General features: G+C 45.5%; 3 protein-coding genes, 1 long non-coding RNA gene and 12 other non-coding genes across 16 annotated transcripts; 11 read left to right on the top strand and 5 right to left on the bottom strand.

Moving 5' to 3' along the window:
* Window positions 1–4,180: 4,180 nt before the first annotated feature.
* On the top strand, window positions 4,181–4,263 carry trnal-aag. The gene has a single exon. It is a non-coding gene; the product is annotated as a tRNA-Leu (tRNA).
* A 2,748-nt stretch (window positions 4,264–7,011) lies between these two features.
* Window positions 7,012–7,094, top strand: trnal-aag. Its single transcript has one exon. It is a non-coding gene; the product is annotated as a tRNA-Leu (tRNA).
* Window positions 7,095–9,759: 2,665 nt separating this feature from the next.
* Window positions 9,760–9,831, bottom strand: trnam-cau. Its single transcript has one exon. It is a non-coding gene; the product is annotated as a tRNA-Met (tRNA).
* A 2,061-nt stretch (window positions 9,832–11,892) lies between these two features.
* trnar-ucg lies at window positions 11,893–11,981 on the top strand. Its single transcript is given in 2 exon segments — window positions 11,893–11,929; window positions 11,946–11,981. It is a non-coding gene; the product is annotated as a tRNA-Arg (tRNA).
* Window positions 11,982–16,305: 4,324 nt separating this feature from the next.
* trnak-cuu lies at window positions 16,306–16,378 on the top strand. The gene has a single exon. It is a non-coding gene; the product is annotated as a tRNA-Lys (tRNA).
* Window positions 16,379–23,793: 7,415 nt separating this feature from the next.
* LOC119958903 (late histone H2B.L4-like) lies at window positions 23,794–24,253 on the top strand. The gene has a single exon (XM_038787429.1). It carries the CDS (start codon window positions 23,809–23,811, stop codon window positions 24,193–24,195), a length of 387 nt encoding a protein of 128 aa, XP_038643357.1. The 5' UTR covers window positions 23,794–23,808; the 3' UTR covers window positions 24,196–24,253.
* A 3,181-nt stretch (window positions 24,254–27,434) lies between these two features.
* On the top strand, window positions 27,435–29,031 carry LOC119958927. Its single transcript, XR_005459089.1, has 2 exons — window positions 27,435–28,077; window positions 28,683–29,031. It is a non-coding gene; the product is annotated as an uncharacterized LOC119958927 (long non-coding RNA).
* A 2,501-nt stretch (window positions 29,032–31,532) lies between these two features.
* On the top strand, window positions 31,533–31,604 carry trnag-ucc. Its single transcript has one exon. It is a non-coding gene; the product is annotated as a tRNA-Gly (tRNA).
* A 767-nt stretch (window positions 31,605–32,371) lies between these two features.
* On the top strand, window positions 32,372–32,443 carry trnaw-cca. Its single transcript has one exon. It is a non-coding gene; the product is annotated as a tRNA-Trp (tRNA).
* A 1,666-nt stretch (window positions 32,444–34,109) lies between these two features.
* Window positions 34,110–34,181, bottom strand: trnam-cau. The gene has a single exon. It is a non-coding gene; the product is annotated as a tRNA-Met (tRNA).
* A 1,465-nt stretch (window positions 34,182–35,646) lies between these two features.
* On the top strand, window positions 35,647–35,717 carry trnac-aca. The gene has a single exon. It is a non-coding gene; the product is annotated as a tRNA-Cys (tRNA).
* Window positions 35,718–43,173: 7,456 nt separating this feature from the next.
* trnas-uga lies at window positions 43,174–43,255 on the top strand. Its single transcript has one exon. It is a non-coding gene; the product is annotated as a tRNA-Ser (tRNA).
* Window positions 43,256–49,840: 6,585 nt separating this feature from the next.
* Window positions 49,841–49,922, bottom strand: trnas-uga. Its single transcript has one exon. It is a non-coding gene; the product is annotated as a tRNA-Ser (tRNA).
* Window positions 49,923–53,129: 3,207 nt separating this feature from the next.
* trnap-agg lies at window positions 53,130–53,220 on the bottom strand. The gene is given in 2 exon segments: window positions 53,130–53,165; window positions 53,185–53,220. It is a non-coding gene; the product is annotated as a tRNA-Pro (tRNA).
* Window positions 53,221–57,645: 4,425 nt separating this feature from the next.
* On the top strand, window positions 57,646–64,492 carry LOC119958862 (zinc finger MYM-type protein 1-like). Its single transcript, XM_038787366.1, has 3 exons — window positions 57,646–57,678; window positions 59,468–61,535; window positions 64,385–64,492. Exons 2-3 carry the CDS (start codon window positions 59,475–59,477, stop codon window positions 64,490–64,492), a joined length of 2,169 nt encoding a protein of 722 aa, XP_038643294.1. The 5' UTR covers window positions 57,646–57,678; window positions 59,468–59,474.
* LOC119958901 (late histone H2B.L4-like) lies at window positions 64,317–66,077 on the bottom strand. Its single transcript, XM_038787426.1, has one exon. The coding sequence runs from the start codon at window positions 65,587–65,589 to the stop codon at window positions 65,203–65,205; it is 387 nt and encodes a 128-aa protein (XP_038643354.1). The 5' UTR covers window positions 65,590–66,077; the 3' UTR covers window positions 64,317–65,202.
* Between the last annotated feature and the right edge of the window lie 4,896 nt (window positions 66,078–70,973).

Below are 70,973 nucleotides of genomic sequence, written 5' to 3'. Positions count from 1 at the left end.
ACATTCAGGGACATAACATAGAACATAGAACAGTACAGCACAGAACAGGCCCTTCGGCCCTCAATGTTGTGCCGAGCCATGATCACCCTACTCAAACCCACGTATCCACCCTATACCCATAACCCAACAACCCCCCTGACCACCAGAACACATACATAAGTATGTATAAATATTGCTCCTTTGTGGGGTACAACTGGATAACGTTTACAATCCAGATTTGACAAAGGGTCACCTGGACTCGAAACGTTAGTTGTTTTCTCTCCCGACACATGTTGTCAGACCTTCTGAGACTTTAAAGCATTTTCCCTCTGGTTCCCTATTTGTGAGCTTTACAATGTTGTTATGTGTCATGCTGTCTCCTTCATTCCCGGGACTAATGTCGGGCTGAGCCTGCAAGAAAGATTCTGATAGGTATTTGCTGCAAAGCAAACAGGAACGGGCGTTATGATTACTTTTGATGAGAGGGAGTATGTAAATAGCCGAGATTAGCCCCGTTTCCTCGACCTCGGTGTAACGGCCCAGCACGCTTCCGCTGCGGCACTCTGCTCCCTTAATCAGGAGCTACGACATTACTGCCCTTCCGTAGTTAGACAACTATTCACTTTCTCATTTGTTCTTTCAGCAAGGACACACGTTTGAGCAGACTGATTCTGGTCAGCATAGTTCAGATATTTACTTTCGTGCTGAATGGTTGTTCTGTGAAGGTGCTGTGATTTCTTTTGTGACGTTGCTCTGATGGGAAAGTGGGGAGTGACTGGAATCACCTTCGGAGAAGGAAGTTCGGGGCGGCAGTTTCACCTCTCTGGCACCATTGATCAACCTATTACTGATTTCTTCAAACTTTGCCTCAAGTCCGACCCCGGCAAAGATTCAACTACCGAGCAGAGTGGCGCAGCGGAAGCGTGCTGGGCCCATAACCAGAAGTCGATGGATCGAAACCATCCTCTGCTATTTATTTTCTCACTCACACCAAAAGCAAACAATTCGCTTTTTCCCATCAGAACATCTGCCTTCTTTATTAGTATCAAAGTTTGACTTTCAGTCCGATCCGCCCTTTGACACCTGTTCTTCAGCTACCCACAGTACAGTCGATGTGACTAAGTTGACTTCTCGCAGAACTCTCTTTTGCCGCCTCTACTGGTAAAACGTTCTCCTGTTTGGACACTGGAGGGGTTCTTTGGCTACTTGTCTGTGAAAGCAGCACCGGAAGCAGCTGTGGAGAGAGATTCCAGTCGCCAGAATGCAACTCTCCAATTGCATACTTCACGTCGCTCAGATCTCAAACTCTCAATATCTTCTGGTGAGGAACAGGTGGAGCGGGAATTCGGTCCTTGTTGATTGAGGGAAACTGATCAATGCAGCAATGAAAAGCTCCTTAACCACCAGCGGCTTGGACAAGGATGGCACTCAGATACAGGACTCTGGCTGGGGTTCAAAAGAAGGAAAAGCATATCTTGTTTGAATAGAAATGACGATGAATTTAGATGTGGAGATGACGGCGTTGGACTGGGGTGAGCACAGTAAGAAGTCTTACAACACCAGGTTAAAGTCCAACAGGTTTGTTTCAAACTCGAATTTTCGGAGCACAGCTCCTTCCTCAGGTGAATGGCGAGGTATGTTCCAAAAACATTTATATAGACAAAGTCAGAGATGCTGGACAATGCTTGGAATGTGAGCATTTGCAGGTAATCGAATCATTACAGATCCAGGGAGAGGGATAATCACAGGTTAAAGAGGTGTGAATTGTCTCAAGCCAGAACGGTTGGTGGGATTTTGCAAGTCCAGGCCAGATGGTGGGTGGGGGGGGGGGGGGGGTGGATGTAATGCGACATGAATCCAAGATCCCTGTTGAGGCCGCACTCATGCGTGCAGAACATAGCTATAAGTTCTAGCACGGCAATTCTGCGTTGTCGCGTGTCCTGAAGACTGCCTTGGAGAATGCTTACCCAGAGATCAGAGGCTGTATGCCCTTGACTGCTGAAGTGTTCCCCGACTGGAAGAGAACATTCCTGCCTGGTGATTGTCGCACGATGCGCGTTCATTCGTTGTCGCAGTGTCTGCATGGTCTCGCCAATGTACCACACTTCAGGAGAACCTTTCCTGCAGTGTAAGAGGTAGACTACATTGGTCGAGTCGCACGAATATGTGCCGCGTACCTGGTGGGTGGTGTTACCACGTGTAATGGTGGTATCCAAGTCGATGATCTGGCATGTCTTTCAGATATTGCCCTGGCAGGGTTGTGTGGTGTCGTGGTCGCTGTTCTGAAGGCTCGGTAATTTGCTGCAAACATTGGTTTGTTTGAGGTTGCGCGGTTGTTTGAAGGCCAGTAGTCGGGGTGTGGGTATGACCTTGGCAAGATGTTCATCTTCATTGATGATGTGTTGAAGGCTGCGAAGAAGATGTCGTAGTTTCTCTGCCCCAGGAAAGTACTGGACGATGAAGGGTACTCTGTCAGTGGTGTCCCGTGTTTGTCTTCTGAGGAGGTCGATGCGGTTTTTTGCTGTGGCGCGTTGGAACTGTCGATCGATGAGTCGAGCGCCATATCCCGTTCGTACGAGAGCATCTTTCAGCATCTGTAGGTGTCTGTTATGCTCCTCCTCGTCTGAGCAGATCCTGTGTATACGGAGGGCTTGTCCATAGGGGATGGCTTCTTTAATGTGTTTCGTTTGAAAGCTGGAGATGTGGAGCATCGTGAGGTTGTCTGTGGGCTTGCGGTAAAGCGAAGTGCTGAGGTGACGGTCCTTGATGGAGATGAGTGTGTCCAAGAATGCAACAGAATTTGGAGAATAGTCCATGGTGAGTCTGATGGTGGGATGGAATTTATTGATCTCATCGTGTAGTTGTTTCAGTGATTCATCGCTGTGGGTCCATGGGAACAAAATGTCATCGATGTATCTGGTGTACAACAACGGTTGCAGGTCCTGTGTGGTGAGGAAGTCTTGTTCAAACGTGTGCATGAAGATGTTGCAATGAGGAATTAATACTCACCCAGGACTCCGGATAAATTTCCTCTTGTCTTCTTGGAAATAGTCTGGCTGGTTGGATTGGCAGGTGACGAAGTTGAATTCACCCAGAATCCTTTTCCGTCTCCTGTCCTGGATGAATTTCCTCCTGTTTTGACACGGGAGGAGTTATTTGTCTACTTGTCTGTGAAAGCAGCACCAGAAGCAGCTGTGGAGAGAGTTTCCAGTTGCCAGGATGCAAATGTCTAATTGGATCCATCACGCCGCTCAGATCTCAGACTCTCAATACCTTCGTATGAGGAACAGGTCGGCGTCAGTTCCGTCTTTGTTAAATGGAGCAAACAGGAAAAGCACATCTAGTTTGAAATGAAATGGCGATGAAGAAAGAATTTAAATCGATTTGTGCACGTAGCATATCGTTTGCCATATCGCGTCAGGATGGCCGAGCGGTCGAAAACGCAGCGTTAAGGTCGCAGCTTTCTCTGGAGGCGTTGGTTCGAATCCCAATTCTGTCATTCACTTTTACTCAACGAGGTTAAGTTTCTCCTGCAAAATGCTCAACTCCAAGGAGATCCAACACCTCTCTTTCAATGGGGAATCAGCGGTTTCAGGCCATGGGATTCCAGCTGGAATCCGCACAGCACGATCCCACAAACAGAAGCCCAGTTCAAGACTGAATGGCCTGTTTAGTGACTATGGTTGAGGAATTAATATTGATCCCAGGACACCGGGTAAAACTCATCTTCTTTTGATGTAAATAGTCAGGATGATTGGATTGTCGAGGTGACTCAGAAGACCTCTCCCAGAATCATCTTGTGCCGCCTTCTGGATGAACTTCCTCCAGTTTGCACACTGAACGGGTTCTTTGGCTACTTGTCTGTGAAAGCAGCCCCAGAAGCAGCTGTGGAGAGAGATTCCAGTCGCCAGGATGCAAATGTCTCATTGGATCCTTCCCGCTGCTCAGATCTCAGTCTCTCAATATCTTCGTGTGAGGAACAGGTCGGCAACAGTTCGGTCTTTGTTGATCGCAGAAAACGGATCAATGCAGCAATGAGAAGCTCCTTGACCCCCCAGCGGCTTGGACAAGGATGGCACTCAGATACAGGAATCTGGCTGGGGTTGAAAAAAAGGAAAAGTACATCTACTTTGAAATGAAATGACGATGAAGATACAACTTAAATCGATTTGTGCACGGAGCATATCTTTTGCTGTAGCGGGTCAGGATGGCCGAGCGGTCTAAGGCGCTGCGTTAAGGTCGCAGTCTCCTCTGGAGGCGTGGGTTCGAATCCCACTCCTGACATTTACTTTTCCTCTAGGTGGCTACGTTTCTCCAGCATAATGTTCAACTCCAGGATGAACCAGACCTCCCATTCAATGGGGAATCGGTGGTCTCAGGACATGAGGTTCCTGGTTAAATTCGCAACCCAGGACCCCACAGGCAGAAGTCCTGTCCATGACTGGTTGCTCACTGCAGATTGCAGATTGCTCACTGTCTCCGGTTAAGGAATTAATATTCATACCAGGGCGCCGACCAATATGCCTCTTCTCTTCTCGTAAATAGCCTGTCTGGTTGGATTGTCGAGGTGACTCAGTTGACATCTCCCAGAATCCTTTTCTGCCGCCTTTCCTGGAGGAACGTCCTCCTGTTTGCACACTAGAGGGGTTATTCGGCTACTGGCCTGTGAAAGCAGCACCAGAAGCAGCTGTGGAGAGAGATTACAGTCACCACGATGCAACTGTCTAATTGGATCCATCACGCGGCTCAGGTCTTAGTCTCTCAATACCTTCGTGTGAGGGACAGGTGGGCGGCAGTTCGGTCTTTGTTGATCGCAGAAAACTGATCAATGCAGCAATGAGAAGGTCCTTCACCCCCAGCGGCTTGGAGAAGGTTTGCACTCTGATACATGACTCTGGCTGGTGTTCAAAAATAGGAAAGGCACATTTAGTTTCAAAAGAAATGACAATGAAGATAAAATGTGTTGCACCTGATGATCATGAGTGATGTACGGTGGACATTGGGAACTTACTGGCCAGAAACTTCCGAACTCTATTTTTGTTTTAATGGACAGCTACAATCCACGTGTATATTCTAGGCTCAACAATGAATAAAAGTGAATCAGTTTTCAGCAATTTCTAACGTCCCAGACCTCCAGTTTGTTCCTATTGAGAACCCCGTCCTCGATGGAAGCTTTTTCTCTAAGAATTGGACCTCCGCCGTCTGGGAATACGGCAGCAATACCTCCAAGATCTGCTCTGTAACAAAATCACAGAATAATGCAATGTCCCCTCGTGACTGACCCTTCTCCTGAGGGGAACAGGTGCTCCCTATCCGCCCTGTCTATACCTATCATAATCTAACACCCCTCGAACAGATCACCCCTAAGACATCTCTGTTCCTGCAAGAGAGAAAAAAAACAAGCCTATCCAACCTCTCTTCAAATCATCAATGTTCCATCCCCAGCAAAATCCGGCTGAATCATATCTACACCCCATTCAGTGCAGTCACATATTTCCTGTCATATGGTGACCAGAATTGCACACGGTACTCCAGCTGTGGCCTCACCAACATTCTATACAACTACAACATGACCTGTCTGCTTTTGTAATCCATGCCCCGATTGATAAAGACAAATATCTCAGATGCCTTTTCCTGCACCCGATTAACCTGCCCTTCTGCCTGCAGAGATCTATGCACAAACACTCCAAGGTCCCTTTGTTCCTCAGGGCTTCCCAGTGTCAGGCCATTCACATTAATCCTATAATAATATAATATATTTTATTGTCACAAATAGGTTTATCTTAACACTGCAATGAAGTTACTGCGAAAATCCCCGACCAAAGGCATCATATCTTATTATTCAGCGTTAAAATCCATCAGCCACTTTTCTGCCCATTTGACCATCCCGTCTATATCTTCCTGTAACTCAAGACCCTCAACCTCACTGTAAGCTTGAAACTCAGTGAAAGGATTTCACTCTCTTCTCGGAATCTGATTACCACCTCAATCCTAACATTCAGCTTTGGTGGGCAGACAAGACAACTTCCTTCCCGCAGCCGCCCAGCACAGACTGGATAATATCCCAAACTCCTATCCTGCTATTGACACATTGCTCCACCACCTTGTTCTCTTCACAAAATTCCAGCAATTTCAGACCAAATCTTCAGACCGTTGATTTGGTCTTCAACCAACACCTTGTCCCTGATTAATTCCATCTTGGGAAGAGGGGCTCGACATTCCGAGGTACTCTGCAGACATCCGGTTGCTGGTGATGGACCAAAGGAGGCCAACAACCTGAAAGAAAGCCTCCCTCACAGCCCTGTGAGCGTGGCTCCATTAGACGGTACAGTCAATACCTCAACGAGGTTACGTTTCTCCAGCAAGACGCTCAACTCCAGGGAGATCCAACACCTCCCATTCAATGGGGAAGCAGAGGCTTCAGGACATGAGATTCCAGCTGGAATCCGCACAGCAAGATCCCACAGGCAGAAGCCCAGTTCAAGACTGAATGACCTGTTCAGTGACTCTGGTTGAGGAATTAGTATTGACCCCAGGACATCGGGTAAAATTAATCTTCTTTTGTTGTAAATAGTCTGGCTGATTGAATTGTCGAGGTGACTCAGAAGACCTCTCCCAGAATCCTCTTGTGCCGCCTTCTCTGGATGAACGTCCTCCAGTTTGCACACTGAACGGGTTCTTTGGCTACTTGTCTGTGAAAGCAGTTCCAGAAGCAGCTGTGGAGAGAGATTCCAGTCGCCAGGATGCAACTGTCTCATTGGATCCTTCCCGCCGCTCAGAACTCAGACTCTCAATATCTTCGTGTGAGGAACAGGTCGGCGGCAGTTCGGTCTTTGTTGATCGCAGAAAACTGATCAATGCAGCAATGAGAAGCTCCTTGACCCCCATGCGGCTTGGACAAGGATGGCACTCAGATACAGGACTCTGGCTGGGGTTGAAAAATAGGAAAAGTACATCTAGTTTGAAATGAAATTACAATGAAGATACAACTTATCTCGATGTATGCACGGAGCATATCTTTTGCCGTAAGGCGTCAGGATGGCCGAGAGGTCGAAGGCGCTGCGTTAAGGTCGCAGTCTCCTCTGGAGGCGTGGGTTCGAATCCCACTCCTGACATTAACTTTTCCTCCAGATGGTTACGTTTCTCCAGCATAATGTTCAACTCCAGGATGATGCAGACCTCCCATTCAATGGGGAAGCGGTGGTCTCAGGACATGAGATTCCTGGTTAAATTCGCAACCCAGAACCCCACAGGCTTCGTGTGAGGAACAGGTCGGCGGCAGTTCGGTGTTTGTTGATCGCAGAAAACTGATCAATGCAGCAATGAGAAGCTCCTTGACCACCCAGCGGCTTGGAGAAGGTTAGCACTCTGATACAGGACTCTGGCTGGGGTTCAAAAATAGGAAAATAACATGTAGTTTCAAATGAAATGACAATGAAGGTATCTACTCTCCAGAGGAGACTGCGACCTGATGTATCCAAACGGTTCGGAGGGGATTGCGCCGAGTTGAGGGGCGCTTTCCGAGGGTCAGTGCAGACTGGATGGGCCGTATGGTCTCCTTCTGCCCTGGAGGGATTCTATGATTACTTAAACAGGGTGTAAACGGCAGCATCAGGACACAAGGACAAGATAAGGTCTGAGGCCAAAGCAAGAGTCCTCTGTAATGACACACAGAACATCAGAAATAAATACATTTATTGTGGACTGGTGCCATCTGCTGGCTGAACGGGAGCCGTCCGACACGGACACTTTCATTCAGGAACATTTTAAATTGGAGACAAATAACATAAACATAGTAAGACTTTTTTTACGAAACAATTTATCAAATGAATGCAAAGCATCAAAAGGATTCAACGTTGGACAGTAAGTGATGGGGGGTATCCTGCTGAGCAGAGTTGCCTTCCAAGCTAGTTGAACCGGGTTCGATTCCCGATCAACGCAATAATAAATTGATCGGAAGCATTTGCGTGATTTCGTGGGTTTCGAACTGGAGAAAGTGAGGTGGCTGGAGGCAGGAATCTTCGTTTGCTGTAAATAGTCTGGTTGGATTGTTCACATCCGTCTGAGAGGGGAAACTGTGATCTCGGTTTCTATTGTGGTTTATTATTGGATATTGTTACATATCCTTATTGCCCCTCTGTAGGTATTCCTGGAAATTTGTATATAATCCTTCTCGGTGTTAAAGGATTTGAAAACACTGAAAAACTCCTGGTTCTACCTTTACCAAATGACATGACTGTCAATAAAACATAACTCACTCCAATCAGTGGAGATGTGATATTGGCATCGATAATACTCACACACCACAGCAGATGTTGTCTGTTTCCCTCATAGTGAGTCACTTGACGAGCTTCCCTACTTTGCTACTTTGAGCGTCACAATGTTGTAATGCTGTCTGCTTCATTCCTGGGACAAATGTCCGGATCACACTGGAAGCAAGACTTTGATACTAATTTACTGAAAGGAAAAGGCGGATGTGCTGCAGGGTGATAGCGACATGTTTGAATTCTTTGAGGAGGTGACAAGTAGATTAGACCAGGGAAACCCAGTGGATGTGGTCTATCTGGATTTCCAAAAGGCCTTTGATAAGGTGCCACACAGGAGGCTGCTGAGTAAGGTGAGGGCCCATGGTGTTCGAGGTGAGCTACTGGAATGGGTTGAGGATTGGCTGTCTGACAGAAGGCAGAGAGTTGGGATAAAAGGTTCTTTTTCGGAATGGCAGCCGGTGACCAGCGGTGTCCCACAGGGTTCAGTGTTGGGGCCGCAGCTGTTCACCATATATATTAATGATCTGGATGAAGGGACTGGGGGCATTCTAGCGAAGTTTGCCGATGATACGAAGTTAGGTGGTCAGGCAGGTAGTGCTGAGGAAGTGGGGAGGCTGCAGAACGATCTAGACAGTTTGGGAGAGTGGTGCAGGAAATGGCTGATGCAATTCAACGTGAGAAAATGTGAGGTCTTGCACTTTGGAAAAAAGAATCCAAGCATAGACTACTTTCTAAACGGTGAGAAAATTCATAATGCCAAAGTACAAAGGGATCTGGGAGTGCTAGTCGAGGATTCCCTAAAGGTAAACATGCAGGTTGAATCTGTGATTAAGAAAGCGAATGCAATGTTGTTATTTATCTCAAGAGGGTTGGAATATAAAAGCAGCGATGTGCTACTGAGCCTTTATAAGGCTCTGGTTAGGCCCCATTTGGAGTATTGTGTCCAGTTTTGGGCCCCACATCTCAGGAAGGACATACTGGCACTGGAGCGTGTCCAGCGGAGATTCACACGGATGATCCCTGGAATGGCGGGTCTAACATATGATGAACGGCTGAGGATCCTGGGATTGTATTCATTGGAGTTTAGAAGGTTAAGGGGAGATCTAATAGAAACTTACAAGATAATACATGGCTTAGAAAGGGTGGACGCAAAGAAACTGTTTCCGTTAGGCGAGGAGACGAGGACCCGTGGGCACAGCCTTAGAATTAGAGGGGGTAAATTCAGAACAGAAATGTCGAGACATTTCTTCAGCCAGAGAGTGGTGGGCCTGTGGAATTCATTGCCGCTGAGTGCAGTGGATGCCGGGACGCTAAATGGCTTCAAGGCAGAGATAGATAAATTCTTGATGTCGCGAGGAATTAAAGGCTACGGGGAGAATGCTGGTAGGTGGAGTTGAAATGCCCATCAGCCATGATTGAATGGCGGAGTGGACTCGATGGGCTGAATGGCCTTACTTCCACTCCTGTGTCTTATGGTCTTATGGTTTACTTTTGGTGTGACTAAGAATATAAATAGCAGAGGATGGTTTCGATCCATCGACCTCTGGGTTATGGGCCCAGCACGCTTCCGCTGCGCCACTCTGCTCCGTATATCCACTCTGTTCGCAATGACTGCTCAGCCGTGGCCAGATACCGATGCACCTGCTCCATTTTTTTCTTCAACGAAAACCCATGTGTTGTGAAGCTCACCCTGGCTGGACAATAACACAAACATCAGCACGGCTGTAACAGACAGAGAAAGACACACAGAAAAAGCAGGAAGAGACTATCAGGGCACACACACAATGCCACACCGAAAAGGTGCCGAGCAAATCAGCAAGATACTGAGATGGACAAACTGGTTATTTAGGAAAAAGGGGTTTTCCGTTGCACAAAGATAGGCAATTAAATGTATTTCCTGCTGTGTAACTGTTCTCTCTGCTGTGTAACTGTGCTCTCTGCTGTGGAACTGAGCCTTCTGCTGTGTAACTGTGCTCTCTGCTGTGTAACTGTGCTCTCTGCTGTGTAACTGAGCTCTCTGCTGTGTAACTGTGCTCTCTGCTGTGCAACTGTGCTCTCTGCTGTGTAACTGTGCTCTCTGCTGTGTGACTGTTCTCTCTGCTGTGTAACTGTTCCCTCTGCTGTGTCACTGTTCTCTATGCTGTGTCGCTGTGCTCTCTGCTGTGTCACTGTGCTCTCTGCTGTGTCACTGTTCTCTATGCTGTGTCACTGTGCTCTCTGCTGTGTAACTGTTCCCTCTGCTGTGTCACTGTTCTCTCTGCTGTGTAACTGTGCTCTCTGCTGAGTAACTGAGCTCCCTGCTGTGTCACTGTAAAATGAGGATGCGCCCAACGCCCAACCCACGACCCTGGGATTAAGAGTCCCATGCTCTACCGACTGAGCTGGCCGGGCTGGTGCCAAAAGCGCCATTAACCCTCCTCCTGAGGAGCTTAGAATTGCTAAGCAGCGAACTTTGTGTCACATAGTTTCCTAAAATTCCGATTAATTCTTCGGTCGCTGGGAGCAGGGCTCGAACCTTCTGGGGAAAGTCCAACACCTTAACCACTCGATCATCGCAGCTATGTTCAGTAGGTCATTCATTAATAATGTGGTCGATATAAAACATTATAAAACCAGCCTGGAATCACTCCAGGAGGTTCTTGCATTCCTGCGATGAACGGTGCCCCGGTGGTTATGCGGGGAGCGGTTGAATCGGCCTTAAAAATGACCATTGGATTTGGAGGGAAGCCTTGAGAGACTCGAAATTCCCGGCTCCCTAAACGCTCAATTCCACTGATTCAATTGTTTGCGAAAGAAAATCAGTTACATTGGAAATATCCTAGAAGTTCATTTTTGCTTTACATGGAACAGCACCGAACTTCCCAGTCCAGTCTTCCCAGTCTAGATCCAAATTAAAGCAATGCAATCAGAGAAACTGTGAAGTGGAGACGCCGGCGTTGGACTGGGGTGAGCACAGTAAGAAGTCTTACAACACCAGGTTAAAGTCCTGGATTCACCTGAGGAAGGAGCTCCGCTCCGAAAGCTCGTGTCTGAAACAAACCTGTTGGACTTTAAACTGGTGTTGTAAGACTTCTTACTGTGATCATAGAAACTGACAGCACAGAAGGAGACCTGTGCAGACCGAATGGTCACGTGATTGCGTGATGACGCATCCACAATGATCAGCTGTTCTCCCCGGATCGCGCTCAGAGCACAAGCCTGGAGCAGCTGCTCAAACAGTAAATACCTTATTTTTTGTTACTTGTCCTTGGTCGCCAGTCTTTGAGAGATCAGAATTTCTCCATGGTGTCGGGAGTGGGCAGTATGGCACAAGGGCTTCACCCCCTCAGCCCGCTACTGACTTAGAATCATAGAATCCATACAGGGCAAAAGAAGACCATTCGGCACAACGAACATGTACTGACCCTCCGAAGGCTCACGCACCTGCCCTCCATTGGAATATTGGGTCCGATGGAGAAACTCTGAAATCCCCTGAAATCCGCCGCCCCCCTCCCCCTCTCATGAATGGGGTGCAGGATTGGAGGGTCAGTGCAGACTCGATGGGGTGAATGGCCTCCTTCTGAATTGTACTGGTTTTTATGGAAATAAATATGATCGCAGTATTTATTCACAAGGGATAAACATTGGCTCATATACCACCGGCGGTGGCCGCGTGGCCTAATGGATAAGGCGTCTGACTTCGATGAATTTGATGATGATATCAGAAGATTGCAGGTTCGAGTCCTGCCGCGGTCGTTTTACACAGAATTCCGGTGGAACTTGCTGACAGCCGAGTTTTCACTCCTCAGCTCAAAGGTCCTTTCCATCCAAAGATTGCAGGGAATTGCATTTTTTGGAATATAATTTCGTGTAACATTTTTCATTCAATTCGCTCTCATCCTAGTATTGTGTTTCGCTCCCGATGCATCCACAGTGTCTGTTTGACTTGGATAAAGTATAGAATAAAATATGATGTATCAATCGGTTCAATATAATTCTGTAGAGGAAATTAATATCGCTAGGAATACAGAGAGAGTCAAAGAGTCATAGATGTTTGCAGCATGGAAACAGCCCATCGGCCCTTCGGCTTGTTAATGCCGCCCAGTTTCTATCACTAAGCTAGTCCCACTTTCCCGCATTTGGCCCATATCCCTCTGTGCCCACCATTGGTAGAGGCGGGTATCGTTTTGTCTTTCAAAAAATCAGTTAGAAAGTTACATGGGCAGCATGTAACTTTCTAACTGATTTTTAAAAGACAAAATGATACCCGCCCCTCCCACTGCCTCTGGCAATCCGTTCCAGATTCTCCTCATTACCTTATTTATGCTCCTCATTATTTCATAGACCTCTATGACATCAGCCCTCAGCATCCTACGCTGCAGGTAAAAAAGTCCCAGCCTCTCCAGCCTCTACTTTTCACTCATAAGAACATAAGAACTAGGAGCAGGAGTAGGCCATCTGGCCCCTCGAGCCTGCTCCGCCATTCAATTAGATCATGGCTGATCTTTTGTGGACTCATCTCCACTTTCCGGCCCGAACACCATAACCCTTAATCCCTTTATTCTTCAAAAAACTATCTATCTTTACCTTAAAAACATGTAATGAAGGAGCCTCAACTGCTTCACTGGGCAAGGAATTCCATAGATTCACAACCCTATGGGTGAAGAAGTTCCTCCTAAACTCAGTCCTAAATCTACTTCCCCTTATTTTGAGGCTATGTCCTCTAGTTCTGCTGTCACCCGCCAGTGGAAACAACCTGCCCGCATCTATCCTATCTATTCCCTTCATAATTTTAAATGTTTCTATAAGATCCCCCCTCATCCTTCTAAATTCCAACGAGTACAGTCCCAGTCTACTCAACCTCTCCTCATAATCCAACCCCTTCAGCTCTGGGATTAACCTAGTGAATCTCCTCTGCACACCCTCCAGCGCCAGTACGTCCTTTCTCGAGTACGGAGACCAAAGCTGAACACAATACTCCAGGTGTGGCCTCACTAACACCTTATACAATTGCAATATAACCTCCCTAGTCTTAAACTCCATCCCTCTAGCAATGAAGGACAAAATTCCATTTGCCTTCTTAATCACCTGTTGCACTTGTAAACCAACCTTCTGTGACTCATGCACTAGCACACCCAAGTCTCTCTGAACAGCGGCATGCTTTAATATTTTATCGTTTAAATAATAATCCCGTTTGCTGTTATTCCTACCAAAATGGATAACCTCACATTTGTCAACATTGTATTCCATCTGCCAGACCCTAGCCCATTCACTTAACCTATCCAAATCCCTCTGCAGACTTCCAGTATCCTCTGCACTTTTCGCTTTACCACTCATCGTAGTGTCATCTGCAAACTTGGACACATTGCCCGTGGTCCCCAACTCCAAATCATCTATGTAAATTGTGAACAATTGTGGGCCCAACACGGATCCCTGAGGGACACCACTAGCTACTGATTTCCAACCAGAGAAACACCCATTAACCCCAACTCTTTGCTTTCTATTAATTAACCAATCCTCTATCCATGCTACTACTTTACCCTTAATGCCATGCATCTTTATCTTATGCAGCAAACTTTTGTGTGGCACCTTGTCAAAGGCTTTCTGGAAATCCAGATATACCACATCCATCGGCTCCCCGTTATCTACTGCACTGGTAATGTCCTCAAAAAATTCCACTAAATTAGTTAGGCATGACCTGCCCTTTACGAACCCATGCTGCGTCTGCCCAATGGGACAATTTCTATCCAGATGCCTCGCAATTTCTTCCTTGATGATAGATTCCAGCATCTTCCCTACTACCGAAGTTAAGCTCACTGGCCTATAGTTTCCTGCTTTCTGCCTACCTCCTTTTTTAAACAGTGGCGTCACGTTTGCTAATTTCCAATCCACCGGGACCACCCCAGAGTCTAGTGAATTTCGGTAAATTATCACTAGTGCATCTGCAATTTCCCTAGCCATCTCTTTTAGCACTCTGGGATGCATTCCATCAGGGCCAGGAGACTTGTCTACCTTTAGCCCCATTAGCTTGCCCATCACTACCTCCTTAGTGATAACAATCCTCTCAGGGTCCTCACCTGTCATAGCCTCATTTCTATCAGTCGCTGGCATGTTATTTGTGTCTTCCACTGTGAAGACCGACCCAAAAAACCTGTTCAGTTACTCAGCCATTTCTTCATTTCCCATTACTAAAACTCGCTTCTCATCCTCTAAAGGACCAATATTTACCTTAGCCACTCTTTTTTGTTTTATATATTTGTAAAAACTTTTACTGTCTGTTTTTATATTCTGAACAAGTTTACTCTCATACTCTACCTTACTCTTCTTTATAGCTTTCTGTTGCCCCCTAAAGATTTCCCAGTCCTCTAATCTCCCAGCAATCTTTGCCACTTTATATGCTTTTTCCTTCAATTTGATACTCTCCCTTATTTCCTTAGATATCCACGGTCGATTTTCCCTCTTTCTACCGTCCTTCCTTTTTGTTGGTATGTCCATCAAGTCCTGGTAGTGTCCTTGTAAATCACTTCCGCACTCTTTCGAGTTTAACAAAATCTTTCCGAAAATAGGCTGACCAGAACTGAACACAATATTTCATGTGTGCTCTTCTCAATGTCTTGTACAACTTCAACAAGACGTCCCAACTCTTGTATTCAATATTCTGACCTTAAAACCTAGCATGCTGAATGCCTTCTTCACCACCCTGTCCACCTGCGACACCACCTTCAAGGAGCCGTGAACCTGTACCATAGATCTGTTTGTTCTGTAATTCTCCCCAACTCTCTACCATTAACTGAGTAGGTCAATCCCTGATTTGATCGACCAAAATGCATCACCTCACGTTGATCCAAATTAAACTCCATCTGCCATTCATCGGCCCACTGGCCTAAGATGTTTAATAATGAGCTGAATCAACTGTTTTTTGTTCAGAGGGATGAAAGATTATGTCACTGGATTGGGAATCCAGGGGCCTGAACTAATCTTTGGGACAGGGAATAAATCCCATCATTCAAATTCACTGATTGAATAGATTTTCAGGGGGTTGACAAGCCAATGTTTATCCCATGTTAATAAATACTATGATCATATCTGTTTCCATAGAAACCAGTACAATTCAGAAGGAGGCCATTCACCCCATCGAGTCTGCACTGACCCTCCAATCCTGCACCCCATTCATGAGAGGGGATTTCAGGGGTTGGAAGTGGGGGGCAGAGTTTCTCCATCGGACCCAATATTCCAGTGGAGGGCAGGTGCGTGAGCATTCGGAGGGTCAGTATATGTTCGTTGTGCCGAATGGTCTTCCTTTGCACTGTAGGGATTCTATGATTCTATGTCAGTAGCGGGCTGAGGCGGTGAAGCCCTTGTGTCATACTGTCCACTCCTGACACCATGGAGAAATTCTGATCTCTCAAAGACTGGCGACCAAAGACTTGTAACAAAAAATAATGTATTTCCTGTTTGAGCAGCTGCTCCAGGCTTGTGCTCTGAGCGCGATCCGGGGAGAACAGCTGATCATTGTGGATGCGTCATCACGTAACCACGTGACCATTCGGTCTGCACAGGTCTCCTTCTGTGCTGTCAGTTTCTCTGATTGAATTGCTTTAATTTGGATCTAGACTGGGAAGTTCGGTGCTGTTCCATGTAAAGCAAAAATGAACTTCTAGGATATTTCCAATAGAACAGATTGTCTTCCGCAAACAATTGAATCAGTGGAATTGAGCGTTTGGGGAGCCGGGAATTTCGAGTCTCTCAAGGCTTCTCTCCAAATCCAATGGTCATTTTTAAGGCCGATTCAACCGCTTCCCACATAAACACCGGGGCACCGTTCATCGCAAGAACTTCCTGGAGTGATTCCAGGCTGGTTTTATAATGTTTTATATCGACCACATTATTAATGAATGACCGACTGAACATAGCTGCGATGATCAAATGGTTAAGGTGTTGGACTTTCCCCAGCAGGTTCGACCCCTGCTCCCAGCGACCGAAGAATGAATCGGAATTTTAGGAAACTGTGTGACACAAAGTTCGCTGCTTAGCATTTCTAAGCTCCTCAGGAGGAGGGTTAAGGATGCTTTTGGAAGCAGCCCGGCTAGCTCAGTCGGTAGAACATGGGACTCTTAATTCCAGCGTCGTGGGTTCGAGCCCCACGTTGGGCGGTTTCTCATTGTTATCTGAGAATGTTCAGGTGAACGAACTGTTTTCATAACAGGAACACAAGGTTCTGTCTCTGGACGAGGAATCCAGCCGCCTGAACTAATCTTTCGTGAGAAGATTTGATAAATCTGGGATTGGAATTTCGTCTCAGTAATGGCGGAGAAAAGTTCTGCTTCAGACGGATTATATTTCCACAACCGGGAACACATTTCCACAACAGGGGATAATTTGAGACAACCACAGTGAAGATCTGTCACCGGCAGAGTCACGGTTCCACGACAGAGAGAACAGTTACACTGCAGGGAACTCAGTTGCTCAGCAGAGAGAACATTTACACAGCAGAGAGCTCAGTTACTCAGCAGATAGAACAGTTACACAGCAGAGAGCACTGTTACACAGCAGAGAGAACAGTTACACAGCAGAGAACAGTTACACAGCAGAGAAAACAGTTACACAGCAGAGAGAACAGTTACACAGCAGAGAGAACAGTTACACAGCAGAGAGAACAGTTACTCAGCAGAGAAAACAGTTACACAGCAGGGAGCTCAGTTACACAGCAGAGAAAACAGTTACACAGCAGAGAGAACAGTTACACAGCACAGAGAACAGTTACACAGCAGGGAGCTCAGTTACACAGCAGAGAGAACAGTGACACAGCAGAGAGAACAGTTACACAGCAGAGAGAACAGTGACACAGCAGAGAGAACAGTTACACAGCAGAGAAAACAGTGACACAGCAGAGAGAACAGTTACACAGCAGAAAGCTCAGTTACTCAGCAGAGAGAACAGTGACACAGCAGAGAGAACAGTTACATAGCAGAGAAAACAGTGACACAGCAGAGAGAACAGTTACACAGCAGAGAGCTCAGTTACGCAGCAGAGAGCACAGTTACACAGCAGAGAAAACAGTGACACAGCAGAGAGAACAGTTACACAGCAGAAAGCACAGTTACTCAGCAGAGAGAACAGTGACACAGCAGAGAGAACAGGTACAGAACGGTGGCTTTGTGCTCGGCGTTTCTATTTACTTATTTTTGTATAAATTTAGAATACACTACTTTTCCAATTAAGGGCCAATTTAGCGTGGCCAATGCACATCTTTGGGTTGTGGGGGTGAAACCCACGCAGACATGGGAAGAATATGCAAACTCCACACGGGCAGTGACCCAGGGCCGGAATGAGGTTTCTATTTATAAAGACTGGCCCCGTATGGTAACTAAGGGCAATTTAGCATGGCCAATCCACATAATCCATGTCTTCGCACTGTGGGGAGAAAACCGGAGCACCAGGAGGAAACCCACGCAGACACGGGCAGAAGGTGCAGACTCCGCACAGACAGTGAATTGAACCTGGAACCCTGGCGCTGTGAACCACTTGTGCTGCCGTGATTTGTGTCCAGAGAAGATATTGCAGCGAATATATCAGTGGAGAACACGTGAAGAAATGAGAACGACATTTTAAGACCGTTTCACCATTGTGTGGAACTGATATATCAAATACAAAACCGCACGCTTGTGCACCCAGGTCACTGGCTGAATGCAATGTTTGCACGTAACCCCGATAAACATTTGATTTATTTGCTGAACAAGAATTGCCCCACTCTCTGCCTTGAAGGTCATCAATGATCCGCTTCCGCCGATTCCTGAGGCAGAGTTCCAAAGTCGCACAGCTCACTGAGAGTGAGAAATTTCCTCATCTCCGTCCGAAAAGGGCGACATCCTTGTTTTTAACTGCCCATCACTTCTGGTCTCGCCCACGAGCAGTGAGATCTTTTTAACGTGACGCAAGCCGGTAATCGAAACTGGAGCCTTGGAGACGTGAATATACTGTGCTAACCACTGTGCTACCGTGCTGCCCAAACAGTTGGTTCAATACTCTCAGATAGTAATATGGAAACGCCCAACTTGGTGCTCGATCGCACGGCCCTGGGATGTAGAGTTTTACACTCCACCAACTAAGCTGGCCGAGTTTCCTAATGGATTGGATTGGAATGGATTTGTTTATTGTCACGTGTACCGAGGTACAGTGAAAAGTATTGTTCTGCAAACGGCTCAACAGATCATTCAGTACATGCAAGAAAAGGGAATTAAACAAAATACAAGAAAATACAAGAAAACACATGAGAATACATAATAGGGCTACACACGATATGCAATGTAACTACATTTCCTTCATTACATGTTTTTAAGGTAAAGATAGATAGTTTTTTGAAGAATAAAGGGATTAAGGGTTATGGTGTTCGGGCCGGAAAGTGGAGCTGAGTCCACAAAAGATCAGCCATGATCTAATTGAATGGCGGAGCAGGCTCGAGGGGCCAGATGGCCTACTCCTGCTCCTAGTTCTTATGTTCTTATAAGCTTTGGCATTGGTTGAAGCATACAGGGTGTAGTGTTAATGAGGTCAGTCAATAAGAGGGTCAATTAGGAGTTTGGTGACAGTGGAGAAGAAGCTGTTTTTGAGTCTGTTCGTCCATGTTCTCAGACTTCTGTATCTCCTGCCCGATGGAAGAAGTTGGAAAAGTGAGTAAACCGGGTGGGAGGGATCCTTGATTATGCTGCCCACTTTCCCCCCAGCAGCGGGAGGTGTAGACGGAGCCCATGTATGGAAGGCAGGTTCCTGTGATGGACTGGGTGGTATTCACGACTCTCTGAAGTTCTTTGCGGTCCTGGGCCGAGCAGTTGCCATAAAAGGCTGTGATGCAGCCTGATAGGATGCTTTCTATAGTGCACCTGTAAAGGTTGGTAAGGGGTATTGTGGACATGCCGAATTTCCTTAGTTTCCTGAGGAAGTATAGGCGCTGTTATGCTTTCTTGGTGATAGCATCGACGTGAGTGGACCAGGAAAAGATTTTTGGTGATGTGCACCCCTAGGAATTTGAAACTGCTAAACATCTCCATCTCGGCCCTGTTAATGCTGACAGGGGTGTGTACGGTACTTTGCTTCCTGAAGTCGATGACCAGCTCTTTAGTTTTGCTGGCATTGAGGGAGAGATTGTTGTCGCTACACCACTCCACTAGGTTCTCTATCTCCCTCCTGTATTCGGACTCGTCGTTATTCGAGATCCGGCCCACTATGGTCCTTTCGTCAGCAAAATTGTAGATAGAGTTGGAACCAAGTTTTGCCACGCAGTCGTCTGTGTACAGGGAGTAGAGTAGGGGGCTAAGCAGCCTTACGGGGAACCGGTATTGAGGACTATTGTGGAGGAGGTGTTGGTGTTCATTCTTACTGATGTTTGATGTTTGATAATGTTGGATGGAACTGCTCAAATATATAAACTGAGCGTGTAAATCTGAAATAACCGGAAAAAGATTACCAGCATCGTGATTTTGAGCGGAGTCACTTCTGGAACATTCCCACACAGAGATAAATTCCTGAAAACAGCTTCAGAAAACTTACCTGAGCCTGACGTGATTTGAATACGCAACTTTCTGATCTGGAGTCAGACGCGCTACCGTTGCGCCACAAGCCCAACTGCTGATCAATTAGTGTTTCCCCTCATAGATTCATGTTTTATTTACACCCAACGGCGAAAAACTCAAAGAAGTCAGATTGAGGGATATTAAAGGGCCATGAAGTAAAGCAGCTGTACCACGTGGTTAAGGTGATGCACAATAACCCATTGTGCTGTGTACACGTGGCTTCAAATCCCATCCTCGTCTGTAACGTGTCTGTTGTGTTTCTGTTTGGTCCACTTCGTGAGCGCGAAGTAAAAATGCTGCGATTTTTAACTTTTGTTTGACGGCTGGTGGGGGTGGGGGTGGGGGTGGGGGTGGGCTGGGGGCGGTTAATAGTCGAACACTGTCCACACTGAAAGCCCGCTAAAAAATTGGTAAATTCCTATTTCATTCCCCGCCGGACCTGCGCATACATTCTGAGCGAAACGTTGTTTCTCTTACTCAGGTAGTGGGGTAGAAATTTCCAACTTGTTTTTGCGATGGCCGGGAATCGAACCAACTGCTTGGAAGGCAGCTATGCTCACCACTATACCACCATCGCTCACTGGTTGGGTTCTTGTCCTTTTGGTTCTTTAGATTAATTTGATAAACTGTTTCGTAACAAATAATTTCTTTGCGTAAGTTATTTCACTCCAATTTAAAATGCTCCTGAATGAAAGTGTCCGTGTCGTCCGGCTCCCGTTCCGCCAGCAGATGACACCAGTCCACAATAAATGTATTTATCTAATTATTTTTCATGTTCTATGTGTCATTACATAGGACACTTACTCTGGTCTGCGACCTTAACTTGTCCTTCTGTCCTGATGCTGCCATTTTCACCCTGTTTAAATAATCATAGAATGCCTCCAGTGCAGAAGGTGGCCATTCGGCCCATCGAGTCGGTACCGACCCTCGGAAAGAGCACCCGATTGCGTCCTAATCGCCCCTAACCTTTCGAATACGTCAGGGTGGCCGAGTTCAGGATGCAGTCTCCTCTGGATGTCAGGGTTCGAATCCCACTCCTGACATTGACTTTTCCTCCGCGAGGCACCATCCAAACCTGGAACCCCTCCCTAACAGCACTGTGTGTGGACATACACCATATGGACTTGCAGCCGTTCCAGAATCACCCCCCATCCCCCATTCTCACGGAAAATTAATGATAGAATGTAAATATTTGGCCGAATCAGCGACAGCCACAGCCAGAGAGACCTGCAATAACCCTGAGGGCAGGAAAGGCAACTCATTGTCCTTTGACCCAAAAACAAAATACTGCGGATGCTGCAAATCTGAAACAAAGACAGAAAATGCTGGAAATATTCAGCTGATCCGGCAGCTTCTGTGGAGAGAGAAACAGGTCATTGCAATGAAAGGTCAGGATGTGAAATGTTAACTATTTCTCTTTTCACAGATACTACAGATCCCTAAAGTATACCAGTGTTCATAGAATTATAGAATTGACAGTGGAGAAGGAGGTCATTCAGCCCATCGAGTCTGCACCGGCTCTTGGAAAGAGCACCGGCTCCTGGAAAGATCCACCCCAACCCCAAAAACTGGGCTCGTCCAGTTTGAACCCGGGACCTCTCGCATTTTACCGCAAATGAAAGTCCCTAAGCGAGAATCATACCCCTAGACCAACGAGCCGAACTGCTGCTCTTTGGGGTTAGCTGAACATCGTCACACTCTGTAACTTAGTGCGTGAACGTGTCTGTTCCCCAAAGAAAAATATGGATTAAAATCCCAGCCCAGCTCTTTTCCGTTTGACCATCTGTGCGATTGACAACTTCCATAACAGTGGGAAATGTGTTGGATTTCTAGTTGAAAAGTATGCCTTTTGCAGGTTTCAATTCACTGGAATATCTACAGAGATTGTAACGCGAGGACTGATTTCAGCTGCCATCATTTAGTTGTTAAATCTTTCCACTAGAAATCCAATGGATTTTCCCCATTGACTTGTGTCCTGCTCCCAGAGGATCTGTTCAGTGTTTTCAAAAATGTTTTATTTTGAATCCTGTATGTCCAGAGAATTGTGACGCTGAAATTGCTCACACTTCTCGCCATTGTTATCTGTTCTGCAGGTATTGACTGTACCGTCTAATGGAGCCATGTTCACAGGGCTGTGAGAGAGGCTTTCTTTCAGGTTGTTGGCCTCCTTTGGTCCATCACCATCAACTGGATGTCTGCAGTGTACCTTGGAATGTCGAACCCCTCCTCCCAAGATGTAATTAATCAGGGACAAGGTGTGAGTTGAAGAGCAAATCAACGGTCTGAAGATTTGGTCTGAGATTCCTGGAGTTTTGTGAAGTGAACAAGTTATGGAGCAATGTGACTATAGCAGGATCGGAGTTTGGGATATTATCCAGTCTGTGCTGGGGGGCTGCGGGAAGGAAGTTGTCTTGTCTGCCCACCAAAGCTGAATGTTAGGATTGAGGCGGTGATCAGATTCCGAGAGGAGAGTGAAATCCATTCACTGAGTTTCAAGTTTACAGTGAGGTTGAGGGTCTTGAGGTACAGGAAGACATAGACGGGATGGTCAAATGAGCAGAAAAGTGGCTGATGGATTTTAACGCTGAAAAATAAGATATGATGCCTTTGGTCGGGGATTTTGGCAGTAACTTCATTGCAGTGTTAAGATAAGCCTCTTTGTGACAATAAAGAATATTATATTATTTTGGATTAATGTGAATGGCCTGACCCCGGGAAGTCCTGAGGAACAAAGGGACCTTGGACTGTTTGTCCATAGATCTCTGCAGGCTGAAGGGCAGGTTAATAGGGTGCTGGAAAAGGCATCTGAGATATTTGTCTTTATCAATCGGGGCATGGATAACAAAAGCAGACAGGTCACGTTGGAGTTGTATAGAATGTTGGTGAGGTCACAGCTGGAGTACCGTGTGCAATTCTGGTCACCATATAACAGGAAATATGTGACTGCAATGAATGGGGTGCAGAGGTGATTCAGCCGGATGTTGTTTGGGATGGAACATTTAAGATATGAAGAGAGGTTGGATACGCTTGTTTTTTGTTCTCTTGCAGGAATAGAGATGACTGAGGGGTGATCTGATCGAGGTGCACAAGATTATGATAGGTATAGACAGGGCGGATAGGGAGCACCTGTTCCCCTCACGAGAAGGGTATGTCACGAGGGGACATTGCATTATTCTGTGATTTTGTTCCAGATCAGATCTTGGAGGTGTTGCTGCCGTATTCACAGGAGGCGGTGGTCCAATCCTTAGAGCAAAAATTTCAATTGAGGACGGGGTTCTCAATAAGAACAAACTGGAGCTGTGGGATGTTCGAATCCGCAGAGCACTGATTCACTTTTCTTCATTGTTGTGTCTCAGAATAAACGTGGATTGTAGCTGTCCATTAAAAACAAAAATAGAATTCTGACGTTTCTGGCCAGTAAGTTCACAATGTCCACCATACATCACTCATCATCCTCAGCTGCATCACATCTGGTCCACATTTCCTCAGCAGAGAGCACAGTTTGACAGCAGAGAACACAGTCCCACAGCAGAGAGCACATTTCCACAGGAGAGATCCAGGGCAGGCGCTGGAATGTGGCGACTAAGGGATTTTCACATTAACTTCATTTGAAGCCTACTCGTGACAATAAGCGATTTTCACTTTTTTCATTTTCATATTACAAGACACTCCCAGTTCCTTAAGGAATCCCATATTCCCGCACAGTCTCACCGACAGCCAGATGACATTTTCCGGTAAATCCTTCCACACTGACAAACTGGGAATGGAGACATTCTTTCTGAAAAGCATTTCCAGTTTGTCGTAAGGACGTTTCTGATTGGTGGAAAATCTTAAATCTGACTGGTCTGTTTACATACCCAACCAAATAAACAGAACATAACTGGCTGTTCTCATTTTCACAATGTCCAATCACAATCATTCCTTTCCCCATTCCTCATTAGCATAGATGTGAGTCTCTGTCTATTTAAGCAGCGCTCGGAAGGGGTTTGCTTTATTTCTGGGTGAAACTGAAGATGGCTGACCAGAAGAAACCAACATTGAAAGCAGCTGCCAAGAAGGGAGCCAAGAAAGTCATTAAGAAACCGGCAGTAAAGGGCGGCAAGAAGCGGCGAAGGTCGAGGAAGGAGAGTTACTCCATCTACATCTACAAAGTGATGAAGCAGGTTCACCCCGACACCGGCATCTCCTCCAAGGCCATGAGCATCATGAACTCGTTCGTCAACGATATTTTCGAGCGTATCGCGGGTGAGGCTTCCCGCCTGGCCCATTACAACAAGCGCCGCACCATCAGCTCCCGGGAGATCCAGACCGCCGTGCGCCTGCTGCTGCCCGGGGAACTGGCCAAGCACGCCGTGTCGGAAGGGACAAAGGCGGTCACCAAGTACACCAGCTCCAAGTAAAACTGCACAATGGACTGAAAACCACCCCAAACACAACGGCTCTTTTAAGAGCCACCCACAATCTCTGTGAAAAAGCTGCACCATCTTTTCCCGCATTGACTTCATGAGAAATCTCTTTGTGGAGGATAGAGATTTGTCCCGTTCCAGAATGTTGTGAATGTGGCTTCATACCCGCCCGTCACAGACAGTTTCACACAGAAGAGACACTCAAACTGAATTGAGAGCGGATTTATAATCAGTCTGGTATTTGTGACGGATAATGAGGAGAAGCATAATTTCAGGAGGGACTTATTTAAATTTAATGATCAATATATTCAGAGTTTAACAATTGGTGAGTTGAATTCATAAGGAAATTATTATTTTGTTTCTCTCGGGTGACCTGGTTCCCGCTCCCGGAACAGAGTAAAGGCGGGAATGAAGAGGTTATTTTCGGGCTGATGTGTTTATTCCGCAGTTTCCCAGGGGACGGAATCAGCGAGATTTGAGCACACACAGGACCTGTGTCCATTGCAGCGCTTTAAGATCTGCCTCTCCCCGGCCCTCCCTATTCTCCGGACACAAAGCTGCCTGTTCCACCGGCGGGATAGAGTCGGGGATTCTCTCCACACTTCCCAGTGTAACATTCCCGGCCGCTTTCAGGAGAGAGGCTCAGAAATCAGCCCTTTCTCTCTGTCCCTGTGTAGCCTGTGTGAAGGAGTTGGTTGGTAATCTCTATGTTTCTGCTTTTGCAGTCAGCTGAGATTTGCTCCGTTTTAAATTGCTGAACGGGGTCTTATTACCGCCGGTTACAGATAAGAGACTGACAAATTCAAATTGTTCCTAAAATAGAGCCAGGATTCTGGGAGGGAAAATCCAATAAACAGATCACAAAGTGTGAGATTCAAATAGTTTCCTGAACATTGAGCCGTTCCGTTATTTGGGATTTTCCTGCACTGAAATTGGCGGGAGTTTCGAATTTGAAAATATCAGCCAATCAAAACCTCAAGATTCTTCTCCCTGGCCTGTGATTGGTTAATTGTTGACTGCACTTAAGTTGTTAAATATATGTTGTTTCCACAGACAAATACCAGAATATTCTGAAAATGAATAAATGTGACGTCTGCTCCACACAAGTTACAGGGAAGAGTGTCGCCAGCTCCTCACACACATTCCGGACATTGTCACTGACAGAGCACAGAGACACAGACAGGCCATCAGTTCCACAGTCTCAGGCAGCAGAAATAGTTCCAGAGACACATTTTCAACTCATCAATCAAACAGCAGGAGAGACAGACGCTGTGTCCATGTCAGCCTAACTCAGTACCACTGACAGGAGGCCCCATAAATCCCAGTGCAAATTCTCACCCTCTCTCATCCTCACTGTATCAGTTCCACAATGGAGCAGGCTTAGTGAAATAATCAATATCAGAGAAAACTGGTTTCCGGTTAAGAATTACACAATTAACCTTAATAATGTACTCTGAGATTCGAGTTAAATACGAGTCACATCACTCACATCAGGGAGTAAGATCCACCCTCACACTGAGTCCTGGAGCATGTCAGATTCAGGATAATTCTCAAACAGTTGTTGAGAGTAAGATGCTGAAAGGCACTGTACTCACTCATCAATAGCAGTCACAAAAAGCAACAGACTCAACAATTGTACCTCTGAGAGATTTAGAAATGGTTAAATGACTCTCAGAGAGGAAACAATAATAACATACAAACGGAAGACTGCGCGCGCACACACAGGTATACACACACAGCTATACACAAGTATACACTCAGATACACACACAGTATTCAGGCCCACACACATTATACACACAGAGTTACACACACACATACACTCAAACATACACACAGGTATACACACACACAGCTATATATATATGCACGTGTACACACAGTATACAGAGCCACACACATTATACGCACACAGTTGTACACACCCACACACACAGGTATATACACACAGGCACATAAACATTCACACATATTCTCAAATACACATACATATATAGAAACACATATGTGCACACACACAGATATACACAGAGACACTTACATTGCATCAGATAAATATTTTATCCAGCTACAGTGAAGTAACAGCGATATATTTCCAAAACAGGATGGTGAGTGGCTGGAGGAGAGCCTCCAGGTCGTGGTGTCGCTATGTGTCAGCCGCCCTTGTCCCTCTCTAGATCGTGGTGGATGTGGGTTTGGAAGGTGTTGCCAAAGGAGCCTTGGTGACTTCCTGCAGTGAATCCTGTAGCTGGTACACACGCTGCCAATCTGCATCAGTGGTGGAGCGAGTGAGTGTTTACAGATGGGATGCCGATCAAGTGGGATGCCTTGTCCTAGATGGTGTCAAACTTATTCAGTGTTGTTGAAATTGCAACTATTAATGGAAATGATTCCATTACATTCCTGATTTATGCCGTGTCGACAGGGTTTGGGGAGTCAGGGGGTGAGTGACTCGCCACAGGAGTCCGAGTCTTTGACCTGCTTTGCAGCTGCAGTATTTATATGAACAGTTCAGTTCCTGGCCAATGGCAATCAGTAAGATGTTGGTAGTAGGGTTTCAGTGATGGTAATTCCGGTAAATGTCAAGGGGTGATGGTTAGATTCTCACTTATTACGAAATATGAAAATATGAAAATCACTTATTGTCGCAAGTAGCTCCAAAATAAGTTACTGTGAAAAGCCCCTAGTCGCCACATTCTGGCACCTGTTCGGGGAGGCTGGTACGGGAATGGTCTTTTCCTGGAAATTTTCAGCCCAATCCTGGATAATGTCCAGGATTGCTGCATTTGGACATGGACTGTGTTGGTCGTTCTGAGTTAGTGTGTTTAACACTCCTCCAATAGAGGCAGTGTGCTTATCACTCGTTTGGCTCTGTTTCTTATTTCTATGCTCTGGAGTCGCCAGGTGCCGTAAGAGACAACGTCACAAGTGCTAAGGTCAAGTTCAAGTCAATAAAGTCATACACCGATTAGTAAGTCCAAAATAATTAGAGTTTATTATAAGAATTATAATAAATACTCATGCACACGCGAAAAGACTAACTTACTTCTACTATTAAACGACTAATACTTATCTAAGTAGGGACAAGCAAGGTCAGGGAACAAGGCCTTTGTTCCTTTCTGGTCTGTAACTTCTGTTTGCTAATAGTCGGCAAGAGTACAAGCAATGCCTGGGTCACGTAGCGATCTTCGTTTTGGCACTTACTTATCGATGGCTGCTGCTCAACAGCTGGTGTAAAAGACAGGATCTGGAGGCTGGAGTGGGAGGCCGGAGACAGGAGGCAACAGGAGACAGCAGGAGCCGGAGACAAAACAGGCCAAACAATGTGCGGGACCTTCTTTTTATAGGTCCCCAGAGGTCCGTGCCCCTTGGGGCGGGCTCTCTCACCTGCTGGGGATCGATTGGGTTTTTCCCAATCGATATGATTCGAACCCCCCTATCCTAGGGTCGTTCCTTGATGGCTGGGGCGGTTCTTAGTGCTTATTGTCCTGGTTTCGTTGGCACCATCCTGTCTGCTTAGCTATTGAAAAGTATCGGTAGATACTTAAATGTATCTATTGTATCTGGGACTGTCCCGGTATCACCTCATTAGTATGTAGATCGTTTTTCCATTAACATCGCTGCCTGGACTCTGCAGCTGTGGGGAAACCGGTTTTTGCAAATGTCTGAATGCTGCAAGCTTCTGCAAGCTGTCTGCTCTTTACTGTCCGTTTTTCCCTGCAGTCTTTGCAGTTCTCCATTTTGTATACTGGTGTCCATTTTAGATGGCTACAACTGTTTCATTAACAGAGGTGTTGTGAATGGTGCTGAACATTGTGCAGTCATGGAAAGCCTGAGATTGTGGGTGTTTGCAATATTTACAGAGTGTGTCCCTGTGTGAGTACATGCCATTTCAGACATTGATTGCACATATTAAGTGTTTGCTGGAAGGGGGAAGCCGAGTTAAAAAAAAACCGTGTCCTGTAAAGAAATGTCAGATCAGACAGACTTGTGGCGAGCATCTGAATATTTCTTTTTACTTTAACGGAAGGTGTTTCGTTTTACTGTACCGGATATTAAGAAAAGTAACTAGCAGCGAATGGTTTCGATCTATTGACCTCTGGGTTATGGGCCCAGCACGCTTCCGCTGCGCCACTCTGCTCCTTATTGTTATTACGTTGAAGCGACACAATTCTTCACTTCCGCAATGTTGTTCATCAGGAGCACATGTGCTCGACAGCGCACCCTGGCGGCACAATTCCACTATGTCACTCACCAACAATGGAACACACACAGCAGCAGGACACTGTCACCTTACACAGGATAACACACACGCAAAGGAGAATCGACTGACTGATCATATAGAAAGTGTTCCCTCCTAAAATCTACCCTCTTTCCCTCTTGTGTAACTGTGTTCTCTGCATCTTCGCTCTGTTATTGAAAGGTTTTCCCTGATGTTAATTAAACTGCTTTCTGATATTTAAGTATATTCTCTCCCGCAGAACTGTGATTTCTACCGTGGAACCGAGATCTCTATACTGTGTAACTGCTCTCTGCTGTGGAATATGATCTCTGCTGTGAACTGGGCACTCCGCTGGGAAACTGCGATCTCTCCTGTGGAAATGTGCTCTCTGCTGTGGGACTGTGTTCTCTGCTGTCAAACTGTGCTCTCTGCTGAGGAAATGTGGACCAGATGTGATGCAGCTGAGGATGATGAGTGATGTATGGTGGACATTGTGAACTTACTGGCCAGAAACTTCCGAACTCTATTTTTGTTTTTAATGGACAGCTACAATCCACGTGTTTATTCTGAGACACAACAATGAATAAAAGTGAATCAGTGCTCAGCAGATTCGAACATCCCACACCTCCGGTTTGTTCTTATTGAGAACCCCGTCCTCAATTGAAATTTTTGCTCTAAGAATTGGAACACCGCCTCCTGTGAATATGGCAGCAACACCTCCAAGATGTGATCTGTAACAGAATCACAGAATAATGCAATGTCCCCTCGTGACAGACCCTTCTAGTTTGGGAAACAGGTGATCCCTATCCGCCCTGTCTATACCTATCATAATCTTGTGCACCTCGATCAGATCACCCCTCAGTCATCTCTGTTCCTGGGAGAGAAGAAAAACGAACCTCTCTTCATATCTTAAAAGCAAGCAAGCAACAGCCAGCTGATTCACGTCCGCACCCCATTCAGTGCAGTGACATATTTCATATGACGTGTTGACCAGAATTGCACACGGTACTCTAGCTCTGGCCTCACCAACATTCTATACAACTCCAACATGACCTGTCTGCTTTTGTAATCCATGCCCCGATTGATAAAGACAAATATCTTAGATGCCTTTTCCAGCACCCTATTAACTTGACCTTCAGCCTTCGGAGATCTATGGACAAGCACTCCAAGGTCCCTTTGTTCCTCAGGACTTCCCAGTGTCAGGCCATTCACATTAATCCTATAATAATATAATATTCTCTATTGTCACAAATAGGCTTATATTAGCACTGGAATGAAGTTACTGCGAAAATGCCCTAACAAATGGATCACATCTCATTTTCAGCGTTAAATTCCATCAGCCACCTTTCTGCCCATTTGACCATCTCGTCTACATCTTACTGCAACTCAAGACACTCAACCTCACTGTAAGCTTGAAACTCAGTGAAAGGATTTCACTCTCCTCTCGGAATCTGATCACCGCCTCAATCCTAACATTCAGCTTGGGTGGGCAGACAAGACAACTTCCTTCCCGCAGCCCCCCAGCACAGACTGGATAATATCCCAAACTCCTATCCTGCTATTGTCACATTGCTCCCCCACCTTGTTCTCTTCACAAAACTCCAGGAATCTCAGACCAAATCTTCAGACCTTTGATTCTCTCTTCAAACGACATCTTGTCCCTGATTATGTCCATCCTAGGAAGAGGGGCTTGACATTACGAGTTTCTCTGCAGACATCCGGTTGCTGTTGATGGACCAAAAGAGGCCTCAAACCTGAAAGGGTTTCAGGCCTGTGAGCATGTCTCCAATAAACAGTGCATTCAGTACCTGTAGAGTAGATAACAATGGAGAGAAGGTTGAGCAATTTCAGCGTCACAATTCTCTGGACATAGATGATTCAAAATAAAACATTATTGAAAATACTGAACAGATCCTCTGAGAGCAGGACTTAAGTCAAAGGGGAAAATCCAATGGATTTCTAGTGGAAAGATTTAACAACTGGATGATGGCAGCTGAAATTAGTCCTTGCGTTACAATCTCTGTAGATATTCTACTCAATTGAAACCTGCAAAAGGCATACTTTTCGACTAGAAATCCAACACATTTCCCCCTGTTATGGAAGTTGTCAATCGCATAAATGGTCAAACAGAATAAGGTCGGCTGGGATTTTAATCCATATTTTTCTTTAGGGAACAGACACTATAACGCACTAAGATACAGAGTGTGAGGATGGTCAGCTAATCACAAGGGAATGCTGGAAATACTTTAGGGATCTGTAGTATCTGTGAAAAGAGAAATAGTTAACATTTCACATCCTGACCTTTCATTGCAATGACCTGTTTCTCTCTCCACAGAAGCTGCCGGATCAGCTGAATATTTTCAGCATTTTCTGTCTTTGTTTCAGATTTGCAGCAGCCGAAGTATTTTGTTTTTGGGCCACAGGACAATGAGTTGTCTTTCCTGCCTCAGGGTTATTGCAGGTCTCTCTGGCTGTGGCTGTCGCTGATTCGGCCAAACATTTACAATCTATCATTAATTGTCCGTGAGAATGGGCGGTGGGGTGATTCTGGAACCGCTGCAAGTCCATATTGTGTATGTACACACACAGTGCTGTTAGGGAGGGGTTCCAGGTTTGGATGATGCCCCGCGGAGGAAAAGTCAATGTCAGGAGTGGGATTCGAACACAGACTTCCAGAGGAGACTGCGACCTTCACTCGGTTATCCTGACGTATTCGAAATGTTAGTTGCGATTGGGCCGAAATCGGGTGCTCTTTCCGAGGGTCGGTACCGACTCGATGGGCCGAATGGCCTCCTTCTGCACTGGAGGCATTCTATGATTATTTAAACAGGGTGAAAATGGCAGCATCAGGACACAAGGACAAGTTAATGTCGCAGACCCGAGTAAGTGTCCTATGTAATGACACATAGAACATGAGAAATAATTAGATAAATAGATTTATTGTGGACTGGTGCCATCTGCTGGCTGAACGGGAGCCGTTCGACACGGACACTTTCATTCAAAAGCGTTTTAAATTGGAGTGAAATAACGTACGCAATGTAAGTATTTGTTACGAAACAGTTTATAAAACTAATCTAAAGAACCAAAAGGACACAGACCTAATCAGTGAGCGATGGTGGTATAGTGGTGAGCATAGCTGCCTTCCAAGCAGTTGACCCGGGTTCGATTCCCGGCCATCGCAATAACAAATTAGAAACTTTTCCGCCCCTTCGTTAGTTTCAAACTGAGGAAGAGAAACAGTTTCTCACTCAGAATTTATGCCCAATTAGGGAGGGGAGTGAAATAAGTAACTTTCTCATCATTTGTAACGTGGTTTCAATATGGACAGTGTTCCACGACTCACCCACAAGCCGTCAAACAACCGCTAAACACAGCTTTTTCACCAGCCTCATGATGTGGACGAAAGACACAACAGACACGTTACAGACGAGGATGGGATTTGAAGCCACGTGCACAGAGCACAATGGATTATTGTGCATCACCTTTACTGCATGGCCCTTTAATATCCCTCAATCTAAGACTTTGCGTTTCTTTCGCACAGTTGGGTGTAAATAAAACATGGATCTATGAGGTGAAACTGCTCAGCAGTTGGGCTTAGAACATAGAACATAGAACAGTACAGCACAGAACAGGCCCTTCGGCCCTCAATGTTGTGCCGAGCCATGATCACCCTACTCAAACCCACGTATCCCCCCTATACCCGTAACCCAACAACCCCCCCCCCCCCCATAACCTTACTTTTATTAGGACACTACGGGCAATTTAGCATGGCCAATCCACCTAACCCGCACATCTTTGGACTGTGGGAGGAAACCGGAGCACCCGGAGGAAACCCACGCACACAGGGGGAGGACGTGCAGACTCCACACAGACAGTGACCCAGCCGGGAATCGAACCTGGGACCCTGGAGCTGTGAAGCATTTATGCTAACGACCATGCTACCCTGCTGCCCTTGTGGCGCAACGGTAGCGCGTCTGACTCCAGATCAGAAGGTTGCGTGTTCAAATCACGTCAGGCTCACTGTGTTCCAGGAATTTCTCTCTCTGTGTTGATGTTTTGGAAATGACTCCGTTCAAAACCACAATGCTGGCAATTTTTTCCGGCTATATCAGATTTACCCGCTCAGTTTATATTTTTCAGCAGTTTCATTAAGTATCAGGGGATTCGGCCAGTTCAGTCGGTAGAGCATGAGACTCCACATCCCAGGGTCGAGGGTCCGAGCCGCACGTTTGGCGTTTCCATATTATTATCTGAGAATATTGAACCAACTGTTTGGGCAGCATGGTAACACAGTGGTTAGCACAGTTGCTTCACGGCCCCAGGTTCGATTCCCGCCTTGTTGCCCATGGGTGAGACCAGAACTACTTGTCAGTTCTACACCATGGTGAAACGGTCTTAAAATATCGCTTCCATTTCTTCACGTGTTCTGCACTGAAATATTCGCTGCAATACCTTCACTGGAGCGCCACCTTCCTCCCGATTTCAGTCAATGACACCATCCGGGCTCCTCCGGATTTTTGAACTCGGGACCTCTCACATTTTATCACATTGAATCAATGTCAATGTCAGGAGTGGGATTCGAACCCTGGCCTCCAGAGGAGAGTGCGACCTAATGAATCTGAACGGTTCGGAGGGGATTGCGCCGAGTTGGGGTGCGCTTTCCGAGGGTCAGCGCAGACTGGAAGGGCCGAATGGTTTCCTGCACTGGAGGGATTCTATGATTATTTAAACAGGGAGTAAACGGCAGCATCAAGAACAAGGACAAGGTGAGGTCTCAGGCCAGAGCAAGAGTCCTATATAATGACACACAGAACATCAGAAATAAATACATTTATTGTGGACTGGTGCCATCTCCTGGCTGAACCGGAGCCGTCCGACACGGACACTTTCATTCAGGAACATTTTTAATTGGAGTGAAATAACATAAACATAGAAAGAAGTTTTTTACGAAACAATTTATCATCTAATGCAAAGCATCAAAAGGACGTAACATTTGACAGTAAGTGATGGGGGAATACTTGTGAGCATCGCTGCCTTCCAAGCAGTTGATGCGGGTTCGATTCCAGGCCATCGCAACAATAATTTGATCGGAAGCGTTTACGTGATTCCGTGGGTTTCAGACTGAGGAAGAAAGCCTGGAGAAAGTGAGGTGGCTGGAGGCAGGAATCTTCCCTTGTTGTAAATAGTCTGGTTGGATTGTTCACATCCGTCCGAGAGGGGAAACTGTGATCTCGGTTTCTATTGTGGTTTATTATTGGATATTGTTACATATCCTTATTACCCCTCTGTGGGGTATTCCTGGAAGTTATTACATAAACATTTCCCCTTCTGGCTGTTAAATAATTTGAAAACACTGAAAAACTCCTTGTTCTATCTTTACCAAATGACATGACTGTGTTAATAAAACAGAACCCATTCCAGTCAGTGGAGATGTGATATTGGCATCATTAATACTCACACACCACAGCAGATGTTGTCTGTTTCCCTCAGAGAGGCAATTGAAGAGCTTTCCTATTTTGCTACTTTGAGCTTCAGAATGTTGTAATGCTGTCTGCTTCATTCCTGGGACAAATGTCTGGTTCACACTGGAAGCAAGACTTTGATAACTAATTTACTGAAAAGAAAAGGCGGATGTGCTGCAGGGTGATAGCGACATGATTACTTTTGGTGTGAGTAAGAATATAAATAGCAGAGGATGGCTTCGATCCATCGACCTCTGGGTTATGGGCCCAGCACGCTTCCGCTGCGCCACTCTGCTCCTTAAAGCCGCTGTGTTTGCAATTACTGCTCTGCGGTAGCCAGATAACTATTCACCTGCTCCATTGTTTTCTTAATCGAGAACCCACGTGTTATGAAGCTCACCTTTGCTGGGGAATAACAGGAAACATCAGCACGGCTGTAACAGACAGAGAAAGACACACAGAGAAGCAGGAAGAAACTATCAGGGCACACACACAACGACACACACTAAAAGGTGCCGAGCAAACCAGCAAGATACTGAGATGGACAACTGGTTATTTCGGGAAAAGGGATTGGCTGTTGAACAAAGATAGGCACTTAAATGCATTTCCTGCTGTGCAACTGTGGTCTCTGCTGTGTCACTGTTCTCTCTGTTGTGGAAATATTATCCGTCTGAAGCCGATGAAACTTTCTCTCCGCCATTACTGAGACGAAGTTCCAGATATCTTGACAGGAAAGATTCGTTCAGGCCTCTGGATTTCCAGTCCAGTTCGTTCACCTGAACATTCACAGATAACAATATGGAAGCGCCCAACGTGGGGCTCGAACCCACGAGTCCCATGCTCTACCGACTGAGCTAGCCGGGCTGTTGCAAAAAATGCTATTAACCCTCTTCCTGAGGAGTTAGAATTTGCTAAGCAGCGAAATTTGTATCAAACCGTTTACTAAAATTCCGATTAATTCTTCGGTCACAGTCGCTGAGAGCAGGGCTCGAACCTGCTAGGGAAAGTCCATAACCACTCGGTCATCGCAGCTATGTTCAGTAGGTCATTCATTAATAATGTAGTGGAGACAAAACATTATAAAAGCAGCCTGGAATCACTCCAGGAAGTTGTTGCATTCAAGCGATCAACGGAGCCCCGGTGTTTATGTGAGGAGGGGTTGAATCTTCGTGGAAAATGACCATTGGATTTGAAGAGAAGCCTTGAGATACTCGAAGATCTCAGTTCTCTACACGCACAATTCCACTGATTAAATAGTTTGGGAACAACATCAGTTCATTGGAAATATATTAGAAATTCATTTTTCTTTTGAAATTCAGCAGCACAACACTTCCCAGTCTGGAAGAAAATTAAAATGATGAATCGAGTAATTAGAGCACAGAGAGAGACCAGTGCAGGCCGAATGGTCACGTGATGACACAACTAAAATGATCAGGTGTCTGGACTCCGGCAGTTCTCCCCGGATCGCGATCAGAGCGCAAACCAGGAGAAGCTGCTCAATTGTTAAATCAGTTATTTTTTATTCCAACTCATTGGTTGCCAGTTATTCAGAGACGAGCATTGCTACATGGTGTCAGGAGTGGGCAGTTTGGCAGAAGTATTCCAGCGCATCAACCTCCTTGTATCACAGAATCGCAGAATCTCCAGCGCTGAAGAACATTCGGCCCAACGAGTCACCACTGACCCTCGCAATGAGTACCGCAGCTACTCTGCTCAAGAAGATATTTAATAGACATTGTGACCCCCCCCCCCCCCCCCCCAGCCCGGTTAGCTCAGTCGGTAGAGCTTGGGACACAATCCCAGGGTCGTGGGTTCGAGCCCCACGTTGGGCGCTTCCATATTATTATCTGAAAAGATTGATGCTGAATGAACTGTTTCATTACAAGAATGCAAGATTATGTCGCTGGACTGGGAATCCAGAGGTCTGAACTAACCCTTGGTGACAAGGTTTAATAAATCTGGAATTGAAATTTCGTCTCAGTAATGGCGCAGAAAGGTTCTGCTTCAGACGACAACTGGGAACACATTCCACAGGGAATGATTTGACACAACCACAGAGAAGATCTGTCACCGGCAGAGTCACGGTTCCGGCAGAGAGAACAGTTACACAGCAGAGAGCACAGTTACACAGCAGAGAGCACAGTTACACAGCAGAGAGAACGGTTACAGAGCAGAGAGCATAGTTACACAGCAGAGAGCACAGTTACAAAGCAGAGAGCACGGTTACACAGCAGAGAGCACAGTTACACAGCAGAGAGCACATTTACACAGCAGAGAGAACAGTTACACAGCAGAGAGCACAGTTACACAGCAGAGAGCACGGTTACACAGCAGAGAGCACGGTTACACAGCAGAGAGCACAGTTACACAGCAGAGAGCACGGTTACACAGCAGAGAGCACAGTTACACAGCAGAGAGCACATTTACACAGCAGAGAGAACAGTTACACAGCAGAGCACAATGACACAGCAGAGAGCACTGTTACACAGCAGAGAGCACGGTTACACAGCAGAGTGCACGGTTACACAGCAGAGAGCACGGTTACACAGCAGAGAGCACGGTTACACAGCAGAGAGCACAGTTACACAGCAGAGTGCACGGTTACACAGCAGGATAAACATTTACAAACAGGGCCTTTCTGTGTGCCGCAGAAAACACATTTCCAAAATAACTAGTTTCTCCATCTCGGCACCTTTTCTGTGTGTCACTGTGTGTGTCCTGATAGTCTCTTACTGCTTTTCTGTGTGTCTTTCTCTGTTATAGCCGTGCTGATGTTATGTATTAATCTCACTTTTCCCAAACAGTAATTGTGACTGATGGATACGGAAAGATTTCCACAGTGACATTCAGCACTACTGTCTGATAGAGACTGAATCCCACCCTCACATTCAGTACCAGACATTGACTCATAATGAAAGAATCCAGCTCTCACAAACTGTGCCAGAGACTGAGGGGCAGAGTGTTCCCTCCACTCGGGAACACTACCTGTGATTTACAGATACAGAGCAAATCTCAGTCAGGTGAGTGGCAGAGTTTGATGGGTACGACATGTATTCCACAATCACCTTCTCTGCGCCACATAACAAGATGCAGTGGGCACTCGGTGTCTGTTGGTTTAACAAGGGTTTTACACAAGAACCGGAACACATTTACACAAGATCAGGGTATAAGACGTAGGAGCAGGAGTAGGTCATTCAGCCCATCGACTATTTCAATGAGATCATGGTTGATCTGAAATGATATGACGTGTTGTGATGTCATTTCGTGACACGTTGTCACAGTGGCTACCTCACAGCGCCAGCCATCCAGGTTCAATTCCAGCCTTTCGTCACTGACTGTGTGGAGTTTTCACTTTCTCTCCGTGTCTGTGTTTCCTCCGGGTTCCTCCCGGTGCTGCGATTTTCTCGCACAGTCCAAATGTGTGCGGGTTCTACGTGTCTACGTATTCAATGCTAAATTGCCCCTTAGTGCTCAGAAAGTTGGGTGGCGTTGCAGGGATGTGGTGGGGTCATAGGGACTCTTTCAGAGTGTCGGTGTAGAGTCGATGGGCCGAATTGCCTGCTTTTGCATTTCAATGATTTAATGATAATCCTCATGTCCATTTTCCTGGCTTTTTATCTCTAGATTTTATGATGAACCTTTAAAACCAACATTCCAACTAAGTCTCAGGTACCAGTAAGTCCTCAATGGTCGTTAATTTCCCTTCTGTCAATCATTCGATCAGTCTGAGGGAAGTCACGTCCTGGATATAACATACGTTTATCCAGTTCTAAAGTAAATTAAGTCGCTTTAGTCCCTGATGACCAGCGGCTGCTTTCCCTTTGAGGGTGAGATCTGACTGGTGGTGATTTAACCTGAGAATCCCCATACCTCAGGCGAGGGCAAAAGTGTGAAGGCGGGGTTTTCATGATTCAGTTCTATTGTAACAGTGTGATCAGAATCTCATTTACCTGGTTTTCTCTCTGTTAATATTGTCTCACGGTGAGGCAAACCTCACCGATTGGATGGGCGAGTGATCGTTCTTCAGTCTTGTCACGGACGGCCCCGCTGAATATTAATGCACTTGCTGAAAACCATACCTTTTAACCAGGAATAGTCTGATCCTGACACAATAATTTATATTTAATCTGCTCCAAGTATACTTTCAAGACTCGCCGAAAGAATATAATCTCCGTTTCCTGGGGAATGAAGCCAGGCAGGACAAGATACCCGTAACTCAATGATCAGACAATGTTTATTGTGAAGTGTGTGTTCCAATGATCGATGGATTCCTCTGTGAAGCCGGGAGGGTTTGATTTTGCTGTCAAATGATGGGTGATTCCAGCCTTTCATCGGGGGCTTTTCACACTGTGTGGAAATATCTTGAACATAATATTGAAGTGTTTCACATCAGTCCATTCACAAATGTCCCTGAATGTGATGGGAATACATTTTACTGACGAAAACTGCATTTCCAACATTGAACACCGGGCTGAAGAGAAAGAGGCGGATATTTTCCATCAATTCATGGATGCAAAATGAATTAAGACATTTTGACGCATGCACTCGTGGGTTGAGATGCCGAGTGTTTAAGGCGATGGACTGCTAATCCATTGTGCTCTGTACGCGTGCGTTCGAATCCCATCTTCGTCGATTTTTCATCCGCTGTTTGCTCGGAAGTGGGACTCATTGTTCCAAGATGGGTCTGCAATAACTGACGTGACAATCCAGTCCAAGTTGTCAGGCCAGCTTGCATCGAGTTGTGTTGGAAAAGCGAGAGTTCAAAATTCAGTCTTGTTCTGTATGAGATGAATTGATCGGGCAGTGAGACAGGAACCACTTTGATTTGATTTATTGTCACATGTACTGAAGTGCAGTGAAAAGTATTTTTCTGCTACCAAGGGAACATACACATTACATACATAGCAGGCAAAAAAAAAATCGACAGAGTGCATTGACAACTGGTACATCGACAAACAGTGATTGGTTACAGTGCGGAACAAGTGGCCAAACAAAGCAAATCCATGAGCAAGAGCAGCATAGGGTGTCGCGAATAGTGTTCTTACAGGGAACAGATCAGTCCGAGGGAGAGTTGTTGAGGAGTCTCGTAGTTGTGGGGAAGAAGCTGTTCCTATGTCTGGATGTGCGGGTCTTCAGACTTCTGTACCTTCTGCTTGATGCAATAGTCTGTAAAAAGTCAAAATCTGGGTGGGAGGGGCTCTGATAATTCTGTCTGCTGTCCTGCAGCAGCGGGAGTTGTCGGCAGAAAAACAGTGCGGCTGCAAGCTTGTGTGATGCTTTGGGCTGACTTCACCGCACTGCAGTTTCCTTCGACTTTGGGCCGAGCAGTTGCCCTACCAGGTTGTGAGGCAGCCGGATAGGATGCTCTCTATGGCACATCTGTGGAAGTTTGTGAGAGTCGATGCAGACATGGCCAATGTCTTCTCCTTCCGTAGGAGGAAGAGACGATGTTGGTCTTTCTTGACTGTTGCATCAACGTGAGTGGACCAGGACAGACTGTTGGTGATGGTGACCCCCAAAATTGTAATGCGATCGACCACCTCCACTTCGGAGCCTTTGCTGTAGACGGGTGTGCGTGTTGTGCAACGCTTGATGATCAGTTCCTTGATCTTTCCGACATTTAGGGAAAGGCTGTTTTAGGTACACTATGGAACCAAGTGATTTATCTACCTTCTGTATCTGATTCGTCATTAGTTGCGAAATGACCAACCACAGTGGTATCATCCGCAATCTTATAGACTGAGTTGGAGTTAAATCCTGCCACACAGGATATGCCTCCAATATCAGCGGGTCCGTCCATGACAAGACTGAAGAACAATCACTCATCTATCCAATCAGTGAGGTTTGCCTCACTGTGAGACAATATTAACAAAGAGAAAACCAGATTAATTAGATTCAGATCACATGGTTATAACATAACTGAATCATGAAAACCCCGCCTTCTCACAATTCCCGTTCCAGCCTCCCCAAACAGGCGCCGGAATGTGGCAACTCGTGGTTTTTCACAGTAAATTCATTGAAGCCTACTTGTGACAATAAGCGATTATTATTATTGCTAATATTGCTCCTCGCCTGAGGTATGGTGATCCTCAAGTTAAATCACCACCAGTCAGATCTCACCCTCAAAGAGGAAAGCAGCCGATGGTCATCAGGGACTAAAGCGACTTAATTTACTTCAGAACTGGATCAATGTATGACATCTTCAGGATGTGACTTCCCTCAGACTGACCAAATGATTGACAGCAGGGTCAATTCTGCAAGGCCGCTCCACATACCCCGCACACATTTGGACTGTGCGAGGAAATCACAGCACCTGGAGGAAACCCACACAGACACGGAGAGACAGCGGTAACTCCACACAGTCAGTGACCAAAGGCTGGAATTGAAGCTGGATGGCTGGCGCTGTGAGGTAGCCACTGTGACAACGTGCCACCGTATGAGATCATAACACATCATATCATATGTGATCAGCCATGATCTCATTGAAATACGAAGCATATTCTATGGGCTGAATGCCCTACTTCTGCTCAAACCTCTTATACCCTGATATTGTGTAAATGTGTTACGGTTCTTGTGTAAAACTCTTGTTTAAAGAACATCTGGACCACAAACACCGACTGCCGACTGCAGCTGGTTATGTAGCGCAGAGAAGGTGATTGTGGAATACATGTCGTACCCATCAAACTCTGCTACTCACCTGACTGAGGTAGTGTTCGGGAGTGGAGGGAACACTCTGCACCTCAGTCTCTGGAACAGTTTGTGAGAGCTGATTCCTTCATTATTAGTCAATGTCTGGTACTGAATCTGAGGGTGGGATTCAGTCTCTATCAGACAGTGGTGCTGAATGTCAGTGTTGAAATCTTTCTGTACCTATCAATAACAATTACTGTTTGGGAAAAGTGACGTTAATACGTAACATCAGCACGTCTGTAGCAGACAGAGAAAGGCACAGAGAAAAGCAGGAAGAAACTATTCAAACATACACACCTATTTATTTTCCCCGTGTCTGTATGGGTTATATCCGGGTGCTCCGTTTTCCTCCAACAGTCGAAAGATGTGCAGGTTAGGTGTATTGGCCATGATAAATTGTCCCTTCGTGTCCAAAAGGTTAGGAAAGGTGGTTGGGTTGCGGGGATGGGGTGGAAGTGAGGGCTTGCGGGGGTCGGTGCAGACTCGATGGGCCGGGTAGCCTCCTTCTGCACTGTATGTTCTATGATACAATGACACACAGAAAAGGTGCAGTGCAAACCAGCAAGATACTGAGGTGGAAAAACTGGTTATTTAGGAAAATGTGTTTTCTGCTGCACACAGTGAGGCCCTGTTTATCAATGTATTCCCTGCTGTGTAACTGAGCTCTCTGCTGTGTAACTGAGCTTTCTGCTGTGTAACTGAGCTCCCTGCTGTGTAACCGAGCTCCCTGCTGTGTAACTGAGCTCTCTACTGTGTAACTGAGCTCCCTGCTGTGTAACTGTTCTCTCTGTCGTAGAACCGTGACTCTGCCGGTGACACATCTTCACTGTGGTTGTATCAAATCACTCCCTGTTGTGTAATGTGTTCACAGTTGTGGAAATATGATCCGTCTCAAGAAGAACATTTCTGCACCATTAATGAGACGAATTTCAATTCCAGATTTATTAAATCTTGTCACGAAAGATTCGTTCAGACTTCTGGATTCCCAGTCCAGCGACATAACCTTGTGTTTCTGTTATGAAGACAGTTCATTCAGCGTCAATATTTTCAGATAATAATATGGAAGCACCCAATGGGGGGGGCTCGAATTTACGACCGGGCAATTAAGAGTCCCACGCTCTCCCGACTGAGCTAATAATTGATCAGCTGCCCCTGGCTTGTGCTCTGACCGCAGTCCGGGAAAAACTGCTGGAATCCAGACACGTGATCATATTAGTTGCGTCATCAGGTCGTCATGTTGGATTGGATTGGATTTGTTTATTGTCACGTGTACCGAGGTGCAGAGAAAGGTATTTTTCTACAAGCAGCTCAGCAGATCATTCCCTACATGGGAAGAAAAGGGAATTAAACAAAATTCAAGAAAATACATAATAGGGCAACACAAGATATACAAGAAATACGAGGGGCTGGTTTAGCTCACTCAGCTAAACCGCTGCCTTTTAAAGCAGATCCAAGCAGGCCAGCAACACGGTTTGATTCCCGTACCAGTCTCCCCGGACAGGCGCCGGTATGTGGCGACTAGGGGTTTTTCACAGTAACTTCATTGAAGCCTACTCGTGACAATAAGAGATTTTCATTTTCATTTTCATTTCAATGAAACTACATTAAGCATTGGCATCGGATGACGCATACAGGGTGTAGTATTAATGAGGGCAGTCAATAAGAGGGTCATTTTGGAGTCTGGTGACAGAGGGGAAGAAGCTGTTTTTGAGTCTTTTCGTGCGTGTTCTCAGACTTCTGTATCTCCTGCCCGATGGAAGAAGTTGGAAAAGTTGGTAGCCGGGTGGGAGGGATCCTTGATTATGCTGCTCGCTTTCTCCTGGCAGCGGGAGGTGTAGATGGTGTCAATGGATGGGAGGCAGGTTCGTGTGATGTACTGGGTGGTATTCACGACTCTCTGAAGTCCCTTACGGTCCTTTGGCCGAGCAGTTGCCACACCAGGCTGTGATGCAGCCCGATAGGATGCTTTCTATGGTGCATCTGTAAAAGTTGGTAAGGGTTAATGTGGACATGCCGAATTTCCTTAGTTTCCTGAGGAAGTATAGGCGCTGTTGTGCTTTCTTGGTGATAGCGTCGACGTGAGTGGACCAGGACAGATTTTTGGTGATGTGCAGCCCTAGGAATTTGAAACTGCTAACCATCTCCATCTCGGCCCCGTTGATGCTGACAGGAGTGTGTACAGTACTTTGCTTCCTGAAGTCGATGACCAGCTCTTTAGTTTTGTGACCGTTCGGCCTGCACAGGTTTCCCATGTGCTGTAATTTCTACGTTTCATAATTTTAATTTTCTTCCAGACTGGAAAGTGTGGTCCTGTTCCATTTGAATTTCTAATATATTTCCAATGTAGTCCATATTGTGACACAAACTATTTAATCAGTGGAATTGTGCGTTTAGGGAGCTGATATTTTCGAGTCTCTCAATGCGTCTCTCCAAATTAAATGGTAATTTTCCACGAACATTCAACCCCTCCTCACATAAACCCCGGGGCCCCTTTGATCTTCCCTGCAGTGCCATGCAACATCTCCCCGGAGTGATTCCAGGCTGGTTTTAGAATGTGTTCTATCGACCAAATTGCTAATGAATGGCGCATTTTCCGCAGCTGCGATGGCCGAGTGGTTAAGGCGTTGGACTTGAAATCCAATGGGGTTTCCCCGCGCAGGTTCGAACCCTGCTCGCAGCGACTGTGATCCGGAATGTTTGGTCAACTCCCCCCACAAGCCGTTGACTGGAAAAAAACTCCGACTTTCCGTTTTCAAGTCTTATCGTGTTCAGTCAGATATTTAATATTTTTTTGGAACTTGGACGAATTATCAAGATGAATAAGGTGCCCACAATCAAAACAACAATCTATAAATAGTAACGTTTTCTGCAATGTTTGGAAGCATAAGCAGCAACGGCAGCGAATAGAAACGTGGTTTGGTTTCATTCAGCTGAATTTATTTCTGTGTAAAAAGATCGTGGCAGAAATGGAACATATTTTCTCTCCCTATCTGTTTGTTTGTTTCTTTCCCTCTCCCTCACTCACTGTTTTTGTGCTTCTCCGGGGACTGATTGGATACACAGTGAAACTCAGCCCCATCTCACCCCAACTCTTTGGACCGATAGTTCCTGGTGATGGACGGTCCTGAATCAGTGGAAGAATCGACAAACTATTCCATCCTTGGCTCTGTAAGAAGTTCCATTCCTGGTTGTGAGGTGGCTCTGAGATAAAGAGATCGAGAGAGAACGAGATGACTGCAGTCTGACTCTTCCTCTGAAAACCAGTTAGTGCGCATTTGTAAAAAGTGGGTGTGTCTGAGACCAGGAGAGAAGCAGATCATGGGACTGTGATTGATTTTATTGAGCCGAACCTTGAAAAGTGAAGGAGACTTCTAACCAATCAGTGCCTGTCTGAGAACTGGCAAGGAATTACGGCTGACATTGAAACGGTTCGTAGTGAATTGTTACAGCAAATCGAATCTTTATGAGGTGTTGGTATATTGTTTTCAGAGACACTGTCATAGTTTCTTAAAATATGATTTGTGCTTGATTTTGTTTTGTTCAGTAATTTGGGGAATATATTTGGAGCGGGTGCAGTTGGTCAATAACTGGCAAGAAAGTTCCGAATTCTATTTGTGTTTTGAATGGACAGCTACAATCGACTTGTTTATTCCAGGGCACAACAATGAATGAAGTGAATCAGTGCTGCGCAGTTTCTAACGTCCCCCACCTCCAGTTTATTCTTATTGAGAAACCCGTCCTCGATGGGAGATTTTTTGCTTTAAGAATGAGACCACCTCCTCCTGGGAATACAGGAGCGATTCCTCGAGGACCTGAGCTGTAAACGTGAAATTCAGTGAAAGGATTTCACACTCCGCACGGAATCTGATCACCACCTCAACCCCAACATTCAGCTTCGGTGGGCAGACAAGACAATTTTCTTCCCGTAGCCCCCCAGCACAGACTGGATAATATCCCAAACTCGTATCCCACTATTATCACATTGTTCTGCAACATCGCTCTCTTCCCAAAACTCGAGGAATCTCACCCCAAATCCTCAAACCTTTTATTCTGTATTCAAACAACATTTTGTCCCCTGATTAAGTTCATCCTGGGAAGAGAGGTTCGGTATTCCGAGTTCCTCTGCAGATATCCGGTTGTTGTTCAATGACCAAAAGAGGCCTAAAACCTGAAAGAAAGCCCCTCTCACAGCCCTGTGAACATGTCTCCATTAGACGGTGTAGTCAATACCTGCAGAGTAGGTGACAATGGAGAGAAGTGTGAGGAATTTCAGTGCCAACATTCGGTGCAAAAAGAGGTTTCAAAACAAATTATTATTTTAAATACTGAACAGATCTTGTGGGAGCAGGACTCAAGTCAAAGGGGAAAATCCAGTTGATTTCTCGTCGAAAGTTTTAACCATTGGACTGAAATGAGTCCTTTTGTTGATATGTCTGTAAATTATCCACTGGAAAATGAAGAACAAATTAAACCTGCAATTCTGGAACAAATACCGAATTAAAGCTGTTATATTATTGGGGAGAATTAAAGAACAAAGAGATCGAGGATGACAGGTTCGGAGCTCCTTGAAGATGGAGTCGCAGGGGGACAGGGTGTTGAAGAACCCATTCAGCATGCTAGGTTTTATTGGTCAGAATATTGAGTAAAGGAATTGGGACGTCGTGTTGAAGTTGTACACGACATTGGTAAGAGCGCAAATGGAATAATATGTTGAATTCTCGTCACCCTATTATAAGAAGTATATTGCTAAATTAGAAATAGTGCAGAAGAGATTTACGGGGATGCTACCAGGACTTGATATTCTGAGGTGTAAGGAGAGGCTGAATAGGCTGGGACTTTTGCCCTGGAGCGTAGGAGGCATGGAGGGGATCTGATAGTGGTCTATAAAATAATGAGGAGCATAGATCAGGCAGAGAGTCAACATATTTTCCCAGAGGTAGAGGAGCCGAGAAATAGAGGACATAGGTTTAATGTGAGAGGGGAGAGATGCCAATGAGACCAGAGGGGATTTATTTTCACACATTGGGTGGTGAGCTTCTGGAACGGGCAGCCAGAGGCAGTGGTCGAGGCGGTATAATGTTTTCCATTAACAAACAGTTAGCTATTTATCTGGGCAGGGTGGATACAGAGGGATACAGATCAAACGTGGGCAAGTGGGACGAGCTTAGTGATAGAAATATGGCGGCATGGACAAATTGGGCAGAAGGGCGTGTTTCCTGCTGTAAAAATCGATGACTCTGACTCTATGGAGGAAGTGGTTAATTACACAGATCAGGTCAAACGCAGTAACACTCTGCTGGGATTGATCTCAGCTACAGAGTGTGAGGATGTTCAGCTGAACAAAACGGAATGCCTGAAATATTTGACGGATCTGTGGTTTCTGTGACAAGAGAAATAGTTAACATTTCAGATCCTGAACTTTCATTGCAACGACCTGTTCCTCTCTCCACAGAAGCTGCCGGATCAGCTGAATATTTGCAGCATTTTCTGTCTTTGTTTCAGATTTGCAGCATCTACAGTATTTTGCTTTTGGGCCAAAGGACAATGAGTTGCCTTTCCTGCCCTCAGGGTTATTGCAGGTCTCTCTGGCTGTGATTATCGCTGATTAACCGTCTCTGGGATCTTTATTAATCAATAAGACTGTCGTTTGTGGAGGGGTTCTGAAATCCTGTCAGGGAGCTGGAGTTAAAATACACGAAGCCCTTACTCAATCTAAATGTCGGGCAGAACAGTCTCAAGGTGCACAACGACCAGCCCAGTCTGTTTGTTCCTGTGAATACAACAGGATATAAACAGGGACAGCTGCAAACACATGTTGTATTTCAATCATAAAGTCATCGAATCATACAGCACAGAAATGGCCCTTCAGCCAATCGGATCTGTGCCGGTCAAAAACAACAACCGAACCATTCTCATCCCATTCCCCAGCACTTGGTACATAGCCTCGTGTACCCTGGGATCGCAAGTGCCCATCTAAATACGTCTTAGATATTATGAGGGTCTCTGCTCCACCACCCTTTCAGGCAGCGAGTTCCAAACTCCCGCCTCCCTCGAGGTAAAGAGGTTTTCCAATAAAAGGTTTCACAAGAAACGCCTTTGCAGTCAGGAGCTGAAAAGGGAGAGATGACCCCTCTGTCATCTTCTACTCTGTGCCGCTATTAATAAAGTAATGACACTGTTTGACTTATAAACGACTCTTACAACCTGCCGTGTCATCTTCAATGATTTGTACACATGTCCATTCATTTCTCTCTGTTCCTGCACTCTTTTTTTGTAAATAGACACTTTATTTTATATTGTCTACTTCTGTTCTTCGTACAAAAATAAATCACATCATTCCTTGTCTGCTACATGTCCTCCAATTGCACCAACCTGTCTGTGTCCTTTCGGATATCCACTGGAATTTCTGTAGCGCTTTTCATAACCACAGGGCGGCCCAAAACATTTCCAGACAATTAAGTACTTTTGAAATGCAGTCACTGTGCGAATTACTGAACTTTTGAACTGCCTGTTGGACAACTACAGAAATCCCCATGTGGGGATGGAAGCGAGCTGTAGGTGTGGCTCTGTGGCGCAAAGGATAGCGCGTTGGACTTCTAGTCGCTGTCGTGTTCAGACATTCAAAGATTGTGGATTCGAATCCCACCAGAGTCGGTTTTTAGGCGAGAAATCAGGAGTAGGTTTGTCAATGTCCCCAGATAAGTGAAACTGCCGCCCCGAACTTCCTTCGAAAAGGTGGCTCCAATCACTCTCCCCTTTCCCATCAGAGCAAGGTCACAGAAGAAAACTCATCACATTCTCAGAACAAACATTTAGACACAAATAAAATCTTTGAAAGCTGTTGACCAGAGTCAGTCTGTTCCCTCCTCAGACAGATTGCAAACTGGGCAAATACATCAGCGGGAAGAGTTCAGCCAACTTTCCAGACTGTTTCTGACAGGCAGCTCCAAACAAGGATGATGTAAATCTGCACCACATAATCTTAACACCACCACATTTGTCACAGTCGTAATGAATAGATCATCTTGCAGCTTTCGACAAGACAGTGGAGGATAGATTGTTTACACGAAACAATTGGATAAAGCACGTGGGGCGCAGGCGATCAAATAATATTGGGGGGGGGGTTAGCCTATTGAGTTGGATGATCAGCCATGATCTAACTGAATGGCAGAGCAGGCTCGAAGGTCCGAATTGCCTCCTTTTGCACCTATCGTCTATGTTTCTATGATTGGCGAGGAACAGCCTCAAGCCGGCGAGGCGGGAGATGCCGCTGATCTTCACCAGAACAGACAGTAAGACGGAACAATGATCATAAACAGACAGTGAAAGAATACAACACACTAAAAACAGGGAGCAACAATGGATAATAACAAATCCATTCGCTTGGAATTTTCAATGTCGTTTGGAATTGTCAACACACCGAATGATAAGGAGATTTAATTGGAATTCCCGCCATTTTAGCATCTGGGAGAGAAAGGAGAAACGGAGACAACAATGTAGGAGGGATGAAAAGAAAGGATGGAACTGTTCCCTTGTACTTGGGTCACTGCTGGTCCACAGTTTGTAGCATCTCACCGATTAAAAACAAAAGGAAATAAAACTCTATCATTCGTGGATTCAATCAGATTCGGATTCATTTTGAACTCTAAAGGCTAAAGTATTTCTCACTCACTCAATATAGTGAGATATTTGAGAATAATTTGACCCCACAGGATAATGTTGCGTTTCTGCTCTCCGGTTATTTGTTTTTCCTGTTCCTCTTCCATTCGATGTAAATCCACAGAAAGTAAAGAAGGAAAGGATGGGGCGAATATTCTGTTTCCTTTCATGATTCTCTTTTGATCGTCACTTCACCGAATATAATCAATGTATAAATGAGGAAATCTGGCAGCATTAACATTTATTCTTCGACAGGAGGTCTTGTGGCGCACGATAGCGCTTCTGAATGCCGATCCGAAGGCTGCGTGTTAAACCACGTCAGCCTCACAGAGTTGTTATGCATGTTCATGGATTTTATATCTGGATACGTTCATTGTGTGGGGAAGTTCTGAAAATCACACAGAGATAGGGAGTGCAGTATAGAACATAGAACAGTACAGAACAGGCTCTTCGGCACTCGATGTTGTGCCGAGCAATGATCACCCTACTCAAACCCACGTATCCACCCTTTACCCGTAACCCAACAATCCCACCATTAACCTTACACTACGGGCAATTTAGCATGGCCAATCCACCTAACCTGCACATCTTTGGACTGTGGGAGGAAACCGGAGCACCCGGAGGAAACCCACGCACACACGGGGAGGACGTGCAGACTCCACACAGACAGTGACCCAAGCGAGAAATGAACCTGGGACCCTGGAGCTGTGAAGCATTTATGCCACCCACCATGCTACCGTGCTGCGCCAAATGTTGTGAAGAGGACATAAGCAGCTTATAGACGGGTACAGAGAGGTTTAGTGAGTGACAGAAACCTGGCAGCTCCAAAACAATGTGTACAAAGCGCAGGGTTTCGCTTTGGCAGGTAGAGTAAAAATAAACAGAACTTTACTTCCATGCCCAACGGCTGCAAAATTACCAGGGATCCCGGTTTTCTACTGTATGAATCACGGAAACTGAGTCTGTCAGTACAACAAGTAAGTAAGAAGTTCAGTAGAATTCTTCCTACATTACGAGAGGAATTGAACATAATGGAAAGAATGTTATTCTTGATTTATACGGTGAATTGGTGAAACACGATCACAGAATTAGAGAATCGCTACAACGCAGAAATAGGTCATTTGGACAATCGTGTTTGCACCGTCTATCCAAACAAGCAATATGACTTAGTGCCGTTCCCTGCCTTTTCCCCGTACCTCTACATTGCTTCTATTTATGTAATCACCTAATGCCCTCTTGAATGCTTCACATCAACCAGTCAGTGCATTCCAAACCCCAACCACTCGATGTGCAAAAGTGTCTATTTATCAAACATCACATCTGCTTCCTTTGCAAATCCCCTGAAATCTGTGCCCTCTCGTTCTTGCTCTATTTACCTTGGGGAACTGATTCTCTCTATTTACTCCGCCTAGCCCCCTCATGATTTTGAACATCTCGATCGAATCTACCCTCAGACTTATTCTGTCCATGGGGAACATTCCCAAAATCTCCAATCTATCGTCAGAAATTGAACCATTCCCGTAAAATCGAGATGTCTGTTAACAGATAACCAATCGAAAACCCGATTGATTCTCGAGTTTGTGTGAGGAATTGAACAAACATCTTGAATCACGAGCAGGGTTCGAACATGCGCGGGGAAACCCCATTGGATTTCAAGTCCAACGCCTTAACCACTCGGCCATCGCAGCTGCGCTTCACGTTAGTCATTTGGTCGGTACAAAACATTCTAAAACCAGCCTGGAATCACTCCACTGTTGCATTCAAGCGATCAGCGGAGCCGCGGGGTTTATGTGAGATGGGACTGAACCTTCGTGCAAAATGACCATTGGGTTTGGAGAGAAGCCTTGAGAGACTCGAAAACCTCAGCTCTCTAAACTCGCAATTCCACTGATTAAATAGTTTGTGGAACAACATCAGTGACACGGGAAATATATTAGAAATGCATGTTTCTTTTCAAATCGAACGGACCAGTCTGGAAGAAAATTAAAATAATCTAATCTAGAAATTGTAGCACAGAAGGAGACCTGTGCAAGCCGAAAGGCCACGTGATGACGCAACTAAAATGATGACGTGTCATCATTCCAGAAGTTCTCCCCGGATCGCGATTGAAGAACAAGCCAGGAGGAGAGTGGCAGTACGGAACAAGGATCACCCTCCTTGTATTATGGATTCTTAGGAGCCAGAGTGCAGAAGGAGGCCATTCGGCCCACCGAGTCAGCACTGACCCTCCGAATGAGCGTCTCACCTAATCTCCCCAAGAAGAGGTTTAATAATTATCTTAGCAACAGTCCGGCTAGCTCAGTCGGTAGAGTATGGGGCTCTTAATCTCAAGGTACTGGGTATCACCCCCATGTTGGACGCTTGCATATTATTACCTGAGAACATAGAGCTGAATGAAATGTATTGATAGCAGGAACGCAAGTTTATGTTGCTGGACTGGGAAACCAGAAATCTGAACGAACCTGACGTGACAACATTTAATAAATCTGGAATTGAAATTTCGTCCCAGTAATGGTACAGAAACGTTCTGCTTCAGACGGATCATTTTTCCACAGCTAGGAATACATTTACACAACAGGGAATGATTTGACACAACCACAGTGAAGATCTGTCACCGGCAGAGTCACGGTTCCACGACAGAGAGAGCACAGTGACACTGCAGAAAGCTCAGTTGCTCAGCAGAGCGAGCAGTGTCACAGCAGAGAGCACAGTTACACATCAGAATGCTCAGTTACTCAGCAGAGAGAACAGTGACACAGCAGCGAGAACAGTTACACAGCAGAAAGCTCAGTTGCATAGAGAACAGTGACACAGCAGAGGGAACAGTTCCACAGCAGAGAGCACAGTGACACAGCAGGAAATACATTTAATTGCCTATCTTTGTGCAACGGAAAATCCCTTTTTCCTAAATAAACAGTTTGTCCATCTCAGTATCCTGCTGGTTTGCTCGGCACCTTTTGTGTGTGGCATTGAGTGTGTGCCCTGATAGTCTCATCCTGTTTTTCTGTGTGTCTTTCTCTGTCTGTTACAGCCGTGCTGATGGTTGTGTCTTTGTCCAGCCAGGGTGAGCTTCACAACACGCGGGTTTTCGTTGAAGAAAGAAATGGAGCAGGTGCATCGGTATCTGGCCCACGGCTGAGTAGTAATTGCGAACAGAGTGGAGGTAAGGAGCAGAGTGGCGCAGCGGAAGCGTGCTGGGCCCATAACCCAGAAGTCGATGGATCGAAACCATCATCTGCTATTTATAGTCTCACTCACACCAAAAGCAAACATGTCGCGATCACCCTGCAGAACATCCGCCTTTTCCTTTCAGTAAATTAGTATCAAAGTCTTGCTTCCTGTGTGATCCGGACATTGTTCCCACGAATGAAGCAGACAGCATTACAGCATTATGACGCTCAAAGTAGCAAAATAGGGAAGCTCGTCAATTGACTCTCACTGAGGAAAACAGACAACATCTGCTGTGGTGTGTGAGTATTAATGATGATAATATCACATCTCCACTGATTGGAGTGAGTTATGTTTTATTAACAGTCATGGCATTTGGTAAAGATAGAACCAGGAGTTTTTCAGTGTTTTCAAATCCTTTAACAGCGAGAAGGGGAAAAGATTATATACAAATTTCCAGGAATACCTACAGAGGGGCAATAAGGATATGTAACAATATCCAATAATAAACCACAATAGAAACCGAGATCACAGTTTCCCCTCTCAGACGGATGTGAACAATCCAACCAGACTATTTACAACAAGCGAAGATTCCTACCTCCAGCCACCTCACTTTCTCCAGTTCGAAACCCACGAAATCACGCAAATGCTTCCGATCAATTTATTATTGCGATGGCCGGGAATGGAACCCGGTTCAACTAGCTTGGAAGGCAACTCTGCTCACCAGGATACCCCCATCACTTACTGTCCAACGTTGAATCCTTTTGATGCTTTGCATTCATTTGATAAATTGTTTCGTAAAAAAAGTCTTACTATGTTTATGTTATTTCACTCCAATTTAAAATGCTTCTGAATGAAAATGTCCGTGTCGTACGGCTCCCGTTCAGCCAGCAGATGGCACCAGTCCACAATAAATGTATTTATCTAATCATTTTTCATGTTCTATGTGTCATTACATAGGCCACTTACTCTGGTCTGCGATCTTAACTTGTCCTTGTGCCCTGATGCTGCCATTTTCACCCTGTTTAAATAATCATAGAATGCCTCCAGTGCAGAAGGAGGCCATTCGGCCCATCGAGTCGTTACCGACCCTCGGAAAGAGCATCCGATTCCGTCCTAATCGCACCGAACCTTTCAAATACGTCAGGGCAGCCGAGTTCAGGGCGCAGTTTTCTCCGGAAGTCAGGGTTCGAATCCCACTCCTGACATTGACTTTTCCTCAGCTAGGCACCATCCAAACCTGGGACCCCTCCCTAACAGCACTGTGTGTGTACATACACCATATGGATTTGCAGCGTTACCAGAATCACCCCACCCCCCATTCTCAAGGACAATTAATGTTAGATTTTAAATGTTTGGCCGAATCAGCGACAGCCACAGCCAGAGAGACCTGCAATAACCCAGAGGGCAGGAAGGGCAACTCATTGTCCTTTGACCCAAAATCAAAATACTGCGTGTGCTGCAAATCTGAAACAAAGACAGAAAATGCTGGAAATATTCAGCTGATCCGGCAGCTTCTGTGGGGAGAGAAACAGGTCATTGCAATGAAAGGTCAGGATGTGAAATGTTAACTATTTCTCTTTTCACAGATACCTAAAGTATTACCAGTGTTCATTGAATTATAGAATTTACAGTGCAGAAGGATGTCATTCGGCCCATCGAGTCTGCACCGGCTCTTGGAAAGGGTACCGGCTCCTGGAAAGATCAACACCTCCACCCCAAAAACTGGGCTCGTCCGGGATTTGAACCCGGGATCTCTCGCATTTTACCGCAAATGAAAGTCCCTAAGCGAGAATCATACCCCTAGACCAACGAGCCGACCTGCTACTTTGTGTGATTAACTTGTGATTAGGGGCAGCAGGGTAGCATGGTGGTTAGCATAAATGCTTCACAGCTCCAGGGTCCCAGGTACAATTCCCGGCTGGGTCACTGTCTGTGTGGAGTCTGCACGTCCTCCCCCTGTGTGCGTGGGTTTCCTCCGGGTGCTCCGGTTTCCTCCCACAGTCCAAAGATGTGCGGGTTAGGTGGATTGGCCATGCTAAATTGCCCATAGTGTCCTAATGAAAGTAAGGTTAAGGGGGGTGTTGTTGGGTTCCGGGTTTAGGTTGGATGTGTGGGTTTGAGTCGGGTGATCATGGCTCGGCACAACATTGAGGGTCGAAGGGCCTGTTCTGTGCTGTACTGTTCTATGTTCTATGTTCTAACTGAACATCGTCACACTCTGTAACTTAGTCCGTGAAAGTGTCTGTTCCCCAAAGAAAAATATGGATTAAAATCCCAGCCCAGCCATATTCCGTTTGACCATCTGTGCGATTGACATCTTCCATAACGGTGGGAAATGTGTTGGATTTCTAGTCGAAAAGTATGCCCTTTGCATGTTTCAATTCACTGGAATATCTACAGAGATTGTAACGCGAGGACTGATTTCAGCTGTCATCATCCAGCTGTTATATCTTTCTACTAGAAATCCATTGGATTTTCCCCATTGACTTGAGTGCTGCTCCCAGAGGATCTGTTCAGTATTTTCAAAAATGTTTTATTTTGAATCCTCTATGTCCAGAGAATTGTGACGCTGAAATTGCTCTAACTTCTCTCCATTGTTATCTATTCTGCAGGTATTGACTGGACCGACTAATGGAGCCATGCTCACAGGGCTGTGAGAGAGGCTTTCTTTCAGGTTGTTGGCCTCCTTTGATACATCACCAGCAACCGGATGTCTGCAGAGTACCTCGGAATGTCGAACCCCTCTTCCAAAGATGGAATTAATCAAGGACAATGTGTTGGTTGAAGAGCAAATCAACGGTCTGAAGATTTGGTATGAAATTGCTGGAATTTTGTGAAGAGAAAAAAGTGGTGGAGCAATGTGTCAATAGCAGGTTAGGAGTTTGGGATATTATCCAGTCTGTGCTTGGAGGGGGGGGGGGGGCTGCTGGAAGGAAGTTGTCTTGTCTGCCCACCAAAGCTGAATGTTAGGATTGAGGTGGTGATCAGATTCCGAGAGGAGAGTGAAATCCTTTCACTGAGTTTCAAGTTTACAGTGAGGTTGAGGGTCTTGAGATACAGGAAGATATAGACGGGCTGGTCAAATGGGCAGAAAAATGGCTGACGGATTTTAACCCTGAAAAATAAGATATGATGCATTTGGTCGGGGATTTTCGCATTAACTTCATTGCAGTGTTAAGATAAGCCAATTTGTGACAACAAAGTATATTATATTATTATAGGATTAATGTGAATGGCCTGACACTGGGAAGCACTGAGGAACAAAGGGACCTTGGAGTGTGTGTGCATAGATCTCTGCAGGCAGAAGGGCAGGTTAATAGGGTGCTGGAAAAGGCATCTGAGATATTTGTCTTTATCAATCGGGGCATGGATTACAAAAGCAGACAGATCATGTAGTAGTTGTAAAGAATGTTGGTGAGGCCACAGCTGGAGTACCGTGTGCAATTCTGGTCACCACATGACAGGAAATATGTGACTGCACTGAATGGGGTGTAGATATGATTCAGCCGGATTTTGCTGGGAATGGAACATTGAAGATTTGAAGAGAGGTTGGATAGGATTGTTTTTTTCTCTCTTGCAGGAACAGAGATGACTGAGGGGTGATCTGTTCGAGGGGTACTAGATTATGATAGGTATAGACAGGGCGGATAGGGAGCACCTGTTCCCCTCAGGAGAAGGGTCAGTCACGAGGGGACATTGCATTATTCTGTGATTTTGTTACAGATCAGATCTTGCAGGTATTGCTGCCGGATTCCAAGGCGGCGGAGGTCCAATTCTTAGAGAAAAAGTTTCCATCGAGGACGGGGTTCTCAATAGGAACAAACTGGAGGTCTGGGATGTTAGAAATTGCTGAACACTGATTTACTTTTATTCATTGTTGTGCTATAGAATAAACACGTGGATTGTAGCTGTCCATTAAAACAAAAATAGAGTTCGGAAGTTTCTGGCCAGTAAGTTCCCAAAGTCCACCGTACATCACTCATGATCATCAAGTGCAACAAATTATATCTTCATTGTCATTTCATTTGAAACTAAATGTGCCTTTCCTATTTTTGAACCCCATCTAGAGTCCTGTATCAGAGTGCCAACCTTATCCAAGGCGCTGGGGATTAAGGAGCTTCTCACTGCTACATTGATCAGTTTGCTCCAATCACCAAAGACCGAACTGCCGCCTACCTGTTCCTCACACGAAGGTATTGAGAGACTAAGACCTGAGCCGCGTGATGGATCCAATTGGACAGTTGCATCGTCGTGACTGTAACCTCCCTCCATATCTGCTTCTGGTGCTGCTTTCACACACCCGTTGCCGAATAACCCCTCTAGTGTGCAAACAGGAGGACGTTCCTCCAGGAAAGGCGGCAGAAAAGGATTCTGGGAGAAGTCAACTGAGTCACCTCGACAATCCAACCAGACAGGCTATTTACGAGAAGAGAAGAGGCATTTTGCTCGGCGCCCTGGTATGAATATTAATTCCTCAACCGTAGTCAGTGAGCAGATTAACCAGTCACGGACAGGCCTTCTGCCTGTGGGGTCCTGGGTTGCGAATTTAACCAGGAATCTCATGTCCTGAGACTACCGCTTCCCCATTGAATGGGAGATCTGGTTCATCCAGGAGTTGAACATTATGCTGGAGAAACGTAACCACCTGGAGGAAAAGTTAATATCAGGAGTGGGATTCAAACCTCCAGAGGAGACTGCGACCTTAACGTAGTGCCTTTGACCACTCGGCCATCCTGACGCGGTATGGCAAAGGATATGCTCCGTGCACAAATCGATTTAAGTTGTATCTTAATTGCCATTTCATTTCAAACTAGATGTACTTTTCCTATTTTTCAACCCCAGCCAGAGTCCTGTATCTGAGTGTCATCCTTGTCCAAGCCGCTGGGGGGTCCAGGAGCTTCTCATTGCTGCATTGATCAGTTTTCTGCGATCAACAAAGACCGAACTGCCGCCGACCTGTTCCTCACACGAAGATATTGAGAGTCTGAGATCTGAGCGGCGGGAAGGATCCAATGAGACAGTTGCATCCTGGCGACTGGAATCTCTCTCCACAGCTGCTTTCACAGACAAGTAGCCAAAGAACCCGTTCAGTGTGCAAACAGGAGGAAGTTCATCCAGAAAAGGCGGCACAAGAGGATTCTGGAAGAGGTCTTCTGAGTCACCTAGACAATCCAATCAGCCAAACTATTTACAACAAAAGTAGATGAATTTTACCCGGTGTCCTGGGATCAATATTAATTCCTCAACCAGAGTCAATAAACAGTCCATTCAGCCTTGAACTGGGCTTCTGCCTGTGGGATTTGGCTATGCGGGTTCCAGCTGGAATCTCATGGCCTGAAACCTCTGATTCCCCATTGAATAAGAGGTGTTGGATCTCCCTGGAGTTGAGCATTTTGCTGGAGATACTTAACCTCGTTGAGAAATAGTGAATTACAGAAGTGGGATTTGAAACCCACGCCTCCAGAGAAAGCTGCGACCTTAACGCTGCGCTTTCGACCGCTCGGCCATCCTGACGCGTTATGGCAAAGGATTTGCTTCGTGCACAAATCGATTTCAATTATTTCTTCATCGCCATTTCATTTCAAACTCGATGTGCTTTTCCTGTTTTCTCCATTTAACAAAGACGGAACTGACGCAGACCTGTTCCTCATACGAAGGTATTGAGAGTCTGAGATCTGAGCGGCGTGATGGATCCAATTAGACAGTTGCATCCTGGCGACTGGAAACTCACTCCACAGCTGCTTCTGGTGCTGCTTTCACAGACAAGTAGACAAATAACTCCTCCCGTGTTCAAACAGGAGGAAATTCATCCAGGACAGGAGACGGAATAGGATCCTGGGTGAATGCAACTTCGTCAACTCGCCAATCCAACCAGCCAGACTATTTCCAAGAAGAGAAGAGGAAATTTATCCGGAGTCCTGGGTGATTATTAATTCCTCATTGCAACATCTTCATGCACACGTTTGAACAAGGCTTCCTCAACACACAGGACCTGCAACCGATGTTATACACCAGATACAAAATGACATTTTGTTCCTTTAGACCCACAACGAAGAATCACTGAAACAAATACACAGGGCCGGCTGAAGGTACCGGCAACTCGGGCAGTCGCCCGGGGCGCCATGTGCTCGGGGGCGCCAATCCCATCACGAGACAAAATCCCATCACGAGACAAAAAAAAACTAACTTGTTTGAAGGAGAGAAAAGGAACCAGTCGAAGGAATGAGAGAGAGAGAGAGAGAGAGAATCAGAGAGAGAGGGACTAAACAAACTGTGAGTTAAACCCTCACAATCTTAGTTTGGGATACAATAAGCTGAACAGCCACAAGTGGGCTGAAAGCAAACTTTAGGAGAATAATGCCTCAGACTCTGAGACTGGCTCGGAATTTTTCCTCCTCGGAGCGCTGCAGTTTCTGAGCTGCTATGCCTATTTAGCCCTCTTGGTGGAAATTGGAATGCGCACCTTAGGTCAGCGAGAGTCAGGTATTGTAGATTAACTGGGTCTAATTAGCTTCCCGAAATTTCATTATACTTCTGGTGCTCTCTCGAAGTGTTGTTTAAAAAAACACACACGCAAGGCAGATTTTGCCGCCGTAAATAGCATTTGGAGGGAGTTTCTTGTTTCTGGGTACTCCTTGCCGAGTTAACCTTATCTGTTAAGTTTATTTGCAAGGCTGAATTTTTAAACCTAAGCGTCGTGCTTATTGCGTGATTCAGAGTTCGCCCAGACACACTAGGTTTTCAAAATTCATCAGTTACAATACACTTAAGCAACTGACTGTAGTGTATTGTAACTGATGAATTTTGAAAACCTAGTGTGTCTGGGCGAACTCTGAATCACGCAATAATTATCGACGCTTAGGTTTCAAAATTCAGCCTTGCAAATAACCTTAACAGATAAGGTTAACTTGGCAAGGAGTACCCAGAAACTCCCTCCAAATGCTATTTACGGCGGCAAAATCTGCCTCGTGTGTGTGTTTGTTTCAACGACACTTCGAGAGAGCACCAGAAGTATAGTGAAATTTCGGGAAGCTAATTAGACCCAGTTAGTTAATCTACAATACCTGACTCTATTATAAAATATAGAGTTTTATAACTCTTATAATAGAGTCAGGTATTGTAGATTAACTAACTGGGTCTAATTAGCTTCCCGAAATTTCATTATACTTCTGGTGCTCTCTCGAAGTGTTGTTTAAAAAAACACACACACGAGGCAGACTTTGCCGCCGTAAATAGCATTTGGAGGGAGTTTCTGGGTACTCCTTGCCGAGTTAACCTTATCTGTTAAGTTTATTTGCAAGGCTGAATTTTGAAACCTAAGCGTCGATGCTTATTGCGTGATTCAGAGTTCGCCCAGACACACTAGGTTTTCAAAATTCATCAGTTACAATACATTTAAGCAACTGACTGACCCTGACTATATTTTATATTATCTGAATCTGATTTACATAGACTTACATCGAATTTACAGTGCAGAAGGAGGCCATTCGGCCCATCGAGTCTGCACCGGCTCTTGGAAAGAGCACCCTACCCCATATCCAAGGTCAACACATCCACCCTATCCCCATTACCCAGTAACCCCACCCAACACTAAGGGCAATTTTGGATACTAATGGGCAATTTATCATGGCCAATCCACCTAACCCGCACATCTTTGGACTGTGGGAGGAAACCGGAGCACCCGGAGGAAACCCACGCACACACGGGGAGGATGTGCAGACTTGCACAGACAGTGACCCAAGCCGGAATCGAACCTGGGACCCTGGAGCTATGAAGCGATTGTGCTATCCACAAGGCTACCGTGCTGCCCCTGATGTTGACGCAATGACATTGACACACGGACAAATCACAATAACGTGAAGAGCATTATATGAAGAAAACCCACACTGGTGGTAAACAGATTTATTCTGAACAGTTCCTCATAAGACTGGAACAAAAAGACCAGTATCTTACACTCACCAACAATATATATATATATATATATATATATATATATATATGTGTGTATATACTATACATATATATTATATTCCATTTTAGATTTGTTTTATTATTTTCCTAGATAGCAAATGCCTCCAAAAAAGTTATCCGGCTATGAAAACAGAAAAAGACGTCTTCAACAAGAAGAAGCAGCCAGGAAACACCCAAAGCTATCAAGTTTTTTCAGTCCTAAGTCTAACAGTGGGGACAATGCAGGCTCAACTTCTTCAGCTACATCTATCTCTCCAGATTTGTCATCTAATGATTGTGAAGTCAAACCAACTGAAGATACTCTACTTTCTGAAGGAAAGAACAATTGCATGCATGAATTAAAACATCAGGATCACAATTGTAATGCTGTTGACGACTTAGGCAATAATGTCACAGCAGGTAATACTGAGAATGTTGAAAGTAAATTTGAAAACTCCCCCAAAAGAAATATCAACTACAATGATCCAGCACACTGGCCAGATGAATTATCAATGGCTGAAAGTGATCACATCATTATGAATGGGCCGCATCCTATTAATAAACAGTACAATTTTCCAAAAGATGCAAATAAACGTAGTTTCTCTGTGACAATGATGTATAGGAAAATAAACAACGGTGCGAATTTTCTTAGAAGGTGGCTTATTAATTCAGAGAGCACCAATAAAATGTATTGCTTTTGTTGCAAAATTTTTGGCTTCTCAAATAAGTCATTGTTAGGAAAATCTGGAATTAATGACTGGAAGCATGCTCATGAATATTTGCAGTCACATGAAAATGCAGTACATCATCTGGAATGTCTTAAGGAGTGGTGTGAAACATCACTGCGATTGCAGACTAATAAATCTATTGATAAGGGGATGCAGTCACGAGTGGGAAAAGAACGAGAGCATTGGTGTAAAGTTTTGGAACGTTTAATGAGCATCACTCTGTATTTAGCTGAACATAATTTGGCTTTCAGAGGAACTTCAGACACATTATTTACACCGCACAATGGGAATTTTTTAGGTCTTGTCGAGCTACTTGGAAAATATGATCTGCCAATGAGTGAACATTTACGTCGGGTTGTGTCTAAAGAAACTCACATTCACTGTTGCGGAAAAAATGTTCAGAATGAAATAATCAATTTGTTGGGAAATGCTGTTCAGGAAAATATATTAAACCGAGCTAAAGAAGCCAAATATTTTAGTCTTATCTTAGACTGTACGCCAGATATAAGTCATGTGGAGCAGCTTTCATTTACAATACGATTTTTAGATGTAGAAGACATTTCAATAAAGGAACATTTTGTTAACTATAAACCAGTTATAGATACTACAGGCAAAGGATTATATGAAAGTATACTTGATTTTCTGAGAGCGAGCGAGCTAGACTTACATAACAGCAGACGTCAGGGCTATGATAATGGTTCAAATATGAAAGGAAAGAATAAAGGGGTTCAGGCACGGATCATGAAAGAAAATCCACAGGCGTTTTATATGCCATGTGGATGTCATAGCCTAAACTTAGTGGTTGGTGACAGGGCAACAAGTTGCCGGGAATCCACTTCATTTTTTGGTACTGTCCAGCGCAAATATATTTTGTTTTCTGCCTCTCCTTGCCGATGGCATGCACTGAAAAAACATGTTAAATGCCTCACTGCAAAACCTTTATGCGAGACTAGATGGGAGTGCAGATTAGAATGCGTCAAAGCCATTAAATATGAAATTATAGGAATCCGAGAAGCTCTTTATGAACTTTCAGAAATGCCTGCTTCTGATCCTGCAATGCGACATGAAGCAGAGACTCTTGTAACACAAATAGAAGATTACAGTTTTCTAGTGATGCTGAATGTCTGGTATGATGTCTTAGGCAAAGTAAATGTTGTCAGTAAAACTATGCAGAACACCTCTGTGGAAATGTCTACCGCAGTTTCATTAATGAATAATGTCACTGATTACTTAATTGATTATCGTGCAAATGGATATGAAAAAGCACTAGAGTCAGCAAAAGAATTAGCTACAGAATTAGATGTAGAGCCCATTTTCAGAAGTAAAAGAATAAGCTGGAAAAGGAAGCTGTTTGAATATGAGTACATTGACGAGGTTCCAAATGCAGATGACCCAGAAAAAAGATTTCATAATCATGTGTTCAATGTAATACTCGACCAGGGCCGGCTCAAGGCACCGGCAACTCGGGCAGTCGCCCGGGGCGCCATGTGCTAGGGGGCGCCAGACTCGGGTCCCGCGCATGCGCAGTTGGGCCGGTGCCAACCAGCGCATGCGCGGTGGCCGCCCTCCCCCGCTGTGGCCGCCCTCCCCCAGGGGAATGGGACAGTTCAGCGCCGACGTTTCAGCGCTGCAGTTTCAGCGCCTGGACGTTTCAGCGTCAAAAATTTCAGCGCCAAAAATTTCAGCTGGCCAGCGCTCATTCATTCACAGGTCACTTTACAAGCGCAACGAGATTAACAGGGGAGCCAAAAAGCTGCAGTGCAAAGGTGGTGACACAGGTATACTTAGTTATAACACTTAGTTATTTGGCCTTTTTTTGGAGTTTTATTACTGTGTGCTAAGTGGTGTGCAGAACCCAGATACAGAAGCCTCACCCCCAAGGTCTGCTTAAATGTCATGTCTGATGCTTTTAAAATTTGCTTCTCTTTAAACATGGGGATAAAAATCCCATGCTCTTTAAACATAGGGGAGAAAAAGCTGAAACTGTCAGTGAGAGTTTTGAAAAACCCTCCGTTGAACTACATGTCATCTGGTGTAGGTTAGAAAACAATTTACCATCTGCTCATGCGGTTTCAATAATCAATTATCACTCCCCCCAAGGACTATTATTATGACTGCATCCTGCTCCTTTCATTCTTTTCGTCTCTCTTGAGAGTGTTATTTCTAATCATGGTGCACTCTGTTGGTCGGGTTAGTTTCCCGGGGTCCCCCTGGCTGGGGCTGGAGTGATTATCCTTTTCCTCTTAATATGAATGGGGACAGTACATTTTCCCTGCTGGGACGGGAGAGGTTTGGATTTGGATGGGGTGCAGGTCCAATGATATGGCCAGTATCCTGTTGTCCCTGGGTACTTGGGATGTTCCTTCTGGAGGATGCTTATGAGGGGCAGTTCCCCAAGGTCTTGTTTTTCCTGCTGTATGATTTATTTTTTCTGGTGCTGAAATGTCCTGTCGCTGAAAAGTCCTGGCGCTGAAACGGCAGCGCTGAAGTGGCGGTGCTGAAACGTACCGCACCCCTCCCCCAGGGCGGCACCCCTCCCCCAGGGCGCCCCCCCCCCCCCCCCCCCCCCCCCGCGGGTCCGCTCCCCCCCCCCCCCCCCGCCCCCCCCTCGGGTCCGCCACCCCCCCGCCCTCCCCTCGGGTCCGCCCCGCCGCGGGTCCGCCCCCCCCCCCGCGGGTCCCCCTCCCCTGCGGGTCCGCCCGGCCCTCCCCCCCCAGGCCCCGCCCCTCCCAGCCACCCCCCCCCCCCCTCCCAGCCCCCCCCTCCCAGGCCCTGCCCCCCCCTCCCAGGCCCTGCCCCCCCTCCCAGGCCCCGCCCCCCCCCTCCCCAAGGGCGCCGAAGTTCAGCTTGCCCGGGGCGCCAGCAACCCTAGGGCCGGCGCTGGTCACCAAGGCTCCTTTGGCAACACCTTCCAAACCCACATCCACCACCATCTAGAGAGGGACAAGGGCGGCTGACACAGAGCGACACCACGACCTGGAGGCTCTCCTCCAGCCACTCACCATCCTGTTTTGGAAATATATCGCTGTTACTTCACTGTAGCTGGATAAAATATTTATCTGATGCAATGTAAGTGTCTCTGTGTATATCTGTGTGTGTGCACATATGTGTTTCTATATATGTATGTGTATTTGAGAATATGTGTGAATGTTTATGTGCCTGAGTGTATATACCTGTGTGTGTGGGTGTGTACAACTGTGTGCGTATAATGTGTGGCTCTGTATACTGTGTGTACACGTGCATATATATATATAGCTGTGTGTGTGTATACCTGTGTGTATGTTTGAGTGTATGTGTGTTTGTAACTCTGTGTGTATAATGTGTGTGGGCCTGAATACTGTGTGTGTATCTGAGTGTATACTTGTGTATAGCTGTGTGTGTGTATACCTGTGTGTGTGTGCGAGCAGTCTTCCGTTTGTATGTTATTATTGTTTCCTCTCTGAGAGTCATTTAACCATTTCTAAATCTCTCAGAGGTACAATTGTTGAGTCTGTTGCTTTTTGTGACTGCTATTGATGAGTGAGTACAGAGCCTTTCAGCATCTTACTCTCAACAACTGTTTGAGAATTATCCTGAATCTGACATGCTCCAGGACTCAGTGTGAGGGTGGATCTTACTCCCTGATGTGAGTGATGTGACTCGTATTTAACTCGAATCTCAGAGTACATTATTAAGGTTAATTGTGTAATTCTTAACTGGAAACCAGTTTTCTCTGATATTGATTATTTCACTAAGCCTGCTCCATTGTGGAACTGATACAGTGAGGATGAGAGAGGGTGAGAATTTGCACTGGGATTTATGGGGCCTCCTGTCAGTGGTACTGAGTTAGGGTGACATGGACACAGCGTCTGTCTCTCCTGCTGTTTGATTGATGGGTTGAAAATGTGTCTCTGGAACTATTTCTGCTGCCTGAGACTGTGGAACTGATGACCTGTCTGTGTCTCTGTGCTCTGTCAGTGACAATGTCCGGACTGTGTGTGAGGAGCTGGCGACACTCTTCCCTGTAACTTGTGTGGAGCAGACGTCACATTTATTCATGTTCAGAATATTCTGGTATTTGTCTGTGGAAACAACATATATTTAACAACTTAAGTGCAGTCAACAATTAACCAATCACAGGCCAGGGAGAAGAATCTTGAGGTTTTGATTGGCTGATATTTTCAAATTCGAAACTCCCGCCAATTTCAGTGCAGGAAAATCCCAAATAACGGAACGGCTCAATGTTCAGGAAACTATTTGAATCTCACACTTTGTGATCTGTTTATTGGATTTTCCCTCCCAGAATCCTGGCTCTATTTTAGGAACAGTTTGAATTTGTCAGTCTCTTATCTGTAACCGGCGGTAATAAGACCCCGTTCAGCAATTTTAAACGGAGCAAATCTCAGCTCTCTGCAAAAGCAGAAACATAGAGATTACCAACCAACTCCTTCACACAGGCTACACAGGGACAGACAGAAAGGGCTGATTTCTGAGCCTCTCTACTGAAAGCGGCCGGTAATGTTACACTGGGAAGTGTGGAGAGAATCCCCGACTCTATCCCGCCGGTGGAACAGGCAGCTTTGTGTCCGGAGAATAGGGAGGGCCGGGGAGAGGCAGATCTTAAAGCGCTGCAATGGACACAGGTCCTGTGTGTGCTCAAATCTCGCTGATTCCGTCCGCTGGGAAACTGCGGAATAAACACATCAGCCCGAAAATAACCTCTTCATTCCCGCCTTTACTCTGTTCCGGGAGCGGGAACCAGGTCACCCGAGAGAAAAAAAACCCAAATCTTTTGTGAATTTAACTCACCAGTTGTTAAACTCTGAATATATTTATCATTAAATTTAAATAATTCCCTCCTGAAATTGTGCTTCTCCTCATTATCCGTCACAAATACCAGACTGATTATAAATCCGCTCTCAATTCAGTTTGAATGTCTCTTCTGTGTGAAACTGTCTGTGACGGGCGGGTATGAAGCCACATTCACAACATTCTGGAACGGGATAAATCTCTATCCTCCACAAAGAGATTTCTCATGAAGTCAATGCGGGAAAAGATGGTGCAGCTTTTTCACAGAAATTGTGGGTGGCTCTTAAAAGAGCCGTTGTGTTTGGGGTGGTTTTCAGTCCATTGTGCAGTTTTACTTGGAGCTGGTGTACTTGGTGACCGCCTTTGTCCCTTCCGACACGGCGTGCTTGGCCAGTTCCCCGGGCAGCAGCAGGCGCACGGCGGTCTGGATCTCCCGGGAGCTGATGGTGCTGCGCTTGTTGTAATGGGCCAGGCGGGAAGCCTCACCCGCGATACGCTCGAAAATATCGTTGACGAACGAGTTCATGATGCTCATGGCCTTGGAGGAGATGCCGGTGTCGGGGTGAACCTGCTTCATCACTTTGTAGATGTAGATGGAGTAACTCTCCTTCCTCGACCTTCGCCGCTTCTTGCCGCCCTTTACTGCCGGTTTCTTAATGACTTTCTTGGCTCCCTTCTTGGAATCTGGTTTCGATGTTTGTTTCTTCTCGTCAGCCATCTTCAGTTTCACCCAGAAATAAAGCAAACCCCTTCCGAGCGCTGCTTAAATAGACAGAGCCTCACATCTATGCTAATGAGCAATGGGGAAAGGAATGATTGTGATTGGACATTGTGAAAATGAGGACAGCCAGGTATGTTCTGAAAATTTTTGTTGCATCAGTAAACAGACCAATCAGATTTAAGATTTTCCACCAATCACAAACCTCCTAACGACAAGGAGGAAATACATTTCAGAAAGATTATCTCCAGTCCCAATTTGTCCTTGTGCAAAGATTCACCGGAAAATGTCACCTGGCCGTCGGTGAGAGGGATCCTTCACCACAGAGCGACTGTGCGGGAGTGCGGGATTCCTTCAGGAACAGGAGTGTCTTGAAATATGTGTGTGTGTGGGATTTACTCACTCTCTGATACAGTGTGTGAGTGTGGGATTTACTCACTCTCTGATACAGTGTGTGCGTATGGGATTTACTCACTCTCTGAAACAGTGTGAGTGTGGGATTTACTCACTCTCTGATACAGTGTGTGAGTGTGGGATTTACTCACTCTCTGATACAGTGTGTGAGTGTGGGATTTACTCACTCTCTGATACAGTGTGTGTGTGTGGGATTTACTCACTCTCTGATACAGTGTGTCTGATTTCCTCACTCTCTGATACAGTGTGTGAGTGTGGGATTTACTCACTCTCTGATACAGTGTGTGAGTGTGGGATTTACTCACTCTCTGATACAGTGTGTGAGTGTGGGATTTACTCACTCTCTGATACTGTGTGTGAGTGTGGGATTTACTCTCTCTGATACAGTGTGTGAGTGTGGGATTTACTCACTCTCTGATACAGTGTGTGAGTGTGGGATTTACTCACTCACTGATACTGTGTGAGTGTGGGATTTACTCACTCTGATACACTGTGAGTGTGGGATTTACTCACTCTCTGATACAGTGTGAGAGTCTGGGATTTACTCACTCTCTGATACAGTTTGTGAGTGTGGGATTTACTCACTCTCTGATACATAAGAAAATAAGAACATAAGAACTAGGAGCAGGAGTAGGCCATCTGGCCCCTCGAGCCTGCTCCGCCACTCAATGAGATCATGGCTGATCTTTTGTGGACTCAGTTCCACTTTCCGGCCCGAACACCATAACCCTTAATCCCTTTATTCTTCAAAAAAAATCTATCTTTACCTTAAAAACATGTAATGAAGGAGCCTCAACTGCTTCACTGGGCAAGGAATTCCATAGATTCACAACCCTTTGGGTGAAGAAGTTCCTCCTAAACTCAGTCCTAAATCTACTTCCCCTTATTTTGAGGCTATGTCCCCTAGTTCTGCTGTCACCTGCCAGTGGAAACAACCTGCCCGCTTCTATCCTATCTATTCCCTTAATAATTGTAAATGTTTCTATAAGATCCCCCCTCATCCTTCTAAATTCCAACGAGTACAGTCCCAGTCTACTCAACCTCTCCTCATAATCCAACCCCTTCAGATCTGGGATTAACCTAGTGAATCTCCTCTGCACACCCTCCAGCGCCAGTACGTCCTTTCTCAAGTAAGGAGACCAAAACTGAACACAATACTCCAGGTGTGGCCGCACTAACACCTTATACAATTGCAACATAACATCCCTAGTCTTAAACTCCATCCCTCTAGCAATGAAGGACAAAATTCCATTTGCCTTCTTAAACACCTGTTGCACATGTAAACCAACCTTCTGTGACTCATGCACTAGCACACCGAAGTCTCTCTGAACAGCGGCATGCTTTAATATTTTATCGTTTAAATAATAATCCCGTTTGCTGTTATTCCTTCCAAAATTGATAACCTCACATTTGTCAACATTGTATTCCATCTGCCAGACCCGAGCCCACTCACTTAACCTATCCAAATCCCTCTGCAGTCTTCCAGTATCCTCTGCACTTTTCGCTTTACCACTCATCTTAGTGTCATCTGCAAACTTGGACACATTGCCCTTGGTCCCCAACTCCAAATCATCTATGTAAATTGTGAACAATTGTGGGCCCAACACGGATCCCTGAGGGACACCACTAGCTACTGATTGCCAACCAGAGAAACAACCATTTATCCCAACTCTTTGCTTTCTATTAACTAATCAATCCTCTGATACAGTGTGAGAGTGGGATTTACTCACTCTCTGATACAGTGTGAGTGTGTGGGATTTACTCACTCTCTGATACAGTGTGAGAGTGTGGGATTTACTCAGTCTCGGATACAGTGTGTGAGTGGGGTATTTACTCACTCTCTGATATAGTGTGTGAGTGTTGGATTTACTCACTCTCTGATACAGTGTTTGAGTGTGGGATTTACTCACTCTCTGATACAGTGTGTGAGTTACTCACTCTCTGATCCAGTGTGTGAGTTAGGGATTTACTCACTCTCTGAGACAGTGTGTGAGTGTGGGATTTACGCACTCTCTGATACAGTGTGAGTGTGGGATTTACTCACTCTCTGATACAGTGTGTGAGTGTGGGATTTACTCACTCTCTGATACAGTGTGTGTGTGTGGGATTACTCACTCTCTGAAACAGTGTGTTGAGTGGGATTTACTCACTATCTGATACAGTGTGGGATTTGCACTCTGATACAGTGTGTGTGTGATTTAATCACTCCGTTCTACAACGTGTGAGTGTGGGATTTACCCGCTCTGATCCAGTGCGTGAGTGTGGGATTTGCTCACTCACTGATACACTGTGTATGAGTGTGGGATTTACTCACTCTCATGAGTGTGGGATTTACTCACTTTCTGATACAGTGTGAGTGTGGGATTTACTCACTCTCTGATACAGTGTGTGTGGGATTTACTCACTCTCTGATACAGTGTGTGAGTGTGGGATTTACTCACTCATTGACACTGTGTGAGTGTGGGATGTACTCACTCTCTGACACTGTGTGTGAGTGTGGGATTTACTCACTCTCTGAAACAGTGTGAGTGTGGGATTTACTCACTCTCTGATACAGTGTGAGAGTGTGGGATTTACTCACTCTCTGATACAGTGTGAGAGTGTGGGATTTACTCACTCTGTGATACAGTGTGAGAGTGTGGGATTTACTCTCTCTGATACAGTGTGAGTGTGGGATTTACTCACTCTCTGATACAGTGTGAGTGTGGGATTTACTCACTCTCTGATACAGTGTGAGTGTGGGATTTACTCACTCTCTGATACTGTGTGTGAGTGTGGGATTTACGTACTCTCTGATACAGTGTGTGAGTGTGGGATTTACTCACTCTCTGATACTGTGTGTGAGTTAGGGATTTACTCTCTCTGATACAGTGTGTGAGTGTGGGATTTACTCACTCTCTAATACAGTGTGTGAGTGAGGGATTTACTCACTCTCTGATACAGTGTGTGAGTGTGGGATTTACTCACTCTCTGATACAGTGTGAGTGTGGGATTTACTCACTCTCTGAGACAGTGTATGAGTGTGGGATTTACTCACTCTCTGATACAGTGTGTGTGGGATTTACTCACTCTCTGATACAGTGTGTGTGTGATTTACTCACTCTCTGATACAGTGTGTGTGTGGGATTTACTCACTCTGATACAGTGTGTGTGGGGGATTTACTCACTCTGATACAGTGTGTGTGTGTGTGGGATTTACTCACTCTCTGATACAGTGTGTGTGTGGGATTTACTCACTCTCTGACACTGTATGTGAGTGTGGGATTTACTCACTCTCTGATACAGTGTGTGAGTGTGGGATTTACTCACTCTCTGATACAGGGTGTGAGTGTGAGATTTACTCACTCTCTGAGACAGTGTGTGAATGTGGGGTTTACTCACTCTCTGATACAGTGTGTGCGTGTGGGATTTACTCACTCTCTGATACAGTGTGTGAGTGTGGGATTTACTCACTCTTTGATACAGTGTTTGAGTGTGGGATTTACTCACTCTGTAACAGTGTGTGAGTGTGGGATTTACTCACTCTCTGATAGTGTGAGTGTGGGATTTACTCACTCTCTGATTCAGTGTGTGTGGGATTTACTCACACTCTGATACAGTGTGTGAGTGTGGGATTTACTCACTCTCTGATTCAGTGTGTGTGGGATTTACTCACACTCTGATATAGTGTGTGAGTGTGGGATTTACTCACTCTCTTTTTCAGTGTGTGTGTGGGATTTACTCACTCTCTGATACAGTGAGAGTGTGTGGGATTTACTCACGCTCTGATACAGTGTGAGATTTACTCACTCTCTTTTTCAGTGTGTGTGTGGGATTTACTCACTCTCTGATACAGTGAGAGTGTGTGGGATTTACTCACGCTCTGATAGTGTGTGTGTGTGTGGGATTTACTCACTCTGATACAGTGAGAGAGTGTGGGATTTACTCGCTCTCTGATAGTGGGAGTGTGGGATTTACTCACTCTCTGATACAGTGTGTGCATGTGGATGTTACTCACTCTGTGATAGTGTGAGAGTGTGGGATTTACTTACTCTCTGGTAGTGTGTCAGTGCTGGATTTTCTCACAATCTGTTAGTGCGTGAGTGTGGGATTTGCACACTCACTGATAGTGTGAGTGTGGGATTTACTCACTCTGATACAGTGTGAGAGTGTGGGATTTACTCACTCTCTGCTAGTGAGAGAGTGTGGGATTTACTCACTCTCTGAATTAGTGCGTGAGTGTGAGATTTTCTCACTCTCTGATACAGTGTGTGAGTGTGGGATTTACTCACTCTCTGCTAGTGTGAGAGTGTGGGTTTTACTGACTCTCTGAATTAGTGCGTGAGTGTGAGATTTTCTCACTCTCTGATACAGTGTGAGAGTGTGGGATTTTCTCACTCTTTGATACAGTGTGTGAGTATGGGATTTACTCACTCTCTGACACAGTGTGTGTGCCATTTACTCACTCTCTGATACAGTGTGTGAGTGTGGGATTTATTCACTCTCTGATACAGTGTGTGTGCCATTTACTCACTCTCTGATACAGTGTGAGAGTGTGGGATTTTCTCACTCTCTGATACAGTGTGAGAGTGTGGGATTTTCTCACTCTTTGATACAGTGTGTGAGTATGGGATTTACTCACTCTCTGACACAGTGTGTGTGCCATTTACTCACTCTCTGATACAGTGTGTGAGTGTGGGATTTATTCACTCTCTGATACAGTGTGTGTGCCATTTACTCACTCTCTGATACAGTGTGTGAGTGTGGGATTTATTCACTCTCTGATACAGTGTGTGCGTGTGGAATTTACTCACTCTCTGATAATGTGTGTGTAATTTACTCACTCTCTATACAGTGTGACTGTGGTATTTACTCACTCTCTGATACAGTGTGTGTGGGATTTACTCACTCTCTGATACAGTGTGAGAGTGTGGGATGTACTCACTCATTGACACAGTGTGTGTGTGGGATTTACTCACTCTCTGATAGTG

The sequence above is a fragment of the Scyliorhinus canicula genome, chromosome 31 (genome assembly GCF_902713615.1).
Source record: "Scyliorhinus canicula chromosome 31, sScyCan1.1, whole genome shotgun sequence".
NCBI lineage: Eukaryota > Metazoa > Chordata > Chondrichthyes > Carcharhiniformes > Scyliorhinidae > Scyliorhinus > Scyliorhinus canicula.
This window is presented reverse-complemented; position numbering and strand designations above follow the sequence as displayed.

Coding starts and splice junctions, on each gene's coding strand:
- LOC119958901 (XM_038787426.1), bottom strand. CDS start 65,589: ATGGCTGACGAGAAGAAACAAACATCGAAACCAGATTCCAAGAAGGGA.
- LOC119958903 (XM_038787429.1), top strand. CDS start 23,809: ATGGCTGACCAGAAGAAACCAACATTGAAAGCAGCTGCCAAGAAGGGA.
- LOC119958862 (XM_038787366.1), top strand. CDS start 59,475: ATGCCTCCAAAAAAGTTATCCGGCTATGAAAACAGAAAAAGACGTCTT. Junction 61,536..64,384: donor TCGACCAGGGCCGGCTCAAG/GCACCGGCAACT, acceptor GCTCTATTTTAG/GAACAGTTTGAATTTGTCAG.